We start from the raw sequence: 72,089 nt of genomic DNA on the forward strand, positions 1-72,089 counted from the left end.
CTTTGTGTTTCTATGTATCTTATATGTTCGTGCTTTGTGTGCGCACTGAAACAATGCTTTCATCGGAGTCGGCACAGAGGTGCTCGCAACCAGCAGCAAATAGCAATTTTACCGGTGCCGCCACACGACGAATGTCACATATGCTAACCGATAAAGGCACAACAACAGCAATCATGCTGCGCTGCTCAAGGATAATTGCGCAAACAGGCATATCCACATACACTCGTACTAGAGCACGCCTGCACGTGCATACAAACAAGAGCGTACGTGAGTGCTGAGCAAAAAGTCACATTTACATGGGTACACTAACATATGCACATACAAGCAAAGGTAAGAAGACAGTTAGAGCAGCACACATGCCGACGTAAATATGTAAAAACGAAAATATCATTATCCTTGCAGACCCAGCACTACACTTCTCCAAAAGTAGCTTTTTGGTCAGGAATGAAATTGCGCTTGATTTGACTGATTTTTGCACTAGTAGATTTGTAACTAACGGAGCTACTAGTTTGAATTATATACAAAAATCGATATGAGCAGAATTTTTTGAATAACAGTTTTATTTAGTTATACGATCTATAGATCTTAGGAATAAATTCAAGTGATTTTGTGGCCTCAACTTCATAGATATAAATAAATAGTTGTATAAATAAGTAAATACATGAAAAAGAGCTTTACAACATTTCTCAGCAGCAGTTTTGCGACAAGCCAGCCCAAATATAAGCTCTATACTAAACAGAGCTAGTTTTCCGGGGGAAAACCCCGAGTCATTCCGATAATATAGAATCGGCGGCCATGGGAATGCTCTCCTTCTCTGCGCACGCAACCGCAATTGCTAAAGTACAAAATCGCCGGCTGTACTTGGGGTAAAAACAAAGAAATGTTGCTGTCGAAATTTAAGGCAATTGGCCGGCCGTTCTAAACTACGGTGCCGGTCTAGTCGCCTGGAACTAGTGGCACGCAGTGGACAAAGCTTCAGACATGCCAAAACACTGCTATTCGGACAGCGACGGGATGCTTCCTGATGACCCCTCTACTACACCCATATAACGAGGCACAGATACTTCCTGTAAAGGAGCTCAGCAAACAGTTTTTGCCAGGGTGCTACCGCAGGTTTCACCTATGTAAGCACCTGCTTGAACCAAAGGTGTCTCCCAGGCCCGTCAAGAGGCACCTCTTCAACTACTCCGACGAGATCCAGTATCAAACGAATCGAAAGTTTTTAGGGCTTGTGACCATAAGATTATAATACAAAATACTTAAAATTATAATATAATACAGGAGAATTGTTAAAATAAATTATTTTATTATAATCTGTTAGATAATTCATGGTGCTTAAGTTCGTCTATAATTAATTATAGAATTAAAGATTATTAATTAAAGAAAGGCGAAAGCTGCACAAAATACTTAAATAAACTCGGCAGCCTAAAGACAAACAAAAACACAATGTCTGGACTGTCGGCAAACAAATATACTGATTACTCCTTATGGAAGTCAACGAAAAACTAGTTCCTCCACTAAGAGGTAATTTGAGCGGCTGACAAGGACAAAACTACGGCGTTCGCGAAACATTTTACATCAATATTTACTACGCATCTATATCCACATATCCAACAGACAAAATCGACATCCGTGAGTATCTTGACACACCTCACCAAATATCTCTTCCGATTGTGCCAACAACAACATCGTTGGTTGGTTGGTTTAAGTGGTGTGGTGATTCTTCCAGAATCCAACTAGCGCTTCCGCACCTTTTTGTTGCCACATACTCATTACCAACTTGTTCACCAGTTATTTACAGCATGACTTTATCCAGTCTGTGCGGTTCAGGAACCTTATCAGGCTGTTGACATCTAAGCCAGTTAGCTGTTCCAGACTCTCAAACAGCGGTTTACCCAGGGTTAACATTCTGTCCTTCCATAGGGCAGGGTATTCGCAGAGGAAATGAAAGATTGTTTCCTTTTTCTCCGGTTGCTTACAACTGTGACAGTATATGTTGTGAGGGATGCCAAAAAAAATTCACCGAGTCCATACGCAAGGCTTTATAAGAAAAAAATGTTGTACTGCGGCTTTCATCGATGTTTCACAGGCATTTGGCACCCAAGTTTACTGTATAATTAAAAAAACAAGTGTCACACAGTTGTTATGAGGTGTTACGCTTCTATTTCAAAGACAGGTACTTCAGAATCAAACTGGGGGCGAGGTCACCGATTTAGCCCGATCTCTGAAGGTGTCCCACAAGGAATTGTTCTTGGCCTCGTATTATACAGATTATTCACAGCGGATCTACCACTCTCAAGAATGGGTCAGACTACAATTTATGCTGAGAATACAGTCATTCTTGAGATATTTTTTTTTTAATGCCGTCTTTAAAAAACAAAACTGCTTCTGCACAAAGCCGTAACTAAACCCGTTTGGACTTACGGCATCCTGCTAAGGGGAGAAGCGGGGAAATCGAACATTACCATCGTAGAGAGGTTTCAAGCAAAGACATTGCGAGTAATCACCGGATACCCGATTTACTCAAGCAACGAGATAATACGCAAGAAAACGATGATAACTTCAGTACGGGAAGAGATAAAACGATTCAGTAATAAATACAGCAGTCGTTTGTAGAGCCAGCCCAACGCGTTTGCCAGGGCCATAATTCAGCTAAGCATTTATAGGGTAGGCCATGTAAAATTTGCTTTTTGAATCGGCTATAAAAAAAAACTAATCAATATGAAACTCTCCAAATTTCTTTAAGATCTTTGACAGACTAACTTCTCCAATTTCGACCACAAACTCTAATCCAATGGATTTAAATCTGGATTTCCAGACGGCCAATCTGCTGCGGCTATGAACCCAGGGATATTGTTTTTTAGCCACAGCAGGGTGGTTTTTGCCTTATGGGCTGAGGCGGAATCTTGCTGGAAGATCCAACGCTCTCCATTGAAGAAATAAATAGATTATTAAGCACGCTGTATGGCAAGTTGCGCCGTCTTGTTGGAACCAAATGTAGTCGAAGGTTAGCTGATAAATTTTTGGAAGCAAAATTTCAGTCAGTCTGGCACGATATTGCTCACTATTCACTATAATGGGAGCTTCTTGCTCATTTCGAATGAAACAGATTTATTTTTGTTTTTCTTTGAAAGTAAATTTCCAAAATTTAAAAGCGTTGTTCTAACATTAAACGATTCATGATGACTTGCCAAACCTCACTGAACAGAAAATTCCACACAATCTGCTATTATCGGCTGTCAAACCATAGTTATGAATAACGATAGTTCTCATGCAGCAAAAAAAAACACCCTATAAAGTATCGTATTATATATGTAAACTAGATACCAACACTAGTTGCAAACTAGTTCCTTCAAAACTAGTTTCAAACATTTTTTAACACAAATTCGAATACAGATGAAACTAGTAAATATTAAATCTAATTATTTTTCCGACAAGGCCACTACGCCACCCATACCATGCATAAAGAAGTAGTACAAATTCACATTTATTTATTGTTTGTTTCGGATATGCCAGCCGTGTGTGTGCATCTTTTACGTGTGTGGCATGTGATTTTCTACGTGCCTCTGATAATTAACTTGGAAACCTTTTGCAAAATATGGCGAAAGTTTCACTTGCACAACACGCTCACAAACGGCGGTAACAGCAGCAACAACAAGGCAAAAACTGTACCAAAACTGTATAAATGGGTTTCCGTGTTGCCCAAAGTGTCGCATGACTTTCACACACCTGAATAGTTATTTTCGTTGCATCGATACACGTGTAACATATGTGTACACACACACTAAAGAAAATGTATAATTGTACACACACTTAACTTATGTATGTATGTGTGTAAACATGTGTGGTTGTGTAGTCAAACTGCCCTACTCTTTTCGATAGAAAGTTGTCTCAATAGCTTGCCAAGTTAAAACAAACAGTTTGTGCACAGACAAACCGATTGGGGAAATACGAAAATTTATGCCCTCAAGACAGCTGTTTGATTTTATGTGCAAATTATCCACATAAACATTATTTCAATGAATTATTGAAGGGCTTTTATTTATGGAGTGGCTTTAGTATGCGAGTAGATATGTACTAGTGTATTTGAAGGTGTGCAATTCGAGTAGGTACTTTTGGAAGCGAGGGAGAGATTTCATGATTTTACTTTTTTAAGTTGGAAAACATGCTGTAAAATAACTTATAGCCTTCCTGGAATACAACAGCAAACCTCAGTACTCGTGCTGAGGTACATATAGTTAGCACGATTGGCGTCTGTGATTTGCTCAGAATCATGTTCTCTTAAATGTCGTGCCTCTGGATTTTTTTTCAGAACAGCATTGAGCACTACCCGTCCCCTCTGACAGTAGCAGAGCCACCGTAGTACACTGAACATGTTTAGCTGACCTCCATATAGGAAATCAACAGCACTGCATCTTGTAACGTCGCGATTAATAAATAAAGCTGAATGACAGAGCTTGATACAATATTTAGTAAGGGTAGCATATTTTCGCGCAGTGCACTAAGCCACTTTTCGGTTACCAGCCTAGTGCTGCCCCTGCCAAACTTTTATGGAGGCAGTGGAATAGAAAAGAACCTGTGGTATGTAGGATATGTAATCAGCTTTTTTGATTATCAGACTATGGTTATTCTCATTTAGTTCTCAAGATACGAGAAACTGGTGCCAATCTCAGCAAGAAATAGCACAACGAAACAGAATCCACGTAACTTGGGTCCCAGATTAGCGTGCAAGGAAACTAAAGGTCCACCAGATTTTGCTTGGAACAGAAAGCATGGTATATCGGCTTGATCGAAAAGTTCCCTAAACAAAAGTCAGGTGATGCTTTAAGTCAACTGATGTGAGTTCTGTGCTTTTTTTTTCGGCACATCTGTGAATAACATTCCCGCCAAAATTTTATCGCCATTGCTTAACATTTGTCACGCCCACCTGAGTGAATCTACATTTGCACGTGTTTTAAATTTTCTACATTTTCAAAAATAGATTGGAATTTTTAACGACGAATTAATATTACATTTTGAGCTAAAAATGTATGCAATAGTACGAAAACCTTGAAAATATTGGAAAACTGTATCAGTAATGAAACTTTAAAGAAAACAGCCGCTTACGATTGGCGTAAACGCTTTAAAAGAGTACAGGAGCCCATCGAGGATGACGAACGTAGTGGCTGGATATCGACATTGAAAACTGATGAAAATATCAATAAACTGAAAGAAAAGTTAAGCAATAACCACAACATAACCGTCAGGGAGCTTGTAGAGTACTTGAACATTGCTTTGAATCCATTCAGGACATTGCAGTTAATCCAAATCATTATTACACCTGAATTTCATCCAAAAAAGGAATCGCTTTGATACCGCCAAAGACATGATTTTCAAGGGTGAATGCGACCCTATACTTATCAAACGCATAATTATCGGAGACAAGATGTGGGTTCAGACATCAGGCGAGTGAGTGGAGAGCTCGTAATGAACCACGACCAAAACAAACACATCATTTTCATTTAAAAAAGATAGCAATTAGATTAGATTATATTAGATTTGTTGGGGTTGGGCAAGTCCAGGTAATCAGTCAGGAATACCATTTTACTACACCCGGATAGATTACAGTGGAAGGATCTCCATTCCTGGACAGGATAGATACAGGATGGATGGTAGGACAAAAAATTTGTTTGATGTTACTCGTCTGCGAATCTTTTGAATTCATTGATGGATCTTAAGAGATACGGAAGAGGAAGAATATGAATTATATCTATACTTCGTACATCGCACTTCAATAGCCTAAGTCTGATTCTAGAAAGGAATACTCACGATTGTTATGAATTACGAGGGTACCGTACAACACGAATTTTCGCCAGGTGGTCGGATAGTTCATAATAGCTATTATTTGGACATTTTGGGGCATGAGCAAAAAGCAATTGAAGCAATTCGCCAAAAAATAATGAATTTTTGACCAAGAACGAAACGAATACCACCCAACCGCCATCGAGTTCACCTGATATGTCTCCCTGCGGTTTTTTTTTTTGTTCCTTCTGATCGTTTGATCGAATCAAAAAAGCACTACGAGGAACACTTTTTATTGCCGTAAAAATTTAATGCACAATTGATGACGCCGGCATAAGTGCATTACAGTTGATGGCGAATACTTTGAAGGCAAAAATATCACTTTTAAGGATTTTCATTTTCAATTTTGTGAATATATTCCGGAAACTTTTCGACCAAGGTGCTATATCATGTTTTTCTAAAAAAAGTTAATTATAACATGTATATATTTGCATATGCAGTTAAACTTGTGAGAGATGCAATCGCGTGGGTGGTCGAAATGGAATCAGCACAGATAACGAAGGCTACCTTTTATGGAAAGGGATGATATTTTCAATGTTGTTGCTGTAATAATAGGGCACTCATTATTACCAAAACATGCAAGAAGTTTCCATGATGTCAAGTAGTCTGTAGAATATAACCGTCGAAAACTGTGCAAAATTAGGATGAGTTAACTGATCGTCTTTTCTGGATCCCCAGAATCAATTGACACATACCGTTTTGAAATACCAGCAGAGATTTTATAGAACCACCCACTTGTTGAAAAAAAGGGTTTTATATATAAATTGTCTCCCTGGTTGTCGCTATTAGCAACCACTTAACACAAAAAGACTTTAAAAAATACTAAAAAAAAAGATTCAATATACGAAGAATAACTGTCATATCACGTCATTTTGATTCTAATACGAGAACTGCCATTGCTGAAGGATTTTGAATCTTTCAAAACTAAGACCGATTTGTTTCGGATAACTACCGTATGTAATAATAACAAACCAAGCAAGGGTTATACCGAGATTATAAAGCGTAAAAATCTTATATTTTGGTGAGGAACTTGGCTAAACAAAATTTGGTTCATACATGGGTTGGAAAGTCCCGCACCTAACACATAGATCGCACTACTTTTATTCCGTTCGCCTCTTCACCTTTTCAGTTAATACTAACCTTAAAAAGGCAACTGTTAAAATTTCATGATATTCTATTCATTAGTTCGTGAGTGACTGTGGTAAGAGTGGTGCTACTTTCCTTATTTTCAGAAAAATGGATCAAAAAGAATTTTTGTTTTAATTTTAGACTGCTTCTCGATGAGAAAAAATACCGTTCAAGCGAAGCAACGGCTTAAAAAGTGTTATGGGGAATCCGCTTGATCCGAAATACCAATAAAGCGATGGTTTGCTGACTTCAAACGCGGTCGTACAGACACCAATGAGGTGCAACGCAGTGGACGTCCAAATGAGGCGGTAACACGAGAAAACATCAAAAAAATCCACAAAATCATTTTTAATGATGAAAAAGTGAAGTGGCGAGACTTAGCTAACATTGTAAAGATATCAAAAGAACGTGTTGGCTCTATACTGCATGAACGTTTGACTATGAGAAAGCTCTGTTTAAAGTAGGTGCCGCGTTTGCTCACTGTTAACCAGAAACAAGAACGTGTTGATGATTCTGAGCAATGGCAAAACTACATGAATTGAACTGTGAATTGCTCCCGCATCAACGGTATTCACTAGATTTGGCTACCAGCGACGACTGGCTATACGCAGACCTACAAAAAATGTACGCCGGTAAGAAATTTCGCTCGCATGAAGAGGTTATCGCTGAAACTGAGGCCTATTTTGAGGTAAAAGATAAATCGTTCTACAAAAGTGGCACTGAAATGATTTCGTTATTCTTGATGGAAACTACGTTGATGTATAAAGCCAATTTTGAACAAAAAGCAAAGTGTTTTCTTTGTTATGTTCGGGACTTTTCAGCCCAAGTGCTAATATTGTATATGAAATTTAATAAATCCTTTTATGTGCATATTTAAAAAAAAACACAATAAGCATTGAAGTAATACATCAAAGAGCTTTACTCGTGAAGAAATTCTCTTAATGCCGCTACCAACTTCTGAGTGCAACGTATGAGTGCATACGCTCCCAGAAAGCTGGTGGTATGCCGAAATCTTGCCTTGTAACCATTTTTACAAGCGGCACTTTTTGTAATGCTATGCGCCGTAAATCGCAAATAGCAATAACAACAAACAATCATAGTTACAAAAGCCTGCGAAATTGCAGAATGGTAATAAAAGTCAAGAGAGGCCACCTCAACGTTGACTAGAATTATGCGAACCAAACCAAAAGTGCATCTTTATGCACGGTTGCATTCGCATGTATGTAGCGGTGACTATCCCTGCAGGGAAATCCACTGGTATTGAATTGGCTCGTTTCTACTGAATTTAGGTTGTTTTTCCTCTCTCTTCCACATGAGATATATATGAATTTTATTCGGTTACATCCCAGAAAATGGTAATTGACCCGCCCTGCATTGCTTTTCGGTAATTCCTATCGTATACTAAATTCGACCTGAAATGCTTTGCAGCCCTTTTTCAGTAGCTCAGAATCAGTGTTAAATTCAACTAATTACATCCACTAGAAATAATACTATTTCGGCGTGGTCACTGCTGCTGTAAAAACTTTTGATAAGGTAGGATTATGTAGTTATAGGAATAATAATAAGAATAATTAGGAAATTCTAGCCTTCGAGAGTTGGAAAAGATTTCTAAATGGTTACGTATGATGATCTGTAACTCGGTATTTCTATCGAAAAGTTTAGTATTTCTTAGTATAAACTTACATATAGCGTTTTCGGCTTGGAGCTCTACTTGTTCTTTTTGCATTAAGTTGAAAAATCCGTCTCGAAAGATGAAGACCTTTGAAAATTTTCGTGCGATAATTTATTACGATTTTCGACGTGGATGGTAGAAGCAGGAGTGCGTTGATTAAGTTACTGCGACTTTAGCGTTAGAGCATCAGACTTAGCCATTGTTCAACGCTAGTAAAACGAGTTTCAACGCGAGATAGAAGCATCAATATTACTTGAGCATTTGGTCTTCAAGAAGATTTGTTCTCGTTGACTCGTAATTTGACTATTGCCTAAGAAAGGTCTCGTGTCTATTGGTGTAAAGGAATGTTGAAGAAACTCAACCGCAGTGGTTCAAATAACGTCTCTAACATCGTAACAGATGACAAATCTTGAGTCTATACATACATATAAGGCGGCAGCAAAACAACAAACGACATTATGGATGTTCCAAGGCGAGCTTAATTGAAGAAAAGTATTTCACTGAAGAAGCACCTCAAAGCGAATGGTTGCCCGTTTTTTCGGAAAATCCGGTCATGTAGCAATTGTATTACTGGAGTAACTTAAAAGAGTCAAATCTAAGTAGTACACAACCATTTGTTTGCCAGAAGTGCTCCGAGAATGAAGAAAAACTAACCGCCGAAACGAATCATCTTTCACGAGCTCTCACATATCGGCTCATTGAAAAGAGTTTTTGAGCATTCAAAAGATAGAATTTGTGGGTTATCCGCTTTATTGCTCTAATTTAGCACTAATGACTTCTTTCTATTCCAGAACATTAAAAATAAAATGCGAAGTCGAGGTTTTTCAATGAGTGAAGACGCTATTAAAGGCTTTAAATATCTCGTTTTGGAGGAATCCACTTCTTAGTGGCAAAAGTGCTTCGAAAAATGAACGAAGTTTATTTACTTCCAAGCAGAATATATGGAAAAACTATCAAGCCAATTTTATTATTATTACACAGCGCTTTGGACGCAAATAAGTGATCTGAGAAAATATAAATTACAGGTAAATAGCGACGGTCCTGATGAAAGCGAGCTGATTGACTAGACTATCGAATTTATATTTTTTCGTATTGAATTTTTTCATAATGTGACTTCTTTTCCTTTAATCAGGAATCGGTCTGCAGTACATTTTTTATTTTTATTTTTATTTTAAGTTTGTTGCTGTTTTTATTTTATTTACTTTCAATATAAAAATGTGATTTACTGAAGCGTAATGAGTTGTGTAATAAAGCCTTAGCTAAAATCAATTTTTTATTATTAGCGTAGCGTTATTGGGTGCCTTTTGCGTTGCAAAAGTACATTACGGCCTGAAAAAATACATTTTTTTTTTTTGCTGACTTAGTACAATTTTAAAATTTCAAATATCATCACTGTAGTGTGCGTGAGTAAGTGAATACACATGGCAGAAATTTTCAAATTTGCTTAAAAGCCACGTTTCACTTTTGCTGTGCACCGTCAAGGGAGAACAGTTTTATGCGACTTTTGTTGCACGAATTTTTGCCTCTACCGTTTACGTTTGCTGCTGCAGTTGCCTGGCAAACATAGCATTGCAATTCATGGCGGCAAGACAAAACTTTAAGAGCATCGCTCTCTAAACCATGCTTAGCCGAGGGGGAAAATTGGAGTTTGCAAGTGCATGCCACGCACACAATTCGTATCGCAAAAAATGTGTGCACTTATACATCACATTAAGGTGGAGCATTGTTATGTGGAAATTTTTTTATATTTCTTTTAATACATAGCTTTGCTATGCTGAAAAGTTGTTCTTATAAGAAGTAATAAAAATCATCTAATTACAAATTTAACAAATTTTGGAAAAACTTGGAAAAACTTTTATTCCAGAACTCACTTTAGAACAGCCTTGGCATGTGATTTTAAGGACGGCAACCCCAGCTTCCCTATAAAGCGCGGAGCCCATTTCCTTAAGTTCGGTTAGGCGATGTCCCAGTCGCTTACAAGTTTTTTTTCAACTGAAAATAATGCCAAAGAAAGAATTGCTCGAAAAAGCAAACATCGAGCCACTTAACATTGGATTAGAATAGAGAAATGGTAGGGAATTGGTCACACTTTACGCAAGCAAGACAGTAACATAGCGAAGAAGGAAACGGAATGGAACCCACTCACAGCGAGAGGAAGAGCGCCTGGCAGGCCAAGGAAAACCTGGAAAGGAACTGTAAGTCGCAAGACGACTCAGCGCGGGTTAAGCTGGAAGCAGGTGAATACGTTATCCAGTAATCGAACGAGATGGGGTGTAGGTGTTGTTGTTACGCTACGGACTCAAAGAATCAATGAAGATGATGATGATTCCCTTGCATCGAAATTTTTTGTTTAGTGAGCAGCAGTTCGAAAATTCCGAACAAATCATCTAGAATGAAATTTTATTAACTACTCATTTGTTTCTCATTTAATTTTACTATTTTTATTATGAAAACGCAAGTATCACATTTTGCAAATAAATAAAAAATAAAAATTTTCATAAAAATTTTACCCTATTTAATTAAGCCGAATGGCTTGGTGCTTAACTACCATTCGGAATTTGGAGAACATAGGTTCGCGCCAATTATATTTATATACATAGATGTTTAAGATTCTTCGTTTTTTTTCTAGGCGAATGAAGCTGATACTCTATAAAACAAGAATTAGGCCTTGCATGACTGATGCTTCTGAAACTGGGAGATACGGGAGGCGGTTGAAGAAAAGTTTAACATATTTCAGCGAAAAAGTCCACGACACATTCTTCGGCCTTTGCGAATAGATCATGTCAGCTATCGCCTACGGTCCAACGATCATTACCTAGCTGAGCTAAACGACTTCCAAATCGCCAACTACATTAAGCTTCAGCGCCAGAAGTCAGCTGGACATGTTCTAAAGATGGATCCTAACGAAATTGCTAAAAAGATCTACAATAGTAAGCTGTATGTGCCTCATAAAAGGGGTCGCCCAAGGTAACCTGGATTGATACAGTTAATGACAAAGTCAAACTCTTTGGACTGAAAAACTCGAGGATGTCTCCAACGGATGGAGATTCCTGGTCAAAGCTATTGAGGGAAGTCAAGGTGCAATCCGGACCGCCACGCCAAAAATAGTGTTGAGTGGCTTAAAAATAACGTTGATTTTTTACCTTTTTTTGCAGACGGCGTCGGATGTTCTCTTCCATACACAAAAATTATTTTACTGGAAGTCAGCTAGGGATGTGACTTCGAACGCACTAACTCATTAAAAAGATAGCGCCAGCAAAAACATTTTTATGACGCCAGTCTTGTTTATTTTCGACTTCACCTAGGAGCTCAAAAATAAAAAAGGAACTCAGGTACATTCATCGCGACCCATAAATAAACCTTCTAAGAACCGCATGTGGATTGCGAGCCGCAGTTTGGGGCCAACTGGGCTGTATACTTTATAGCGTAACTCTGATCGTTTGCTGAGATATTGCCGATGTTTGTTAGAATTGGTGAAGCTATAATGTTTGCAGATATATCGGAAGCCCCAGTGTGAACGCAGGCAAATGCCAGAGCCGATAACGCTAATCGTATTTTCTTAAAAGGTACGATTTCAGTACGCTGTTTTGTTGTAAGACACTTACTAGAAAACGAAAAAGTAAAATTATCGGAGAGATGACCATTGAGAGGAATCATTTTCAGCCAAAAGCGAGAAGAACATGGGTTTTTTAAGACTTCGTTTTTTTTTCTTTTATCCTGAGTTTAATGTTTTTTTTTTTTTCTTTCAATGGAATGCAACTTTCCGCAAATCTGCTAAATGTGATTAAAAAAAAAAATTTCACTACACCCTAATGTATATACCACCACTCTCGTAAGTATTTTTATTAGTTCATTGTCTAATATGTAGACTTGCTGGAAGCACATGCAAAAAGCTTAAGCAACTGCTCTTCGCTGAGCATTGGGAAAACACTTAGGCAAAAAAGCAAGCAATATGCGCATAACAACAACTGCAATAGTAACAACAATAAAGCAGAAAGCAGAAAACAGAAAATACAAAAACAAAAATATACAGAAAATACTCAACTGGTTCAATGGCAATAGGCATTAGGACTTTTCTCCGCACCGCCGCTAATTTGCGCAAAGGAGGTCATGTGAGAGGAAAGAAAGCGGGATAAAAAACAGAAAAATGTATGGAACGAAAGAAAGAAGGTGTCTGCATTGTCAAAGCGAAAAGTTCATAAGAAAAAGTTCGGCACCGAGTGATTAGAGGAAGTGTGCTAGGATGCACAATTTACGCATGAAAATTAAGCTGTTTGCAAGAAAGACCGCAAATTATCGAGACTATGAAAGTTTCTCTGTTTTTTTCTTTTTTTGTTTCCCGCGGTAGAGTGAAACTTATAAAGTACGAATGCACACCTGAAGCTTGTGATATCAAAGTGTTGTTAAACGAACTTTAGTGCGGTGCAACCAAACGATTTTCGATATTTGAAAAATTTGCTTGCGAAGGGTTGAGCAAAGTGAATATTTTTACAAAAGTACTGGAAATAAAAGTAAAAAAAAAACTAATATAATTAGGGGCTTTTTAAATGTTTTTAAGTTTTTTAAAAATGTTTTTGAATTGACATTTGAAGTAGCATTTAGGCCTTTTCTCCAAAGGTCTACATACTATTAAGTCTGCTTATACGTTTCAAAGTGCGATAAAATAATTATGGTACATTAAAAATTATTGATTTTCAGTAGCAAATTTTTAAAGGAAAGAAAATATTATAACAAAATATTATTATATTAAGCTGATTCTCTCATTTGTAGTGTACGTCTTGATGTTGTTCCGCAAATGGAGAGACCTTCAGTTTTATGCCGCCTCCAAAAGACAGTTGGTTTTTATGAGAAGCTTTTTTAAGGTAAAAATACACTCGGTACCCTATTTGAAAATTTTGTTTTCTCTCATTTGGTGTGTCGCGCACGGGATTATGAGCTAGAGCACTACCAAATGGTAGTATCGCAGCAACCTATTCGGCTATAGCGATCACTTAAAAATAAAAAATCGAAATATAAATAATATTGCAAAGAAGAAGTATCCCAGGTAAGCTATTTGCTCCGCTAAGAGAGAACTACAGAGACGCTTGCTGCTAAGTCTTGCACAAAGGATGGATATTTGAACGTTTCCAAGGGCTGAGCGGTGTACCTCAATGATGAATATTTTCCCCAATAATGTTTCTTCTTGTCCTCGAGGACGTCATGTGCACTACTTTCAGCAATGAAAGTCAGTATAAAGGCGTTCAGTGGCAGATAAAAAAACCAATTTCTCAGGCACCTGGCATTCGCGGTTGATATCTATTCATCAGCTTATAAACTTTGCGACCTTTTCTGTACTGCTGCTTACTCAAGCTACGCAAGAAAATCTTCAAGTTTCCGGCCTCAAGAATAAAGCTATTAAAACGAAAGCGCTGCATCTCGACTAGGTCACAACAGAGCCGGTTACAGTGGGCACTCAACGGCATGAAAGTGCAGATAAATTTTGCTTTCTTGGCTGAATTGTCAACTCCGAAGGCGGCTCTGAGGCAGATATTGATTGTAAAATCTCATTATTTGGTATCCTCGTGCCTTTGTGGCAAAATAAACACTTCGACCTTCAAACCAAATTACACACAACAACAACACAAACGTAAAATCTGTCCTCTTATATGGATGCACCACATGCAAAATAACCGTGGAATTCACGAGTGTGTCAACCGCTGCTTGCGCCGCATTTTGCGAATTTTTTAGCCCCGTACAATATCCAATTCGAACCTTCTAAAAAAGGCTAAGACGTGGCGACTGAAGTTCGAAAATGGAAGATGCAGTGGATAGGGAATACGAACTTTTCCACAAATGTTTACTCCGTTCGATGGGGATGGAAAATGCATTAAATTCATTGAACCTTGTTGAACTTTCATCATGGATGTGACCAATATTTGTAATCTTTCTTTGGGATCAGTTTTCGTAGCATACAAACTTAAAATTCTAATGGCCGTAGTTAACCACCTCTAATGGTTGAGTGGTCCGGATTTGAGCAACCAACAAATTTTCAAAAAAATTTTACACTTTTTAATCAGAAATATTATGAAATTCTCGCGTCTTCACATTTATAGCCCATTGAATTTTGTGAACACAAAGTGTAAGTTTGAAGATGCTCGAAAATCACGTCGATTTTTGACGACTGGTTTTTTTTTGTTAGCGGTGTTGTATATTATCTTCCACATAAAACAAATATTCCACATTCCTTCTATAAATAAACTGGAAGTAAAATGCTACTCCTACTTTTGAATAGTTTCTCTTCTAACCTGTGTTTTTCCCCCTCCTTAAAATATTTTATTCACCGAGCTGTTAAGGCGATTTCACGCTTTTTTTAACACATATTTTTCAAATAAAAAAAGTGCTACACGCACACATAATAGAAGTGAAGAAGTGAAACTTTCAAGGCAGACAAAGACAGAGGGAGAAACCCAATAGAGAATGAGAGAGAGAGAGAGAGAAGAATATATATCTAAATAAATTCACAACATTTGCAGAGATTACAAATATACAAAATTTACAAAAAACGGAGAAGAGTCGACCGGTGTAGGTAAACACCGTACACAAAGCGTGGCAATCACCCGCACTACGCCGAGCGTTTATCAGCCGCACAAACGCAGCGATTCCAGGACCGTAGCAACACCACAAATTACCACAAGGCAATACCAATAAATCCGACGCCGGAATGGATAGCACTTTATGGTACGCACAAGCCCTAGCCAGGAAATGGATATAAGCGTCAAAAAGTAGGCACCAAAAAAAACTCCAAAAAAATTGGGCCCAAAACACGCCCCAAACAGTAGGCACCAAGGAAATATAACGCCAAAAAGTAGGCACCAAAAATATGTTTCCTACAAGTTTGCACCAACAAACAAGCGCCAAAAAGTAGGCAGTGTTATTTCTCACTAAAAATTAACAACCGCGAGGAAAAACTCAGGAAAAGTAGCCTAAAGTGTATCTAAAATATATATAAGGTATAGTTCTCTCTCTCTTTTCCTCTACTTTATATCTTTTTACTCCACACCACAAATAGGAGGAGGAGCTCGGCCAAACACCCCAAAAGGGTGTACGCGTCTTGATTTTGTTCCTCAAATGGAGGGACCTACAGGTTTAAGCCGACTCCGAACGGCTGATATTTTTATGAGGAGCTTTTTCATGGCAGAAATACACTCGGAGGTTTGCCATTGTTCACCGAGATTCGAACCGACGTTCTCTCTGTGAATTGCGAATGGTAGTCACGCACCAACCCATTCGGCTACGGCGGCCGCAGTTATAAAGGGTGATTAAAATTCAGGGGCCGATATTGAATGTGAATCTCACCTAAACGTCAAGATTTTTCTGCATTTCATTTGACAGTTTTCAATTTCAGACGAACTCAATTTGAACCATGGAAAGATACACAATCGAGCAACGCGTTAAAGTTATTCAGGCTTATTATGAAAACGGGCGTTCAAATCAAAATGCATACCGAAGAAAATCATCTTCAGTGATGAGGCACGGTTTCATCTCAGTGGATTCGTCAATAAGCAGAATTGCCGCATTTGAGCGAATGATAATCCAAGAGTGATTGCCGAAAAACCAATGCACCCACAAAGAGTGACTGTTTGGTGAAATGATAACGCACTTTTTATGGCCCGAATTGGAAGATATGGATGTGGCCGATATGTGGTTTCAACAGGACGGTGCCACTTGTCACACAGCTAACGAAACAATGGCTCTTTTGCGCGAAAAATTTGATGGCCGAATAATCTCACGTCGCGGCGATGTCAATTGGCCGCCAAGGTCATGTGATTTGACACCGTTAGACTTCTTTCTTTGGGGTTATTTGAAAGAAAAGGTGTACGTCGATAAGCCAGCAACAATTCAAGAGCTAAAGGATGAGATAATTCGGCACATTAACGGCATAGAACCTCAATTATGCCTCAACGTCATCGAAAATTTGGACCATCGGATGCAGGTGTGTCGCCGAGGCCACACCATTATTAACATAATAAAGAGAAATGACAGTAATTTCTTAAAAAAATTGTATTTTATTCAAAATCAATACCGGCCCTTAAAACTTAACCACCCTTTACTAAGATCAAAGGTTGCTCAGAAATGCCTAGCAGCTCTTCAAGGTCAGCCTTATGTGGGTTGCGGAACATAGAGATATCGAAGGAAACATGAACTAGGTGGAAAGGGTACTAATCTTCCGCTGCTTGAATACAGAGGCAATATTGGAATTACTATGGCAGCTTGCAAATTAAGGAAAAAAAACTAATATTCTCCAGGAGGTCAATAGGTCATGGAGAGAAGAAAACACTTGTTATACAATCAGGCTACTTTGGTCGTAAATAGATAAGAAAAAGTTAGGAGAATTGCTCTACCTCTCAAGAGATAGCATCTCGAAGGTCGTTGATTGTCTTACCGGTCATTGGTGGTTACGTAGGTATTGGCACTCCTCTGAGGAAGAGGAATAAAACAGCAGAAGACTTGCTCTGTAATTGTCCAGCCTTAGCTAAGAGTAGAGCAAAGTTATTAGGAAAATACTATTTTGACTCTCTTACGGAAGAATCCGGTGTTGGGCTAAAACCAATCCTACGCTTCATAAGAACGTATAAATGCATCTATGATGAATAAACACTAAGGTTCCCGTGCTACACAGTGGTACCACAACGCACCTACGTAGCCTAAGTGCATTGGCTATTCTAAGCCGACTGCCACAAAAACCTAAACTAACCTACTGCCGTTCAGTAGGATAATAGTGATTTAATAGCACTTTTTATTCTTAATAATAAGTTATGAAAAAGCTCTTCATCAAAAATATTTGCCGTTCGGAGTCGGCTTAAAACTGTATTCGTAGGTGCCTTCATTTGTGGAACAACATCAAGACACACGCCACAATTAGGAGGAGGAGCTTGGCCAAACACCTAACAGAAATGTATGCGACAATTATTTTTTTAATTTTTTAATAAATTAGTTGCAAAAAAATCCAAATTTTTACCAGAAATGTTAAATATTTATTGTACTTCTCAATATTTCTCAAAAATTCTTCTTCTCATTATGTCTTATACTTCAAAAATTAGAATGCCGTTAAATTTTTTGATTTCGATGATGGTTCCCACACAATTTCTGAAAATGTAATAAAAAGGCGCACTTCATGCAGGAAAATAATTTAGTGCGCGCCACAAATGAGACACAGAAAATAAACAAAATGAAACGCTTGATTATGGGAATGATACGGCTTTTTATTACAATGCAGCAAAATAGCTTTGTATTGCACGGCTTTATCAACTAAAGTATGACAAAAGCCGTTATAAGTCTTGCAAAATCGCTATATAATTCCAACTGCTCATTTTCTTGCGTCTCATAGAGATTGATTGTAGATTTGGAGTCTATGAAAAAAGTCCATGAGTATTGCAAGCTATTTAAATATAATATTTTAAAGTCGAAATGACTGCGATAAAATTTGGGTGAAACTTTAATGAAATAGAGGAGTTTTTAAGAACTGCCAATACTCATATGATAAAACATTGGCTGCTCAAAATTTTTTAAAATTTTCTAAATTGTGGAAAATTTATCTAGACACCAGTGCAGACTCTTTTATAGAAAAAAGTTACAAAGTTGGTCCTAAAAAATCTAGCAAAGGTAAATAACTGTAATCGTAAAAGAAAGACAGACAATTAGAAGTGGATATGGGGTAGAAAATTTCATTCGCCCCAGACGCAGACACAGCGATAAACAAACTATGATACCTGTAGAAGCTTTGTAGACCGCCAAGGGAATCCTAACAAATTATTGAATACGTTTTTGAATGAAAATAAATTATGGTATTTATTACTCTGGAAAGTACTTAATTGATTTGCTTAAATCTGAGTATTTCTTACTTTCTATAAAAAAAAAGTAATTACGTTAAATAAATAGTCGAGGAATTTTAAATTTTAATAGTCGAGAAATCCAGAAAAAGCAGGAAGAAAACTTGTTTGAGGGTGTAAAAGCTAAAGGCTCAGAAAAATGAAATGATTTATTCCCCTTATATGAGCACTTTCTAGATAAGCTGTAATATATATTTGTATGATTTTATGGGATACGATTTTTAGTATATTTAAAATAGACGTTTATACCCGCTGCTTGGGTATTTACCGGGTTTCACCGCCGATTTATGGTATGCGTCTTTATGATTTTCCACAAATAAAGGGACCTGAAGTTTTATGTCGCCTCTGAACGGCAAATATGTTTTATGAGGAGCTTTTTCATGGCAGAAATACACTCAGAGGCTTACCATTGCCTGCCAGGGGCTTTTCTTATTATTTGATGTTCATGCACGGAGACTCGAACAAACGCACTTCCGAATGGTAGTCACGCACCAACGCATTCGGTCACGGCGGTTGCCAATTTAATTGAACCAGTAAAGCAATTACAGTATTACAGCTGCTTTGTCCTTGTTAAACCTTTCTGCTTTCCCATTTTACTACCATAGAATTAAGAAGTTTTCGACCACAAACAATGAATGCTTAAAAAAACGATCCCGTGAGCTGTGAAGCTTTAATGCGCAAATTATGTAGGCAAACTGAGTGCCTCTATTCAAGTGAACCAGTGAGTCAAGCACAACTTTACAACTGTGGAAGTTTTACTGCTGCGAAATACCATTAGGTGGAATAAAATTTTTATGCAAGGTTATTTTTGAGCAAAATACAGTATTTACTTGATTTATCAGGGAACCTTGTATCTATATATCAAATACAGTCGCCTTAATAACTATTTTCTTCCCTAAAAATTATTGTCTCTAATTAAGTGAACCGGACTGTATTTGCATTACTTTTTATTAAATTTTTCTCAATGACTAAATAGTCAAGCCAAATAAAAAATACTACAAAATTATGTCAGATGCAAAAGAAAACGAGTAACAAATGCAAAAGTCTTTAAATCTTTAATTTAATATTTTATAAAATTGTATTAAAATTGAACCTTTTAAATAAAACAACGCCAAATGGTACGTTCACTATGGCTTTTACGTGCGAGATCTGCACGTAATTCAATCTGTATTATTAAAAATAAATGCACGCAAACGTTAGCGGTTGCCAATTTATTTAGCAATTCGCCATCTGCAAACTTCCGACTATGCGAACGCTTGCTGTGATTCGAATGCATAACAAATAATTTGCATTCTGAACACCTCTCGATGACCGTTAGCGCTTATCACACGTCACTTGGCCACAAATTCAATTCATGGTGGCACCTCACCGAAACGTAAAGGTCAGCAACAAATTTCAGTGCATCATAAATCTGGCAAACACATCGCCACCCCCCCGCCAAAGCTGTGTGCTGCCAATTAGCGTTAGCAAAAAAATATTATACGTGCAACAAAATTACGTTGCGCCATTCTGCGGCTGATGGTTTATTGTGGCAGCAAAGCGTAACACAATAAACTTCGTGGAAAATATATATTTGAATGCGTAAGCAAGCAACCAGCTGACGCTGCAAATTATTTTGGGCTCAAATAAAGTGAGAGTGGAAACAACAACCACAACAACCATCATTGTTTACTTTTTGCCAAAATAAGACCAAAAACAACACAACAACTGGCGTTACACGAGAATAACGAACTGAAATTACATTGAAAGAAAATTAAAATGCTTGCTGCCGTTGGCTACGCATCCTTTTGTATATGTACATATGTACCAGTACACACACATCCCTGCCCATAAGCGCACAAAGGTAGCCGAAGGTGTTTTGCAAAGTGTTTTGGGGCAGAAGTAACCTAGCGGCGAAAAAATGCGTTGAGTGGCAAACGATGCGCAAACAACAGCAGCACACTCACACACACAAGTGAATAAACACCAAAATACAAACACATACATAGAATAACAGCGAGTTCAAAGCACTTACCCGAAAGGAGTCAGTGGCGTACAAGTAACTCGCTGTGCTAAGCAGCCACCTCCGCTCAGCAGGAACTGCTTATGTGGCTTTCTAATCCGCGCACGTTCATTGGTGATATTTTACGACCAGCACGACCAGCGCTCAGCAATGGATAAGCGCGCGACTTCGCTGCGCCACAGCCTGAGTATCTTCACTTGCCAGCACGTTGATGTCGTATAAAGTGGACGCTGTGGGTGCAAACAAATTTAGTACGTGTTAGTATGCCAGGCAGGTGTCGCAGCGAGTACATCAAGCATTTTACGAGCTGGCTGACACTACGCTTTTGGCTGAAATCTAGTTGGGGGAATCTAGTACACTGTCCTGCTGCAGTCGGGTCAACAAGATAAAGACTGCACACTAATTTTGTTATGTCACACAATTATATAATTGAAAATCACTCGCTTTCTTTAAATTGATGAGACGCGCACGCACAACAACAAGTACTAAGCCAACGCATGCAAGCGACTCGGCTTAATATGCCTCCGTTCCGTGAAAAAACTACTAACTGGGGGCACAATAGAAAGTTAGTACATGCCACAGCAATAATTTTGCGACGACGATGGCAAACACACAGACACAGGTTGTATGCCGGTAGCAAAAGAAGCTGCGTACACTTAATACGCCAAAGTCGAATGCACAACCTACAAAATGGCCGCAAAGCGTTCACAGAATTATTATTATTCTTTTTTTGCGAATTGAAATTATTTTGACTTATAATATTAAGCAAATCGTAAATGCATGCACTGCGCTGTACGCTCATGCGCTACCGGCCTAACAACAGCACCCAAAACTAATTGCTCGTTTTGCGTTTCCACTATAAGCAGTTTGCTGTGTCACACAATATGGCAGCCGATTGCAAGAATTTCGTTATTTTTTTACCAATCACTCTTCACTACTTCACTTGGTCCCAATTCAATTGTAAACACGCTTCCGTTTATGCTCGTATTATTTCAAAATCCTTTTATTGCTCAAAAATGCCACTAAACTGCACGTAATGCAGACGCGTACGCAATTTGGGCCAAGCACTGGAGGCACAACGAAAAATCTATTATACACTGTAGCGAATAACGAACGGCGATACGGATATATGTACATATGTATTTAACGCGAAATACACTGAACCGAACCGAACCACACAAAAGTTCCTTAGAGACTGACTACCAAGTGGTCGCACGAGCAGAAACTTTGTGTTTCAGTTTCACTTTTTTGGCACATCGTGTGACGAATGGGAACAGCAGCAACATTCGTGTAAGCAAATGATAGCAGCATCAACGGCAGCAGAGACAAATAGTAGAAGAAGTGACGATGGCAGCTGTAGGAACAGCGAAGCATGGTAACAACACTAATATCAGTTAAACATAGCAGCGGGGGCAACACCCGAGCAGCGTGACTCGTTTCATTTGAAACCAACACGATGACAGCAACACACATACACATCACAGCGCTAGCAGTTTGGTAACGGCGGCGATGCTGCGGCGGAAGTTAACGATGACGTCGCGTACGATGTTTCAGTTTGGTCGTTTCGTGTATAGAGTAAGACCAAAGAGGGTTGTGCAATCATAAAGAAAAAGTAGTAGAGCAGCAATGAGCAAGCAAGGCGTCGTGAAGTCGATTGCTTGTCGTTTCAGCGCCGGATGCTGACACTCTATTCGAAGTAACTGGCGAACGTTAAGCGGAAGTGAGCACCCCATGAGTATGCATCCTCTCTTTGGCACTCATTTCCGTTTGCCGGTGTTGGTAAGTGAGTTAAGTGAGCACAACAATTGCACCGCTACTCTTTGCTCTCTGTGCAGCGAAAGAACATAGTTGAATAGAAACATTAGTTCTGAATGTTTCGTTTGAAGCAGTGCAGCTGTTAAATCTGTTGATTATAAAATTTATTAACCGCAATTTAAGTGACATGTTAATAATAATAATAATATATGAATTTAGTGCAGGTATAAAGTGGAATAATTTGAGTATCAGTTTGTTCATTAAATTGCCACAGTGTCTCAATAATATCGTATTTATTTCATTAACATTTTTGCCGCCATTTTTAAGTTGACTACCAGCTAGCGTCACAGTGATGCGTAAAGCGTTATGAATTAGTGAATTGATAAGCAAGTATACTCGTACAAATACATATATTAATGCACTGCTATAATTATTTTGCATGCTATTTCAAACAAAATTTACGCACACCACAAACTGGAGGGTAAGTTCCACGAAGCACCTAATAAGGATTTAAATATATATTCTTCTTCTTCTTAATTAGCGCGATAAGCCTTAAGTGATTTAGGCGGAGATTGGCAAACCGCGCTAGTGCTTTCTTCATCATGCCAATTGGTGTAATTTAGACACACCATGCGAAATCATGCTCCTCTCCCTCTGATCTTTCCATTTAGACCTTGGAATACTTTGTGAGGTGGAGCATTTGCATCTATGCGGTGCTATGTCATTGTCGCCGTAAAGCTCCCACAGCTCTGTATTAAATCGTCTGCAATATTCGGCGCTACCAGCGGACAAGATTTGAAACATTTTCCACAGAAGCTTTTTCTCCAACACTCCAAAGCCCGTCATATTGGATGATAATGTTACAACAAACATTGTTCAAGCTTTTGCCAAACCAAAAGGAGGGGCATAATGAATGGCTTAAAAAGTGTGTTTATTACCATAGGGAGGACTTCACTATCAATTGCTTACTTAGTCCAAAGTAGCAGTTGTTGGCAAGATAATTTCTCCGTTGGAGTTCAAGACGAAAATTACTATCGTTGTCAAGGCCAGTTCTCATTTAAACGGGGCCCCTTACTACCTCTAAATTATAACTGTCAACAGTGACGGGTGTGTCGGAGTAGCAGTGTCCTGACAAGAGTTACCTTGTGTTGTCCTCGTTCTTCACCAGACCCATTCGCTTCGCTTCTTTTTCCGGCTTAGAAAAGGCAGAACTAACGGAATAGAATGCACGATATTTTTTTATCTTCCCTTTACGACACGGTTTCAACGCTGACATCACTATCAGAATAACTTTTACTAATCTCCCAAAGTTAGCCCACTTAAGTATACGCTTAAAACATAAAACTTCAAAATATCGTACATTTTTAGCGACTTCAGGCTCCAGTTCAATTTAAAAGAAAATACTATTTTTGGGACAGCTATTATCTATTTAAAATCTAGAAATTTGGCAACCCTAAAACGCAAATACGAGACCTTACTCACAACATCTCGCCACAATAGCCTAGAAACAACAACATAGACGCCCTCATCTCCCCTCGAGTTTCCGCGCGTGAGACGAAAAAGAAAACAGTTTTGATATCATCAGATGAAGCGATGATTTTTACAATTGTACGACCCAATAACAATAAAAGTGGCCAATTCAAGAACGTCACAACGGAACGAAATGGCAACCGAAACGGTATAGGAAAGAGCAAAGGAATGCAAGGCAGAAATTCTGCAGCACTAATTTCGATGTTACATAGTGGAAGAGGAATGCTGTTTGCGCTGTTGTTGTGGCTTTTGTTGTTGTAGCAAGTAAAACGCCGGCGATGAGAGTAAATTACGAAATTCCTTTGATTTGCTTTTGCCATTACTCATTGCAGACTCTTCTAGTGAGTGAGGTAGGGCTGTAGGGCTGTTGTTGTTGCTATTGTTGAAAAGGGGAGAGATGGCGCGAATCGAGTTGTGCAAGCAAACTGATGCTGTATTTGTTTTCGTTGATGAGGCTAGATTTGCTACTTATTATTTTTGCTGCTATATGGTGTTGTTGTTGTTGCTTTGTTCTGTTACTTGTTTCTTGTTTACATTCTACGCATTTGGCGAAGATATTAAAAGGAAGTAGATTTACTAAGCGATAATTGCGGATTGGAGCCCACGCGGGTGGCATGGTAAAGCTTAAACGAAGGCACGAAGGCGAGATGGTTGGCACAGCGATGTGCGGGTTCGTGTGTTCGAGTGTGGGCAAGCTATTGTCCGTTGGAAAAACTTTTAATTGTTGTTTACGTGTGAGAAAAATGCAAACAATGAAATGGATAATGAATGCTGCAGCAAAAGAAATGAAAACTATAACAAAAACTTACGTACATGAAAAGAACAAAGTGTGAAAAGAAATTGTATTTCATTTTCGCTAATGCAATTGTGGAAACCTGCGGTACACTAGCATTGTTTTTGCTACAAACTGATTTATACATACATACATATGTACATGCATACGTACACTCATATAGGGAATATAAAAAACTCGAAAGGGGAAAAATGGGGGAAATATCCTCTGAGTTACCGAAAATTGGGTAATTTTCGAATTATTTTAAAGTTAATGAGAATTTTTCTGGAGGGAAATTTTAAATAGAGATAGAAATAGAGATAGACATAGAGATAGAGATAGAGATAGAGATAGAGATAGAGATAGAGATAGAGATAGAGATAGAGATAGGGATAGAGATAGAAATAGAGATAGACATAGAGATAGAGATAGAGATAGGGATAGAGATAGAGATAGGGATAGAGATAGAGATAGAGATAGAGATAGAGATAGAGATAGAGATAGAGATAGAGATAGAGATAGAGATAGAGATAGAGATAGAGATAGAGATAGAGATAAAGATAGAGATAGAGATAGAGATAGAGATAGAGATAGAGATAGAGATAGAGATAGAGATAGAGATAGAGATAGAGATAGAGATAGAGATAGAGATAGAGATAGAGATAGAGATAGAGATAGAGATAGAGATAGAGATAGAGATAGAGATAGAGATAGAAATAGAGATAGAGATAGAAATAGAGATAGAGATAGAGATAGAGATAGAGATAGAGATAGAGATAGAGATAGAGATAGAGATAGAGATAGAGATAGAGATAGAGATAGAGATAGAGATAGAGATAGAGATAGAGATAGAGATAGAGATAGAGATAGAGATAGAGATAGAGATAGAGATAGAGATAGAGATAGAGATAGAGATATAGATATAGATAGAGATATAGATAGAGATAAAGAGAGAGATAGAGATAGAGATAGAGATAGAAATAGAGATAGAGATAGAGATAGAGATAGAGATAGAGATAGAGATAGAGATAGAGATAGAGATAGAGATAGAGATAGAGATAGAGATAGAGATAGAGATAGAGATAGAGATAGAGATAGAGATAGAGATAGAGATAGAGATAGAGATAGAGATAGAGATAGAGATAGAGATAGAGATAGAGATAGAGATAGAGATAGAGATAGAGATAGAGATAGAGATATAGATAGAGATATAGATAGAGATAAAGAGAGAGATAGAGATAGAGATAGAGATAGAGATAGAGATAGAGATAGAGATAGAAATAAAAAAGGATACATGTATTTCTTTCAGTTATCGAAAAAGAGTAAATGAAATAGAAATCTTCCTTAACATACTCACACAATAGCCTGGCTTTGCGATGATGCCGCGAGTTTTACCAGAGTTAGATTTAAAGATCCCGCAAACCGCTATAAAAACAAATGACCTACAAAATAGGCTCTTCTGCCTTGGAAAATCATTCTTTGTCGACTCATCAAAGGCTCTTCCTCAACCGAAGCACTTTTGAAATATAGAAATTGATTTCAGTATGTTTAAAAATACTTCATAATGTTTCAGAAGGTAGTGGAAGGAATATAAAGTGGCCCGCAAATCAGAAAAATTTAACGGAATGACGGAAAACTAATAAAAAGGAAGAAATTAATTTAAACTGACTTCGTGCACTATTTATCAATTACTTGAATTTGAATTATGTGTATATATATATATAAATATAATTGGCGCGTACACCCTGTTTGGATGTTTGGCCAAGCTCCTCCTCCTATTTGTGGTGTGCGTCTTTATGTTGTTCCTCAAATGGAGGGACCTACAGCTTCAAGCCGTCTCCGAATGGCTGATATTTTTATGAGGAGCTATTGCATGGCAGAAATACACTCGGAGGTTTGCCATTGCATGCCGAGGGGCGACCGCTATTAGAAAAATGTTTTTCTTAATTTTGGTGATTCACCGAGATTCGAACCAACGTTCTCTCTGTGAATTCCGAATGGTAATCACGCACCAACCCATTCGGCTACGGCGGCCGCCGTTACAAAGAAATAATATAGCAGATATGATTACCAGTTTGAGAAATTTGGTTTGATTGAACGACTTTAAGCAGAACTTTCTGGATTCTCAAATGGATTACTATCTACAACATATTAAATAATCCAGTGAGGAAAAAGGATATCAACTTCATCAATCAAAGGCAACGTTGATAACAGGAAACTTGGAATACAGGATCATTTATGATGGCAGATTACTGCTGGTCGTTAGCAGGGGTCTTCGGGTACTCGAGTGAGAATAAACGCAAAAGGCAAACTCGACATCGATTTTTTGTATCTGAGAAAGTATTATAGAGTAGGTGGGCAATTTGAGGATAACAGTTCTGACTTTGGATCCAGACTCAATGAAAAATAATATATTGGAGCACACAAATATAGTCTGTCGGCCCAGATGCTATAGGTTGTCTGTAATAGTTGGTAAATATACATATCGTTATGTATCAGATATCGTGCAATATATAAATTTCTTTTTTCTCCCCCTACAAGAATCCTTAGAACCGTTAGTGCTCATGCAACATATACAGGTAGAAAGGCATGTAGATATACACATACGTAAACAAATATACCACACTTCTATACCGTATACCGCTATTTAAGCAACCATGCGGCAATTTGTTGTTGTTCCAGCCCTACAAATTGTATTCACGCCTCATACAAAGATAGTAATTTTTTAATTTAATGCCACACAAAGAACCCTACGCGCACACAGTTAAACAATACCAGCAAATAAACCAACAGCTGAACAATACTAAGCGTAAGAATAAATTTTATGCTGCATTATTAGTCGAGTTGCACGTGTTGCAATTAAGGCTCTGCGACACATAACTGCTTTGCCTTCCATACATGCACACGGCACACGGATTAAATGATATTGGAGAAGTCGTATTTGCAACAACAAAGTGTGCATATAATAAGAACAAAAACAATATCGTCAAGCGTAAGAAAATGTTTGTTACTTTCTACAACGTTATGCGACAAACAACCGCAATGTTGCATGCACTACATCAAAATTAGGGAAAGTGTTGACGCAAGTAGTCGAAAAGATTGTATAAATAAATGCAGATCAACCTTAATAGAATAGAAAAACGGTGAAATTGATTAACTCAAGATATATCTTAAGTGAAATAAAAGGTCCTCAAGGTTTTCAGCCACACCATACGACGTATACTATGCACTGGGTTATACCACACAGGGACTTGAATGTGATATTATGCTTAAAAAAATCCTTCAACATCTTTGCGTTTTCTGAAATCAGTTGTGTGTTGCAGCGTTCTAAAATGGAGGTAAAAAAAAGTACATTCTATAGTACTAAATAGATGATGAAGCTGAAATTATAGGCCAAGATGAATAGTCGGAGCAGTGGGCCAAAAAAACTTGTATTACTTATGGACCCAATATAAGGGTTTCGCACCTTTGCGGCACTGCATGTGATGACCTGTACTTCGAGTTGGTATTTTTTTGAGCATAAACTTGCATATAACATTTTCACTTACGAGATTTATTTACTCTTTTTTCAGTTGAAACATCCATGTCACCGAAAAAGTGGAATTAATTAGTGAACATTTTTGTGCGATGATTTATTACGATTTTTGACGTCGATTATCGAGACAGGAGTGCATTGATCAGCTTACCTCGACTTTTGGTGTTGAAGCACTGCACTTAGTCACTGTGAAACGCTGGTACCACGAGTTCCAAAGCGACCGTCGATCCTTGGAAGATGAATTTCGTGAATACCGTCCAAAAACGATCGTTGTGTCGATGCTGTGCGTCAATTCACAATCCAAGTCCTTGGGCATTAGTGGTACTAACATACATTCAATATTGCTTGAGCAGTCGATCGTGAAGAAGATCAGTTCTCGTTGGATATGGCATAATTTAATAATAGCGCTAAAAATGACTCGTGTAAAGAAATATTGAAGAAATTGAGCCACGATCATTCTATGCACGTCTATGACATCATAAAGGTGACGAATCTTGGATCTATGTATGTACATGAACCAGAAAGAAAGTAGCAATCGATGGAATGGGTATTGCGACGAGCTGAATGAAAAGTAAAATGTAAGTTAAACACTTTTCAGCTCCTGAAGAAGCTTTTAAAGCCTTTATACAGCTTATTTCAAAGGGTATACCCGACAGTGTGACAAAAGTGCTTTGAAAATAGGTTCAAACGAATGTAAAAATTTATTAGTGGACAGTGGAGAATATTTTGAAAAGCAGTGAAATAATTTTGATTGTTCAACAGTTCCATTTTAAGGTGAGATAATCATCGAAAATGTTCATAAGGTCGTGGAAATCCATGGAGGCAGATCTGCTTGTGACCGCTAGCCCAAGAAGCGAAAACGAATCAAACAAATGCTAAGGAAGCACATTTAAATGGTAGAATAGGCCGAAATAAACATTTCGTAAGTGCAAGGAATAGAAGTAAGAGATTGCAGTTAGCGCGGGATCATCTAAATAAGACCGCCGCAACTTGGAGGGCGTACTTTTCGCAGGCGAGGTAAAAATAAACTTATTTGGACCATAAGGCAAGTATTTTATATTGCGCGAGGCCAATACGGAGCTCAAGACCCCAAAATTTGCGATTTGCTATAAAACACGACGGTAGCATATTTATGGTTGGGGCAAATGATTTGTCATAAAATGGAAATTTCACCTTTATCGAAGAACAAGAAACCAAAAATGTTTATATAAAACTTCTGGAAGAAAATTTAGTCCAAAGCGCCAGAAAATTACAAATTGAAGATGCATTTCGCGTTTATCAACAACACTTATAACGACCCTACGCACAAGTCGTAAATAATACAAATATGATTAATATATAAATGTCCCCAAATTGGTGAAACTCTCGTACAATCACCCGATTGGAAATTTTTGCAGATAAATTTAAGAAAATATGTCATCCATCCTTAACTAATCTGATTTCGAAAAGGCGATACTTGAAGAGTGGAGCCAAATTAGTTGAGAATATAACAATATATGTAGTTATATAATATAATAACAAATTGGATGACTTCATGCCACTTAGACTTCAAGCTGTAATTGATAATAAAAGATACCTAACAAAGTGCTAAATATCATTAAGTTATAATTTAAACTTAAATTTAGATCACGAGAAATCAAAAGCCAAAGAACTTGAAATATGGTTGAATTTATTCAATGCTTTAATCATAGGTGCTCTCGAGGCATACACAGTTCTAACACGTTCTAGGAAGAATAAATCATTACTCCGAAGGGTAAAGGCGAGTATACTGCCCCATTAATAATATCGAAAACAAAGCAGAGTGACAGTATACTTCTTCTACTTTGTAACGATTTTAAGTTTAGTAGGTGTGCAACCTTGCATTAGATGAAGGAATCGGATCAGTGCAGTTCAAAGATCTGAGTGCAAAACGAAGAAATTTCTTTTGAATACGTTCAAGTCTATTAATGTAGCGCTGATAATAAGGCCTCCAAATAAAGGCGGCATACTCGAATTTGGATCGTACGAGTGAAGTAAACAGTGACTTCAAGGTATAAGGATCCATAAAATCGGAAGTAAACCGCCGAATGAAGACAAGTGGAGAATACGATTTGGCGATGACAAAATTTAAATTACTAAGAAACTGAAAGGTAGAGTCGAAGATTATACCCAAATAAGTAATTTCATTAAAAGCATTTAGGCGCGAATTCTTTATAAAATATGAGCTAGAGATTAAATGCTTTGACTTAGAAAATTCTACATGATATCATTTCTTAATATTTAATTGAAGTAGATTCCTATCGCACGATGCCACGACGGTGTTGAGGTCTGATTGAAGATCATACGAATCAGACAGGTTTCGTACAGTTTTAAAAAATTTTAAGTCGTCTGCATATAAAAGAAACGCAGAGAAATGAAAACATTCTGATATGTCATTAATAAAAATTACAAAGAACAAAGGACCTAAAATGCTGCCATGAGGGACTCCTGAAGAGGCAATGAAAGGATAAGAAGATACATTACCGATGGCAACTACACATTCACGATTGAAAAGGTACGACTTTATCCATTTAAGGAAAGCAGAGTGAAACCCAAAACTTGGAAAAATCCGTATAATCTGCATCAACTTGAAGGCTATTATGGAAAGCCGACATTCAAAAATCTGAGAAAACAGCAAGATTAGTGGCAACTGACCTACCAGCCATAAAACCATGCTGAGCAATACACAATAAGGGCTTTGAAACCGTTGAAAGTTTGGAAATAGGTCTGAAGTTCGCGAAGTTATTTTTATTCTCAACTTTGAATATACTTAGGTGTGATAGAAGTAATTTTCCAAACATCTATTAATTGTCCACAAGCTAACGATTTATTAAAAATTAGCAGAAATGTATAGCCGAGAGCAGAGCATTTTTTGACAAAAAATTAATACCATCCCAAACAGTTAACTGAAGAGAACCATGTCTGTGCATGTATTGGGTTTTTTTGCCTTACAATGAAATGAGTGCACACTTTTTTGTATTTTTTGTTGAGAAATGAAATTAAAAAAAAAAAAATATCTGCGTACTCTGTATCAAATGAGGTGTGAGTGCCATATTTCTTAAATAGGGACGTGAGATTGTTTCAAGTGTATTTCAAAGCTGTATTCCGCAAATAACACAGGCCAACAACCAAAAAACTTTTTCGATAATTTTAACTAATTACTTTGTAATTTGGTGTCCTGATTACGAAAATTTATTAAAAAGTTATATCACCCATCAATTTTTCACATTTTACAATTAAATAAAAATAAAGTTTATGTACCAAAATGTATCGGATATATTTCACAGTCCTGCGAGGTACAGTTTCTAAAACGGCCATGGGTGTTTCTTGAAGGTTTTTTTATGCTGAAAACGAATATGACCTTGGAAATGCTCCAGCACGTCAGGATTTTTGGCAATTTGAGGTTAAATAGTCAAAAAATGCAGATTTTGGCCTTTTTTAATTTTTTTTTGAGCAAGGTAAAGTTTTTTTTAATTTACCACAAAGGCATCGCAAAGTACTAGTCTTCAGCTTTAAAATCCTTTTTAAAAATATTTTTGCGATTAATATAAAAAAAGTTATACTATTTTGAATTCGCCCTTTACAGGGGCGTTAGAGATTTAGAAAGGTTGAATTTGCATATCTAAAAGTCTCCAATTCAAAATAGAATAACTTTTTTTATATTAATCGTAAGAATATTTTAAAAAAAGGACCTTAAAGCTAAAGAGTAGTACTTTGCGATGCCGTTGTGGAAATTAAAAAAAAACTTTACCTTGCTCAAAAAAAAATTAAAAAAAATGGCCAAAATCTGCATTTTTTGACTATTTAACCTCAAATTGCCAAAAATCCTGACGTGCTGGAGCATTTCCAAGGTCATATTCGTTTTCAGCATAAAAAACCTCCAAGAAACACCCATAGCGGTTTTAGAAGCTGTAAAAAAGCGAGATTTTGCATTCCTGTGTAATCAAAAAGTTTATTTTTTCTTAAGAAGCAAAAAATCATTGAAAAAATATTGAAAGGTGTTTTTTAATAATTCTTAAACTAAATACATCCGATTGCCCGCCCACCTGGTAAATTATTCCACCTTTTAAGTGGTGCCCATTGTAAATTTTTTTGAAACGCAATACAAACTTAGTGTCCGTTTTACGAATTAGCTGGAACTTTTTTGTCGTATATCTCATGAAAAGAAGCGAAAAAGGAGAAGTAGACCAATACTGATTGCTAAACTCTTACACACGCTCCTATTTTTTCCATCGCAACTGTGCACACATTCACATACTTGCTTTTAATTAAATATATAATTCATTAATTTAATAAACGAAGCGCAAAAATGCTCACTTCAAATGAGAATGCGTGCAAAAGAGTCACACGCCAATCCGTTTGGCACTCAACAATAAATGTTAAATGAAAAATTTTAAGATTCGTTCCAATTCCATTTACTTGCTAACGAGTGCTGAAAGCAGCACGTTTCAAAGAGTAAAAGCGGCGAGTTAAGAGAGAGCTTACATTTTGCTAGAGAGAGCGCACAATCACTGCACTCTTCACTGTTGAAAGTTCGACTAACGAATGAATGGCCTTCGGCTGGCATAACCATTTTCCGTTTTGTTTGCGGGAAACTGCATGCAGACATACACACGTAAGCATACCAATGTGTGAACATATTTGTATGCAGGTGTATGCTTGTATTTTAGCAAATATTTTACACTGCATACCCGTTTGCCGACTTGTACGCGCGCATGCAGGTTCACATGTGTGCATGTAGTTATATACATATATACGAGCATGTATGTATGTATAGGTGTATGTCCTATAGGCCTTCGTATGCTACATCCTCTTCATTCATTTACAGGTTAATAGGCCAAATTATGGTTTGGCTTACATTCGCTTTGTGTGCGTTAAAATACTGTGCACTCTAAGTTATAGGTATGCATATGCATGTGTGTATGTGTATGAGTGTGTGTGAGCGCGCATAATATTCTTTTCAAACCTTTGCCTTGCTTTTTATGTATGCACGATGACAGTTGAAGGTGTTTATGTTTTATTATTCAAATTTGTATTAAGCAGTGCGTGTAAATAGCAAATAATACGATGTCCCATTAGAATCTAAAATGACATTAAACTCTATTTTTCAATTGCAATTAAAAGCACATTACGCGAAGCACAGATTACGGCGCAGATTACGGCAACGGCTATAATTCACTGACAGGCATAAATTGATTTCGTCATAGAAAAGGTGGAGGTCAAATTAGGTGGGCATAGTGCGCTCACATGCACACACTCGGCGAGTGTCGAGAAAAGGCACATCCCTCTGGCCAAATGCAAAAATAGAAAGCACGGAAACTTGGACTTTTTTAGTATCATTTCAAAGCTAAGACTTCAATTAAAAAAAATTCTTACCTATTTTGCGATAAAATATACCTTTGAGCTTTATACATCCGCTCAAATCACAAGTAATTTGTACACACCATTTATGATAACTTCCACGCTTGGCATATAAAAGAAGTTGTGGTAAAAAATTTGTTAAAAATACATTTTTTCCTTAAAAAGTTATTACTGTACTTTTATAGTGTTAATCATGATAAGCCCAAAAATATATGTCACATGAAAAAAATAAAACCCAATATTTTTTTTTTACATGTTAAGTAAGTCCATGTTTGAAAAAGTTAACACCCCAATATTGAGAAAATTTAGGGACAAAAAACCCTTAAACCTTTTAAAATTTGTGTATGGTTTATGGCAATTTGAACCCTCTATTACCAGGTGAAAATAATCTTTTTTTCGCCTGTTCCGCCCCGCGAAAATATTTCATTTTGAAAAAGTGCTTACTTGCCATTTTTTCGTATTTGTGTATTTTTGTGAATGCCCCCAATGACATAGTTTGTCTTATTTGGGTGCTGCGACATTGTCGTATTACTGGGAAAAACTGGCTAATAAAGTCTCTGGAAGCATACCACTAGACCCTGAATCCTTTCTCCATGTCAATTCTGCATAGATTCAACTATGAATTAACGACTTCATGAGGTATATCCATAAAAAACGTTGGCCTGAGTTGAACTCCTGCAGAGTAGCCAGGTGCTTTGTGAAATAACCAAACAGGAAAATTATCTGCAGCTATCCGGCATTTTCTAAAATTAGACTTAGGCTATTGAGGTGCGATGTACTGAGTATGGATAAAGTTCATGCTCTTCCTCTTCCCGATCTCTTGAGATTCCTTCCATACTACCTTACCTTCCATACTATATCTATTCTGCCTCACTATTACTACTTCCAATGTAATCTATTCGGCTATACTTCAATGATATTCCTGACTGAATGCTTGGACTTGTCCAAGCCCCCACAAATCTAATCTAATCTTATATGTGGACTGGGACAGGTATGGTGAGATTGTAACGGAGCGATTGCCAAACCTGAAAAAACTCAAATCAGTAGAAATGATTGAAGATGCTACTAAGAAATTATAAGGAACTTTAATCTGTGCCCACTCAGGCAAAGCAGACAGGGGAAAGCGGTTCCTTGGTGGAACCCTGATCTGTCGAAGCTTCGTGTACGGTCCAGAAAACTTCTTAATAAGGCCTTAACGACCCAAACAGAAGAGGACTGGGCTAATCATCGACTTATACAGAGAGAATATAAGAAAAAAGGACGGAAAGCCAAACTTGAATCCTATAAAAATTTCTGCAGTAACGTCGAAGAAATGAGGGAAACAGCGAGACTTTGTAAGGTACTAAGGCTGAATTCCATTCGAAACCTGATGGTTCATACACCATTTCCAAATCGGAAACGTTTAATGCTCTACTCAAAATCCATTTTCTGGGTAGTAGAACTCTCTCTGAAGAAGAGAGTGGCATGAACAATAACGGTAGCAACGGTGGAACCTCTAGGAACAGCTGGTATATTGCTAGTCGGATAGTGACAAAGGAATCGATAAGGTTTTCCTTGTCTTCCTTTGAGAACTTTAAGTTCCCTGGACCTGACGGAATATATCCAGATGTGCTTAAAAAAGGAGGAGACAGGCTGATTGAGGCCCTGAAAAGGATCTTCACAGCTTGTCTTGCATTTGGTTATATACCATCCCAATGGCGACGCGTAAGAGTAGTATTTATTCCGAAACCAGGAAAAGATGACTATTCCCTAGCAAAAAGTTTTAGACCAATCAGTTTGACTTCGTTCATGTTGAAAAGTCTGGAACGAGTGGTGGAGAAACATATTCGAGTGGGGTATAGCCGAGAAGTCCACTTAGTAGAAATCAACACGCTTACCAGAGTGGAAAATCATGTGAAACAGCCTTACACGATCTTGTTAGCAAGACTGAAGCCAGGCTGGAAGCTGACGAATACACAATGGGCGTGTTCGTGGACATTGAGGTGGCTTTTGATAATGCCACTTTCGGCTCGATATGTTCTTCTGCCGAATGACACGGAGTTAATCAAACCATTGTAAAATGAATATATTCCATGCTCTCTGAGAGGCTGTTAACCGCTGGTGAGAGCGGTGACGAACAAATCACAGTCAGGGCCAGGCAAGAATCTCCGCTGCTGTGGTGCTTCGTCGTAGACTCTCTACTAGTGGAGATGCAAGAACTCGGTTTTCACGTCGAAGCGGACGATGTCTGTGCGCTAACATCGGATAAATCCTTAAGGAGGCTTTGCACGAAAGTGCAGAGGATTCTTGACAAAATCGATGGCTGGTGCATGAGACAAGGTCTTTCCGTTAATCCGAACAAAACAACCATAGTCTTGTTTACGAGAAAACGGAAATTTGATGGACTCAGTCTTCCAACAATGAATGGTGTGACACTTGGTCTTTCCGATGAAGTTAAATATCTAGGAGTAATCTTGGATAAGAAGCTGACTTGGGAGACACACGTTTCACTGAAGGTGAATCGCGCATTGAGGATTTTTCAGCAATGCCGTAGAGCCTTTGGTAAAACCTGGGGTCTGAAACCTTCTGTAGTCCTATGGATGTACACAACACTCATCAGACCAATCATCACTTACGCTTCTGTGGTATGGTGGCGACGGAGCATGGTTAAGTCCACAATCCGGGAACTATACAGGCTACAAAGAAGTGTATGTTTATGCATCACGGGTGCCATGAGTGTTGTACTCTGGTGTACTCTGGCGATGCCCTAAATGCCATGATTGATTTGCTCCCCCTGGATCTTAAGATACAACAGGAAGCAATAAAAGCAATGTGTAGACTCCATAAATATGGTTTCTGGCACGAAGACGGAACTTCGGGACACACAGAAATCTTTAAGTTGCTATCTGAGCAGTATCCTCTGTTTTTGGCACCTAAAGACGACCTGACACCCACAGTTTCACTTGGGTCTGGAGCCGGATGGTATTTAAACGATAGTAATAAGTATCACTATGTTCTGGGGGAAATGGCAACTGTTTTCCAAACAGAAGTTTTTGCCATCCTGAAAGTAGCCGAATGGATAATCGAGAGGAGATGGAGCGGGAAACAGATTGGAGTCTTCAGTGACAGTCAGGCTGCATTGAAGGCCCTGGAGAACGCGAAGCAAACCTCAAAGATTGTTCAACAATGTAAGAAGAAGCTTAATTCTGTCGCAAGACGAAACAGTTTTGTACTTATATGGGTTCCAGGACACTCCGGTGTTCAAGGAAACGAAATCGCCGACGAATTGGCCAACCGTAGATCAGCGGTGCCCCCATAGGGGCCAGAGCCAATAATCGGAATCAGTTCCGCAGGAATCCTGAACTGGATCAGCGTTTATGTAGGCAATCTACATAAAGAGCGATGGTCCGGTCTAGAATGCTGTAGAACTGCAAAGTGTTTTGTGACAAGTCCGAACAGAAAACTGTCAAACTTTCTACTAAAACTTAGAAGGAAGACATTCGGTTGATGGTTGGCATCATTACAGGACAGAACCCATGGGGTGAGCATATGACCACCATGGGAATCACTGAGCACTTTCTCTGTGAGTGTCCTGCCTTTGCTAGAGCAAGGCTACGAGTATTCGGTTCCGATGCCATGAGAATGAGTAATATTCGTTCTCTAAAACTGGAGGATATTTACAGATTTGCCAAAGAATCTGGAAAATTCTCACAGGACTTACTATCTCTATCTCTGTCTCTATTCTTTCCTGTCTCTTCCTCTGATACTTTTCTCCTTCCCTCCTTGACTATCCGCCCCCTTTCCAGAACTTTAAATGCAATGGGCTTTTCAGCCTGAGTGTTTTAGGAGCCACCAAATCTCCTGCTACTCCTTGACTTGACCATTTCAAATTTCAATTTTCAATCTAATCTTATATGTATTATATGGAGTCGGAGCACTGTGCACTTCAGTTAGTCAAAACGATGAACTGTTAAACTACTCAATCTGTAACAGACAGATAGAAAAGCGTAGAGCAAGTGTTTAAGCAACCTCAACTGCATTAGTAAACATCGATTTTCGTACATAGTGGAGAAACGATTCCTCTCCTGCTTCATCTGTACAACTTCTGCAGAGAAAGCTTGTCGGTATATACGAATTTGGCCCACTACCTAAATGGCCAGTGCCATTATTAAATACCCAGAACGTGTACGTCTTTTCCCTATCTAAGTTGGCCTATATAGGCTTTGAAGTCACACACGCTTGCTACATAGGTCATTCATTATAGCTATTGCAGTATGTTTAGCAATTTTTTTCAGTAAATAACAACAAACAATTTTCGGTTTCGATACTTTGGATCGGTGGATCTAACAAAGATGGTGGAGTTTTCAGCTTATTCTGCAAAGGACTAACTGCCTTCTTTAGGGTAAAAAAAAAAATGTACAATTGCATGACCGTTGGTGATTGTATGATCTGTAGACCCCCACATATAACGGGTTTTTCAATAGGTGCGCTTCAACTTTTTCCGATAGGGAGGGCGAACGACGCGATATTTTTTATTTTTCGCTTGTCATTTGTAAACTTCATTAGTATACATTTCATCATGGAACGCTACGCACTTGAGCAACGATTGCAAATCGTGCAAATTTTTTATGAAAATAATCGTTCTGTTGCTGTTACTTTAAGAGCATTACGGCCATTTTACGGTCCATTTAACAAGCCGTCCCGTTTTGGGGTTACGTGAAGTCATTGGTCTACAGTAACAAGCCGGCGACGATTTGTGAGCTCAGAGCCAATATTGAACGCGAAATTGCTGGAATTTCGGCCGATTTATGCAAAAGAGTGGTCGAAAATTGGGTTCAACGATTGGACTTCGTAAAACGTGCACGCTGTGGTCATGCAAAAGAAATCGAATTTCAGACTTAAATGTATATGTTCAAACTCGATAATAAAAAAAAAATTAGTTAAAAAGTCAAAGTGTTTTATTCAAAAAAGTTCAAAAGTTGAAAGTTACTGAAAAACCCTATACAGCCAGTATCTCATTCATCGCTTCATTTTCGAGCCTATGGTGTAGATTATAATACCATTTACCTCCGTTAATAAGGCCCTCTCTCATTATTCTCAAGTCGTAGGCGATATACATAGGACCGATGTTACGGCCAAATTTTACGTTTGTGGGACGAATGGTTTGTGAAGGCGCGGAAAAAGGTATTCCTTTGTCAGGTACACTTTAAAAGGAGCAAAACTAAAGAAATTTCAGTGAGGCTCAATTACGACGATTTCACTGCATCATCCATCAATATGGTGTCAAAAGTTTTAACGAAAAGATGCCATATTTGATTAAAGGATTTAATATGCGGAATATTTACAGGGTGAGCCATATAGCGTTTGCTTTTTGAACCACCTAATTTTTTGAGAATGGTAACACAAAAGACATGTCAAATGTGTTCCTAATTTACTTAAAGGTTTGACATTTACGAAATGGGACGCTTTACGCTTTAACAAAATTGGGAAATATTGAAAACCTATTTCCAAAGTGGTGAGTCTTCTTCTTCTTTTCTGATTTTCACATCGGTGGCTACGTCTATGGGCAAAATTGTCGGATTTGTAGGGAAGCAAATGCATCCACAATGAGTCACTGTTTGGTGCGGTTTTTGGTCTGGCGGTATCATCGGGCCATTTTTTTTTTTCGAAAATGAGCGAGGAGCCGCGGTTACAGTAAATGGCGAGCATTACCGTGACATGCTCAACGAGTTGTTTCCAAAAATCAAAAATTGAAGAGGATGACATGGACGACATTTGATTTCAACAGGATGGTGCAACTAGTCACACTGCCCAAGTTACACTCGAACTTTTGGCTACCGTTTTTGAAAACCGAATAATCAGCCGAAATTCCGGTATCAATTGGCCGCCTCGGAGCTGTTATTTAAGCCCGTTGGACTATTTTTTGTAGGGAGCCGTTAAGGACACATGCTATGCGAACCATCCGGAGACGATTGATGCTTCAAAACACGAAATCGAAGTTGCCATTCATGAAATTGGAGCCCAAAAAATCGAAAATGTGTTTAAAAATTGGGTTGATCGAATGGCCTACTGTAAAACCAGTCGTGGCAGTCATTTGAACGTTATTACTTTTCACTCATAAATGGCAATGTTCAATCTTCAAAATAAAATAAAAAGTTTGAAAAAATATTGATTAGTTTTTTTTTACAGCTGATTCAAAAAGCAAATTTCTCATGGCCCACCCTATATAATGGAGATGAGACTGGTTTGTTTTCCGAGCATTAGCCGATATAATAGTTGCATTAAAAGATGAAAAATTCACAGTAACACCTACTCCGATCTAAGCCTATCTGCCAATGTATAATAGTATTGTTTTTTCTTCTATTTTCTACACTCGCTTAATGAATCGCAATTCGAACATTTTGTAACCCATTCTCGACCTTTCTACACATTTCATAAAATAAATTTCCTGTTCTTTCCGAGACCGATGACATTTGAACACAAATATATGCTCTGGAGCATCTACTGAAGATTAAACCTGCCAAATGCAACTTTGATTGCTATTATTGTCCGTTTAATTCCTTTTCCTGAAAATTCAACAACAACAACTTCGATGAAATTCAAAGTATTTCTTCTATCAATGCCCGCCAGCTGCACGTTTGCACGCCTTCAAGCGCACACCGGCTGTTCGTGACGTTTCTCCATTGGCGCCGGCGCATTTTGATGGAAGTGTTGATGTGCAAATGCTAGTGGCAGCTGTCTGAGGCTCGGTAGAAGTGAATAGCACTCAGCCCGTTCATATCATTAACAGGCGGCGTGCAATTAAAATGCATTTTGGAGTATTGCAGTAGCAGCAACGTCACCGCTTAAGTGTCGATGAACTTGTTGGATTCTGATTATCGATTTGAATACTTATTTTACGAGATTAGAAGATGAAAATATGAAAATTTCATTTTGAGTCAGCTGTCAATGTCAATGTCCGGAAAAGGAAATATTTTAAAATAAATATTTTTTTTTTGTGTAAAAGCATCTATCAACGTTTCATTTGAATTTCTTTAGAGATTGAGATTTTTTCGTTTCATAAATATTATGGTAGTATGCTGGAGTTACGTACATATCTTAAGGGTCATAAATAGTTTGCACAACCTTATAACACTTGAATTTAGCAATAAAGTTAACAGGGACAATAAACAGAGTTTAGAGATAATGGAATTAATTTTTCTGATTTAAGGCACACGCACGAATTTGTAATTCTTGCATACGTTAGTTTAAAAATTTACTTCATAGTTGGAGCATAAGCTGGTATTGCATATTTTATGCTTTACTCGTAGAAGTTAAATTGTTAATCTAAAGTGGCGCATGACCTATGTATTTTGGACCAAAACGTCCATATCAACTTCTTTTACCAGAACTGGAAAACATTTCTAGTGCACGTTTTTTATATAAAACAGAGTAGCAAAACAAAAAAAGTGCGTATAGCGTAGTACACATAAAATAAGTGAAACTTTCGAGGTAGACAAAGAAATAGGAAGAGACCCGAGAGAGAATGAGAGAGAGAGAAAGTAAGAATTTATATCTAAATAAATTCACAACATTTGCAGAGAATACAAATAGACAAAATTTACAAAAAACGGAGAACGGTCGACCGGTGGAGGTAAACGCCGGATACAAACCATTGGCAGCATCGCGCACTACTCCGAGCGTTTATCACCCGCACAAACGCAGCGATTCCAGGAGCGCAGCAAAGGCACAAATTACCGCAAGCCAATACCAATGAATCCGACGCCGGAATGGATACTCGTAGCACTTTATTGTACGCACAAGCACTACCCAAGAAACGGAATTAAGCGCCAAAACGTAGGCACCAAAAAAAAAAACAAAACGCCAAAAATATTGGGGCAAAAAAACGCCCGAAACAGTAGGCACCAAGGAAATATAACGCCAAAAAGTAGGCAACAAAAATATTTTGCCTACAAGTTTGCACCAACAATCAAGCGCCAAAAAGTAGGCAGTTTTATTTCTCATTAGAAATTAGCTACCAGAAGGAAAAAGTAGCCTAAAGTGTATCTAAAATATTTATAAGGTATAGCTCTCTCTCTCTCTTCTTCCTCTACGTTATATCTTTTTTCTCTCTCGCGGAACGAAAATGCCCAAAACGTTGCATGGCCTTGAAATTTTACTCTCCATTCTCGCTCGTCCATCGTATTATTCGTACTTGCTTTTTTGTTTGCCAATTTTCTTCTTCAGCTGATGATCTGGAAATACTTTCAGCGAAATACTGAATGTCAAGAAATGATTTCATGTTGCTTTCGCCAAAACTCAAAATGTTTTTCAGTCAACTTATGGTATTACTAGTCACTTACTTCAGTCTGCTCATGAATTAAAAAATTCAGGTGTGATCTTTAACTCCCATTTTTATTCATTAGTCACATTAACTTTGTTGCATCCACTTCTTACTCAATATTAGGTTTTATACGGTGTAATGGCTCGAAGTTCTCGGACATCTACACCCTCAAATTTCTTTTTACTGTCTTTGTTCGCCCTAGATTAGAATATGCAACATTTATCTGGAGGCCTTGCCATCAATTTGCAATTGAGAGAATTGAATGTGAACAAAAGGTATTCCTCAAATACGCTCCCTTTCTATAATTTATGTTTGAATTTAAAAAACTTAAAGTCTCTAGAGAGTAGAAAGTTTATATTCCCACTGCCTCTTGTTTATAGTGTAATTAAAGGAGAATTTTATTGTTCATCCCTATTAAGGATCATTCATTTTCATAAATCTTCTAGATCATCGAGCACTACTTACAAATTTCATCTTAAGCTGCTTAACACGAATTATGCACCCGCGCATAAGAGAATTCAATGAGATCTCGATTTTTATTCCGCTTGACTTTTTGGTATCAAAAATAAATTTTCTAAATTTCTAAACTCTTTTTTTTTTTAAGTTACTTATTTAACTATCTTTAGTAATTTATGCATATATTAGCTCTAAGTGCTCTATAAGAAGCAGGTATATTCATGTTTTGGACTAGAAAAAATCGAAATTAAAAACAATGAAAACGAAAACATTTTCTGGACCTTTCGCGGAATAGTTCCAATCTAATTGTGTTCATAATTAACGATAGGGTTTCAGGTTCTTACTGCTTTTTAAATCGGTCTTTAAATCAATCTTTAACTCTGAATTTTGGGCACATAAGTCCTTCAGGCATGCCCAGAACAGTCTGCAAACCTTCTTCAGCCTATTTTCAATGCAATCTGGGTTACAAGGTATGTTAGTCGTCTTGCCGCAGAGAGGTGACCTATCGTTCTGCAAAAACTACAGAGGAATTATGCTGTTGTCAGTAGCGTCTGAGATCATGTCCAGCGTGCTGTTAATCGCTTTAAAACCACTATAGAAGCAAGCGTTCCTGTGTAGCTTTTCTGCGTCTCATTGTGGAGCATGGACAAGAGTGGCAGACAACCCTCCAACTAACCTTTGTAGATTACAGTACAGCTTTTGATTGCGTTTCTCGTAACAGCAAATGGGGCGCGTTACACTCGCTCGAACGATCCCGGCGAAACTAATATCTGTCGTACGCGTGCACTACAACAACGTTAAACGCAGGATTTTGCACAATGTTAATCTGTCGGAAAGCATTCCCACCAGTGCTGGCGTACAACAAGGCTGCCTGCTGTCTCCTCTTTTATTTTTAATTGTTATTGATGATATACTATAAAGCTGTTTGAGGGGGTATTTATTAGAAGTTCTATGAACGTCTCGAAGACCTTGCCTACGCTGATGATATATGCCTTCTCTCCGTCAAATCCACCGGCATGCAGAACAAAATTGATGATCTGGACGCAACCTCATTGAATGCAGAGATAAAAATAAATCACGAGAAAACTCGATCCACTAGCAGTCGCCTATTCCTCTTAAATGATCAAATTGAGAACGTTGACACTGTTACCTACTTAGGTAGTATCATTGCCGCTGAAGACAGGGCGAAACTAAACGTTATCGCTAGAATAAATAAATGGAACGGCGTGTATGCACAGCTCCGAGCTTTCTGGTCTTCGAGCATGCTCAGCGTACACTCAGTACTCTTGTATGGATCAGAAACATGGCTCACAAATAATTGGATCGAAAACAAAATTCAAAGCTGTGTGAACAGATGTTTACGCAGGATATTGCAGATCTGGTGGCCCAACACCATAAGTAACGGCAATCTATACGAGAGGTGCAAAATGCAGCCGATAGCTCACATGATAAAACTGCGAAAGTGAAGGTGGATTGGCCATACACTTCGCAAGCACGCAAATGAAATCTGTCGTCAAGCACTGGATGGTAATCGACAAGGTGGTCACAAGGTTGGCCGTCCAAAAATATCTTGAAGGAAAATTGTCCAGAAGGAAGTTGAAACGTCAGAAAAAACTTGGAACGAAATCAAGCTTCTTGCAGAAAATGGAATCAGATGGAAATGTTTTACTGAGGCCCTATGAGAGAAACCGAAACTGATGATAACAGACAGAAATCGTTGGGCTTTCTGTAATTTTTCTACAGAAATGTTCCGTCGTAATTTCTCCTCTAAAAAAGTTCTTGAATAAATCATTACCTTCCAGCATTTTCTTGACGAACGGAAACTTACGTAGTGGAAACGCAGCATGTCGACGGCATTTTCGTGGATTTTTCCAAACCTTTCGACAGAGTCTCTCACAACTTTTTATTAAATAAATTATCTTCGTTTGGATTTCTTCTGTTTTCCAGGAGTGGGTGGAATCGTATTTATGCGGAAGGTGTTATGTGGTCGCACTTGATGGTTTTTTCTCTGAAGCATTTTCAGTCATAATAACAAAAATAACGTATGCAGGCTCCCAGCAAGGATATACATTTTTGATTTAGCCAAATTGCTATGAGGAAAACCAATTTGTGCAACCAAATTCGACTGCGGAGTACCTGGTGACGTGAATTCTGTCCGTCATTCCCGTCCAATCACAAGAATGACACAAATAAGATTGCGCTTACCAGGAAGTACGTGACATTGGTGTAGTTGCATCAAGGATGATAGATTACCAGGTTTGCTATTTAGCTATGGTGAAAAAGAAGATTGTGAGGGGTACTTCGGCTGCCACGTCACTTGGGAGATTCAGTTGAATTCTGGACGATTATTTCAAATGCATTCATACACTCGTCAAATCAGTCGCTTCAGTTGCTTCAGATAGCAACGAAGCAACACGAGCGTAAACTATGTTGATATCTTTTTTTTCATATGTATATCACTAAAATGATCTTATCTTGCTTAATTACTTACTTAATTGGCCGTAACAACCCGCTACTGAGTTACAGCCTGCCGAATAATGTCTCGCCAGGTGTCTCTGTTTTTCGCACACCTTTTTCAGTCTCCTACGCCAAGAGAAGCGAGGTCATCTTCAATTTGGTCCTTCCATTGGACACGAGGACGTCCTCTGCGCCATTGACCGTCAATTACCGTCTCAGATCCCTTCTTGGCTGGACCAGTTCCTTCCCTACGGACGTGATGACCCAGCAACTTTAGTCGCTACAGAGTGATTCGTTTGACTATGTCAATATCTCTGTAAAGATCACCCAGCTCGTGGTTCATTTGAATGCTGTAAACGTCATCTACGTGAGCAAGGCCAGAAATCTTGTGAAGCCCAAAAGCGACTGCATCTGATTGTTTGACTGCCCAGGTTTCAGCGCCATAGAGAAGCACCAGGATGACAAGCGTCTTGTAGAGTGTTGTTTTCTTTCGAAGAGATAGGACTTTACTCAATTGCACACATAGCCCAAAGTAGCATCTGTTGACAGGAGTTCTCTTCCGCTTGATTTCAAGGCTGACATCGTTCTTCCTGGTAATAGCGGAGCCAAGGTATATGACACCCTTGACCATATCGAATTTATAGTTGTTAACTTCGAGCTGTGGCTCCAAATGCCGCGACGCTTTGCAGGAAACCAGGTTGCACCCGCTTACTGTCAAACCCAATCATGCGGACCCCTTTTGAATAGCCCTAAAAGCGGCGGTGACATCCCGCTTGGCATGACCGTTGATGTCGATGTCATCAGTATACGCAAGGAGCTGAACACTTTTACAGAAAAAAGTTCCGTTTCGATCTACTCCCGCCCTGCGAACCACACTCTCCATAACAATCGCATGGCAATGGGTGACCTTGCCGGAGCTTTGTATGCTGCTCAACGTCATTTTGCGCAGTCGTATCAGCTTAGCAAGCACACCGAAATCGCGAATCGAGCTGCCTTGTAGTCGACGAAATACTGGTGCATGTTGACTTATTCATGGGTTTTTTCCAAGACCTGGTCAATGTGTGTAAATTTGGTTAACAGTGAAGCGACCAGGTCAGAAACCGCTCTGGTACGGCCCATCTAGAGATCGTGCGTAATGTTCCGTTTTTATGATATTCTCGCCAACTGAAACTTACACGATAATTTCATTAATCATCAAAATACAAATATAGCTGAGGCTAATGCGCTGAAGATATATACTTGGTATTGTATTCGACCACAAATACGCGTTTAGAGAACATTGTCTGTACCCCAGGAATATTCTTACTACCCGACTTATCATCATCAAATACCTCTCATCTAAGCACCTTCATATCTACTCAAACACCCTCATCAACATAACTAGAGCTTTATTAGTATCAGAAATAGACTATGGACTGCCTATTTATGGCAATTGCGCAATCTCGAATTGTTAAACAAGTCTTACCATACCGCAGTTTGTAGAAGCTTTAACGCCTTTTCAACATCTCCTACTAAGTGCATATTTTCCGAGGCTGGCCTACTACATAGAGATACAGAAGTCTCATATTTAGGCTAATCCCGAAGCTTTTGATTACAACCAATAGACTTGTTTTCAATACCTTGAAAATTGCTTCCAAACACAAACTTGCATGCAAGATAAAGTCCGCTATACGAGAGTGCATTTCATTAGTGTATAACCTGGAAATTCAAATCCCAAAAACATCGCTTAAATTGTGTCAACAGACCCCCTGGACCTTCTCCCCCACTTCAATAAACTCTGACCTTCTCAAGTTCTATAAAAATAACACTAGCTCCGAACTATTCAAACAACTCTTCGGCGAACTAGTCCACAGAGAAGAGTTCGCTAGTAGAACTCACATATTTACAGACGGGTCTAAATCCGGCGATAGCACAACTTTCGCTGTAGTACACAACAATGGTGCCCTGCTAACAAGGGGCTTGTTATCTAGTTATAGCTCAATATTTTCAACCGAAGCAACCGCTATTCTTAAAGTAGTGTACTTTGCGTCGAAATCGAAAGGTAAATTCGCCATATTTACTGATAGCTTTTCGGTAATACAGGAGCCATCCAACATTTACAGTAGTAGTAAAATTCTCTCCCAACTACGGGATCACTTAATAGAACATGGAAATGAATTGGCAGATCTAGCGGCCAAATACATGCACCAGTCCCCAGCCTTTCTATTTACTCCACTTGTCTCTAAAGACCTTCAAGTTTATATAAACAGCTATCTCCTTCGACAGAAATATGTATCGTGAGCGCAATTCAGGCACCCGTATAAAGCTTTTAACCCAGAGTGTGAAAAAGCAATATATGCATCTTCATTATCAAGGCATCAAATTTCTGAATTCATCCGTTTAACGATCGGTCACTCCAGGCTAACCCATGAACCCCTTCTTCTATCCAGGTCTCCACCCACATGTCCTTTCTGTAACAATCAACTTAACCGTATACACATAATAGACATCTGTGCAAATTTAAATACTAAACGCGTACCCCTCCGAACTTTTGAAAAATACCACAACAGAGAATGTCATTAAAATACATCACTTTATTAAGGCAAGCGGCCTAATTGAAAGCTTGTAAAATTGTCATTTATCCTATACCTTAAAACCTGAACATAATCTCATAAGTGCTCTTTTTTTTAAGTTACTGTAATTTTTTATATTATTCTAATAAATATTAATAAAAATAATTTCACACACATGCACGCACTCGTCCAATTGGTTGCTTTTTTTCGTATATCACCAATAAAATCTCAGTTTTTTGTAAACACACCCCAAGTGACGTCTGCCCAACAGCTGATTCTGTCAAATTCGCTGAGAGCCGAATAAAAAGCTAAAAAGCACACCTCTTGAAATCTTTTCTCCATGTAGAGGCATGAGAAAGATGTGATGTGTGCAACGAAGTAAAACAAACGGGGGTAGTATTGATTTTCGTATTTCACCAACACAATCTCAGCTTTTTTGTAACCAAACTGCTGTCATGACTCCGGTGAAGTCAGCTAATCAACTGATACTTTCTAATTCGTTGAGAACCAGTTAAGGGTCTGATCTTGGTTATCACTCTAAATTGCTAACACCATGTGCTCTAAGATATAGACAAGTTTTTGATGTGGTGTCACAAATCACGGCTTTCTTTAAATGTTATAAAATGTCATCATGCCACTTTTTTCCAAATACCTATTGTTTTTCATACTTCTTTTAGCAGTACAATATTAGCTTCTTTAGTACAATATTAGATACTTGAATTTGTTAAATAATCCAAAGATTTAGGTTTAATATTTGACAGTATATTGACGGCAGGCTAATCACCAATCCTGTCATAAATCAAATAGATGAACGCAATATAGGTCTTGTCGAGGCTCTATGCTCCCGAGAGGAGTGAACAAGAAAAAAATATATTGACCTGCTCGAACCTGAGCTCAGACAAGTCTGAAAATAGTTTTAAAACTACTATCTTTATTCAAGAAAAAACCGGTTATGAGTAGCCTCATATGAACTTAGTTGCCGGTATCTTATTTCCATTGGTATGATGCTCATTTTGTAGTGAAAAATAAATTTTTCAACTCATTTAACACTCACTTATATGCCCTCTTTAGCGCCTTAATTTGCATACAGCTCTCAGCAGCGGTTATTTGAAATAGATGTGTTTACAATGGGCATGAAAGAGAATTTCTTGCCATATAGCGCTATTAAAGCACTGATTCTTTTTATTTTCTTTTTTTCATATTTTCAATATACTCGTACGTGCTTGTTATGCTTTGACACTCAAATAGGCATTTTCCTGTGCGTAATACACACTTCTCTTTCCGTTTCCGCAGCCTGCCAGCCTGTGCTCGATTACGCCAAGCGAAGGCCTCATCAAAAGTAACGCTACAATAATTTCATATTTTTATGCCCAGTGGGAGGCAAATGTTCATATTCGCATAAATAATATTGAATGGCCAAGCTAAGAAGTTAGTACGCTTACATGACTCACAGGCGTAGCAATGGGTGCTGCATGTAAAATATTCCTGTAGCAAAAGCTAAAAAAGCTAGCACATTTCAAGTCAAAGATTTCGTGATTATTTTTAAACATTTTATTGGGTTACTTTAGTTCTTATCTGTGAGGAACATTTTTTTAAGAGACTTCACGGTTTAAAAGGTTAATCTCAGAGCTGAAAAGGTTAATCTCAGAGTTGGTGGCAGCAACTTTAAGTCCACGCTTCCGACACCACTTGGGGCGACAGTCCGACGTGACGCATATAAGTACGCTATATATCTATGCACGAATCCTTAGCTCCCCGTACCGCTTGCGTACTCTTAGAGTATGCTCTGCTTTCCGAACAGTCTTATCATAGCTGACTTACATAAGTCCACTCGACCAGATAGCGCAGGAGATGTGTGAAGTGAGAATGATGAAGCACAATGAATCCCAAAGTAATCAGTTTGCACATAGAAAAAACATAAATCAGCGCTGTGTATGCTAGTGGCAGACACGTTGAGACACTGCCGAAAAAGGCAGATGGGCCCACCGCTTCTTTAAATTTAAAACTTAGCTCCAGAGAAAGCACGCCAAGTAGTTCCGCTGTGCAATAGCTCCCAGTAGCACAGGAAACCCACAGTTACTCAATGAAGTAGGTGGATATCAGGGAGATGCAACGCAAAAATACAGTCTGTAACATCGACTACAAACAAGTCCGATGGACACGCGCTAGCCCAAATAAGGTGGAGGAATATTTAGAGTCATCTTTAGGTTGACCTATCCAATAAACATTCTGTCAAAACAGTACCGGGAATTGTTCAATAAAGCGCAAAATAATTGTTTTTCATCAAAATTTGTTTTACCGCCTTCAAAATAGGCTCCATTCGAAGCAATACACATACTTATGTCAACGATTAGTCCAGTCTTCAAAGCACATTTCAAACGCATTTGAAGAAATCTTCTTCAGTTTCTTCAGCAAATTCTCTTTAATGGCCTCTATTCACGCAAAGTGGCGTCCGCGGAGTGGCAATTTAAGTTTTGGGAAAACTGACTTTTTCACAGGGGGCTACATCCGGTGAATGCGGTGGTTCTTTCTACAAATTGGACCGTTTCCTCCTCACATTCTCTCGCAAATGTCGCATAACTTCCAAATAATATTCTTTATTTACCGTAGAACCATTTGAAATGAATTCGGAGGCTCCCAGTGCACAGCACCATTATAATCAAAGAAAACGAGTAGCATTACTTTCACTTTTCACCGACTTGGACCTGCTTTTTTGCGTTTCGGCTCATGTAGATAGTGCCATTCAGTCGCCTGTTGACTGGTTTCCATGTCAAAGTCATATACCCACGTATCATCACCTGTTATGATGCGCTGAATAAACGTTGGGACCGAGTTCACTTGCTCAGGCATGTCTCCAGCCACCTTCTTTCCATGAATTTTTTGAAAGAAATTCAACTCTCTTGGAAAGACTCGAGCAGCCACGCGTCGCATGCCCAATTGATAGTGTAAAATATTGCGAACGTGAAACATGCTAAGGAGACGAGCTACCTCCCTCAAACTTAAATGATGGTTTTCCAGCACCATTTCCTTGACTTTGTCGACTTTAACGTTTTCATCCGTTGAAGACGTTGATAGGTGACCAGATCGGGGCAAATCTTCCACGACTTCTCGGCCCTCTGCAAAAGTCTTATACCACTCGTAGACCCGTGATTTTGATAAAACACTCTCACTATAGGCTTTTTGCAGCATTTTCACCGATTCGGTACATGAAATCCCTTTCAAAACAGAAAAATTTAACATAAATTCTTTCTTCCATATTCTTGTCCATAGTGAAAGTCGCAGAGCACACCTGCGGTTGACTGATTTAATTAAATGCCAAAAACAAGCTAATTGACGGATCACTCTCAAATTCTGCGACACTATAGAAGAGACACTACTAATATTCCAACAAAAAAAATTTAGGCATACTTGGCGCGCTTTTTAAATGATCAATTCCCGATATTTTTTCGACAGAATGTAGATGTCCTGATGGTGTGCCTAAGCAAGCCAATGGTACCGCCAAGCCGTTCTTAGATGTACGCAATCCCAATCACCAAGCGTCGTATAGTTACCAAGGAAGCATCATAACGCCATATGCATGATGTGAATTAAAAGGGGAAAAATAGGGGTTGTGGAAATTTGCGAGTCGCTGCCAAAGTCATAAATGAAGTTTCAGGTTTCGAAACTTTTATTGACCACAAAAAGTTTTGCACAATAAAAAAAACAATGCAACGTGTACGACCTCTTGTGAATCATTTTATTGATTTTTCATTGATTTTGTCGCATTTTTTTATCTCGGCTTTTACCCTCTAAGAAGCGTCATTCTCGATGGTTGTTGAATACTTTCAAAGTGTTATGGACCTTCTTATATCTCGTCACCGGAAATGTTGTCTTCAATAATATTTTGACCCAAAGAAAGCATTTCGTTATCGAAAGAAATGAGAATCGGGCAATAAAAAGTCAGCGTCTCAACTATAAAACATGGAATATAACACTCTACACCGAACCGAACGCGATCTGAATGAGACACTCTCTAATACTGAGATGACCCACGTTTTAACTTAAACAGATTACTTAACTTTTTGATTATTTTATATACAAAATTCCTTATACTATTAATTCGACCATATTCCGCGGCGACTAACTAATTTACTTCCTGCAACGAGTATAGATTTTTTCTATAAAAATTACATAAATGGCAAACCTGGCGAATAATAGTACCGCAAGAATCCACCCACCCAAAAAATTTGTAGGTTAAACTCTCATTTCCATAAATGCTTTTATATAATTTATTTATTTATTTGATCATTTTTTGATCAATTAAAGTACAACTCAAATATATTTCTTATACTAAAGCTGAGATATAATATACCCATCCTTAGGCAAATCAAACGCAAAAAGTGGCGATGGATAGGTCACACATTGAGAAAACCACCAGATAGCATCACAAGAATGGCATGGGGCTGAACCGGCAAGAGAGCAGAGGTCACGGTCGAACAAAAAACACTTGGAGAAGGTCGATGCTGCACGAACATGGGACGATGCAAAAACAACAGCACAGAACCGTGTACGATGGAAGAGTTTTGTCGAGGCGCTATGCTCCCAAGAGGAGTAAACAAGGAAAAAAAGAAAAGATAATATATATACGAGGAACGATGCGGTGAGGTACATTAGTCACACTTCAAAAAGTGTATTTGCAGATTAAGTTTTGACTTGAAAGTCGCTCGTGAGAATATATGAAAATTTTTACAAATTCGGCTAGACTGCCTTATACAATGAGTAAGCGAATGATTACGACTAAAACTGGTCTTGAGATAAGGTAAATGGAACATATAGCTGAGTCCAAGGTTACGAGTAGGACAATTGAAAAGTATTAGCTCCAGTAAGCAGCGGCATTTGATGTAATTCGTGACTATGCCCCTTTTACTTTTACTGCAAAAACTTCCCCAGGCATTTCGCATTTCTAATGTTGGCAATGCTAACAAAATACAACTAATTTTCTATGCAGGCAAACTACAAAACCAACGAAGGGAATGAATGGCAAATCTAGTGAAATGTTTCTGAATTCTTAAAGATGAACCCATATACAAGTGGAATGACTCATAGATAATGCTGCTGTTTTCGACGTTTGGTCGAAAAAGAGAAAAATAAAAAATTCTTCAGCATAGAGAGATCCTAGAACTCCTTTGAATCCCTTTGCAAAATCAGAATCTATATCTACATCTAGATATATATCTAGACTTAGCAACCATAAAGTCTGTATGTTTAGAAAACTACACATCCCATATAAATATAACCGCCAAGGCTTTCTTTTCACAAATTTTTGTGAGGGAGGTAGTGCCCAACTTGTAATCGAAATCAATCGCAACTTTGCATTTACTAAAGCCCAAGCGCTGGCATTTAGCACTATTAAGAGATAACTCAAAAAGTTATCGTTGCACCTCTTGAAGTCTTATGCAGTCAGCTACGTTCTCTATACGACTGTAAATCTTTGAGTCATCTGCATACATCAAACAACGCCATATCAAAAAAATGTCTGCAATATCATTAACAAAGATTAGGAAAAGTAATTGCCCAAGATTTTTTCATTACTTTTCATAGGCTCATTTACGAGTAGTCTTCAGCTCATCCTGGGAACTCTTCTTATCACAAATACCTTCTCAAAACACTCTCCGGAAAGGTGAACAGGAGAAAGGGAGTACACTCATATAATACCTGCTACTTACTGTTCGATCTGCTGAAGGCAGTTTGGCGTGGGCCACACCAGCCAATTAGAGAAGACAGTCAGAAAAAAAAGCATTTGGGATACTCAGATTACCATTATAATTATTATGAATGTAATTATTGAATTTTCTATTGTACCACTTTCACGGATTCAAATTATTCTTTTGAGTCCAACCTCCTCACTAAAATTTTAGTATTTACCTTATTTTATTGAGTTTTACATATTTCCTCCTCTAGTAAATTATGTTTACCCAGGTGTTTGTCTCGCTTATGTATCAGTACTGGGAATGATGCCAGCACATATTTACTGGTTTTACCTTCCGAGTTGCCTTAATGTATCGAACTCGCTGTCGACGTTACGGATTCCCTTACTTTCTTGAGGCAACAGCGCGACATCTAGTATTTTGATCACTTTGTTGACATCGGCTTGATTGTTGCCTGCTGTTTTAGCTCAGCCTCCTGCAACTTCTGCGAATATTTTTATGCCCGATGTTGCCACAACCACAGCTTCTTTTTCCCCACGTCCTTTATGTATTTAAGGGACCGGGCACCATTCCGAACCTATGGAATATCTTACAGTTTCTCTACCTGATTGATTTTATTGATTGGTCAGGATTAAGCCGGTGGATTAAGAATAATAGTGGTCCTTGAGGCACATCTAAAGTAACTTTGATGACATCAGCTTTTACAGGCTGAACGATATGAAGTGTTACCTATTCAAAACACCATAACTTTTTTGTGTGAAATTAGTTTTTATTGATTTCAAGGACAAAATTGTTCAAAAAGGATTACAATTTTAACATATATTCACTTTAGCTCGATATGACCACCTTTTGCCTTGACTATAGCCTTCAAACGGTCAAAAAATGAGTTGCATGTTGCACGCATGTGATCTTGAGGTATTTTGGCCCATTCTCGTATAATCGCTTTTTTCAGCGCATCCATACTAGCATATTTTTTAGTCCTCACCTTGCTCTCCATCGGATTTGCGTCTGGCAAATTCGAAAGTCATTATGTGGACGAAATGAAGTTTGGAACATGATTTTTTAACCATTCTTGGTTCACACGAGCTTTATGAGACAGTGCCGAGTCCTATTAGAATATCCATGGTCCACGACCGAAATCTTTGCGTGTCCACGGCTCTAAAACATTTTCCCGATAATAATTCGCATTCACTTTGACACCAGGCTCGATAAAAACGATTGGAGAGCGTCCTTCAGCGGTCACTGCGGCCCAAACCATTACTTGCGATGGGAAATTGCTTCGAGTGGCCATACGTAGGCTAAAATTCTCGTATGAGCGTTCGGTCAAGTAAACACGATCGTTTTGAGTGTTTATGAACTGCTCAATTCGGAAATTTTTGTCATCAGAAAACACAATGTTAGGAAATTCGCGATGCTCGTGCAAGCGCAACAACTCCTTTGCTCTTTCGCAACGAACTTTTTTTTGCTGGGGTGAAAGATCGTATGCTTTTTGGAACTTGTAAGCCTTGACCTTGAGCTCATTTTTCAATATGCGTCGAATGCTATCTTGCGATATTTTCAGCTCTTTGGCCATTTTTCTTCCACTTTGACGTGGATTTCGTTCAAGTCGAGCCTTCACTTTCCGAACCATTTCTGGCCTTGTTGCGGTTTTTTTTTGGTCCACCTTCATAGCGGTTTGCAATGCTACCAGTATCATTGTAACGTTTCATAGTGCGATGCACAAACATTTTATTCACTTTAAGGTGACTGAGCTCACGAACAATGGCTGGCTGTGATTTTCCAGCCAAATATAACGCAATCACACTATTACGTTTGAATTCCATCACAGGAAAAAAAATTCAACAAAACTGAGACGCAAATGCTTTCGATGCCTTATAAACAATATATTGAACTGCCATTAGAACAATTTTGACGTTGATGTCATGAGGTGTTTTACAGATACAAGCAGTGTGAAGTTGGTAACACTTCATATCGTTCACCCTGTATATTATTATTAAAACGAGTTTATCTTGGTTTTTTATATTTTTCATAAATTTTTTAAGCAAATTCTTTATTACAAGCAAATTTTCTTGAGTGTAAACTTCTACACCCCCTAAGGTGTGGTCACATTCGCAATTCTTCTGTTCTGCGCTGACGCAGCCGCCACCACTAAATCAGTTCAGAAAGTAGCGAATGAGAGTAAAATAGACAAAAGCGAAGAGCAGAAAAAGTGCAAACGGGCAGCTACAAAATCAAAACCGAAAGTGAAATGAACTAAAGTATACGCAAGCATTACTGCAAATACTCCAATAAACTTGAGCATTTCATGCCGACAGCTTTCATAGGTTCAACGAAACTGTTGCCAGCAACAGCAAACTATCAAAGCCCTTCCGCCTCCTTCTTCCGCATGTCCCCATTTATTATTACTTGTTTATTTTTTTATTTTTTTTTTTTGTTTTTTTTTTTTTTTGCTAGTTTTTTTTCTGCTTTGATATCCAAAAAGCTAAGCTAAAGCTATTTATTGCCTGCCAAGCGCACACATGCGCGCTCGTTTATGACAGCTCGAAGCAAAGCTGGGCGCTATTGTCTCCTTGCTGCTGCTCCACTAATAACAGCTTTGCGACAAGCGTGCGAACACTTGCCGCCGCCAGTTAACATGGTTTTTAATGTGCGTGCAAAGTGGCATAAACACATACATACATATAGGCATACATATAGACGCACTCTCTCTCATGTGAGTCACACATATGCACGTTTAAGTGGCATTGGATTGTAATAGATAAATATGTATGGGGTCCATATTGACAATAAGACATAACGACATGTGGCAGTAAGAAACGACGACAAGCCCGATGTGGCACATATTTAAATCAGACACACGAAATGGATACTTCCGCTCGTTAAGCAGCTGAAAAATTAACTCCGTATTGGGGCAATCATTTCAATGGCGCCACACAGCGGCTGGCAGTAAATAAAAATAATTGCTTGTCGCACCCCACCGCTCACCAACGGCGACTAGAGCGCGGAAGAGAGGTATAAACACCCATGTAAGCACATATGTGTGTGTGTATGTAAATATATAGATGGTGTGGCCTGTGTCAGAGTTTCCGTTGCTCCTGCTGCTGGCCTATCAGCCCACTCGCTGGCTGTTGTGTTGCGCTCTAAATGGCGTATGCATGATATATGAATATTATAAGCGTTGTTCTAAGCCTTGTCGTCTTCTTGTGTGTGTGTGTGTGTGTATTGCAAGTACGTTCACAAAATGATGCATAGCCCACGCGGCTGTTGTGGCTGCTCTGACTGCGGCTGCATGACCGCAGCGTATGATGGCAAGTGCTTCCCCGCTGTCATCCACCAGGCCGTAGCCACTATTTGTAAGTCTGGAGTCGCTTTTAATCATTTGTGGGCGCGCTGCGTGTTCTACTTGCACTCGGAAGCAAAACTACGTTGAAATTTTTATTAAAACGCATGAGATAAAAAATGTATGTATTTATAAATAATAAAAAAAAACAAATATTTAGGGGTATGTTTGGGATCATCGATGTAGTGGCAACTTTTGAAATATTTGATTTTAAAAATAGATTTTTTTAAATTAAACTTTATTTTGTACTCTGCTTATACTTATATTGGGTTGGGGAATAAGTTCGTAGCGTTATATGGCGGCTGCCGCAGCCGAGTGGGTTGGTGCGTGGCTACCATTTGACCAATCTAAGCTCGAATTCCGTGAAGAAGCAAAATGAAGAAAAAGTTTTTTTCTAAGAGCGGTCGCTCTCCGTCAGGCAATGGCAAAACTCTGAGTGTATTTCGGCCATGAAAAAACTTCTCATAAAAAATATCTGCCGTTTGAAGTCGGCTTCAAGCTGTAGGTTTCTTCATTTGTAGAACAACAACAAGGCGCAGGCAACAATAGGAGCTCAGCCAATAACCCAAAACGGGTGTAATCGTCAACTATATATACATATATAAACCGTTTTTCAGTAAGAGCGCTTCAACTTTTGAACTTTTTTGAATAAAACACAAACGGTTTGACTTTTTTAACTATTTTTTTTTTTATCGAGTTTGAACATATACATTTAAGTATGAAACTCGATTTCTTTTGCATGACCACCGCGTGCACGTTTTACGAAGTCCAATCGTTGAACCCAATTTTCGACCACTCTTTTGCATAAATCGGCCGAAATTGCAGCAATTTCGCGTTCAATATTGGCTCTGAGCTCACAAATCGTCGCCGGCTTGTTATTGTAGACCAATGACTTCACATAACCCCAAAAAAAATAGTCTAGAGGCGTCAAATCACACGAGCGCGGCGGCCATTCGACGGGTCCATTTCTGGAAATAATGCGCTCATCGAACTTACTCTTCAACAAATCAATTGTAGCGTGTGCTGTGTGGCTTGTGGCCTCGTCCTGTTGAAACCACATGTCGTCTAAGTCCATACCATTCAATTGCGGCCAAAAATAATCGTTTATCATGTCGCGATATCGATTTCCATTCACAGTAACGTGGCGATCGTTCTCGTCAACGAAAAGATATGGGCCAATTACGCCGCCGGCATGTAAGCCGCACCAAACAGTGATTTTTTCAGGATGCAACGGTGCCTCATGAATCACGTGTGGATTGCTTTCTGCCCAGTAATGCATATTTTGCTTGTTGACAAAGCCATTGAGCCAAAAGTGAGCTTCATCACTGAAGATGATTTTTCGACTTTAAACTTTCTTAACAGAACACGCATTTTTATAATAAAATTCAATGATTTGCAAGCGTTGCTCAAGTGTGTAGCGTTCCATGATGAAATGTATACTATAATGAAGTTTACAAATGACAAGCGAAAAATAAAAAATATTGCGTCGTTCGCCCTCCCTATCGGAAAAAAGTTGAAGCGCACCTATTGAAAAACGCTTTATATGAGGTCAAAGAAGCTGTGGAGCCAGTTTTTTCCTCGCTTTCCTATCGAAGGTACGGCCCTTCATATGGTTTGACAGGGAGCGGGAAATATAGTAATCGGTCGCTGCAAGGCCCTGAGAATACGGCGGATGGTGAAGGGCATCCCATTCGAGCTCTTGGAGTGCGGCTTTGACGACTTGTGCAACATGGGGCCTGGCGTTGTCGTGAAGTAGTACAGTTTGACCATGTCGATCAGGTCTTTTCAGTCGAATACCCTTATTTACGCAATGTAGCTGGGCAACGTAGAGCTCCTTGTTGACCGTAGCATTCTTCTCGAGCATTTTCAGTGCACCATGCCCTCCCAGTCTCATCAAACACATATCATGATCTTCTTTGATTAAGATTCGGCTTGACTCTCGGCTTTGGCGAATCTTCTGGAGGCACCCACTCCTTTCTTTGCGTCACATTGATACATAGGAACCATTTCACATCTTCCGCTACGATTCTTTACAAAAACCGATGTTTATATATTAACCGCGTGGTGTTCGATGGCGGACGAGATGCTGAGAATCAATTTGAAGGCGACTTTCTGTGTTTTTTTCGTTGCACTGGTGAGGCACTCAGGCTACCAATTTTGAAGTAAATCTCATCGAGTGAAGGTGATTGAGAAACGCTTTATGTCCGCAGGTGATTTTTTGCACCAATTCCCTACTGGTTTGGCGACCGTTCTCCTTCAAAAGTGATCTGAGACGTTCTTCAACGAGTTCAGAAGGTCTTCCGCTGCGGCACAAGTCATAGACGGCAAAGTCGCCATTTTTAAACTATGCAAACCATTTCCGTGCTGTAGGCTCACTTATTACACCTTCTCCATATGTAGCGCAAATGTCCCGGGCTGCTTCGGCAGCTTTTTGACGATGAAAAGCACATCAGAGTAGGTGTCGAAAATGTTGATTTTTGTCTTCATGGTATTGCATTTCTAAATCTCAAAATAAGTAAGAAATTAAATAACTCAAAAATACAATTGACATAGTTTTGTAGAGCAGAAAGAGTTCTATCGAATAAATACTTACCCTTTCGTACATAGCAAAGGAATCTTTGGAAAATAAAATACAACATAAAAACGCTATGAACTTATTCCCCAAACCAATAATTCATTGAAGACCTTTTCCATATATCTGAATTAATTTAAAAGTGACTTTGATTTATTATTTTTATATACTGTGCAGCCATCTAGCCTAATCAAACAGTTGTGGGCTACTAATAAATTCTAAAACTGCTGAAGGCTTAATTTCTACGGGAGGAGGACCTATAACCCCGCTCTCCAGGTAATTTAGTCTGCGTCGTGCCACTGCTGTTCTGTTGTTGCTTGTGCCTCCTTATAGAATCTATAATAATCATCTTCTACCACACCAACTTTTTTATGTTGTAGTTAAGTTTGCCATGTCCTCCTAATAGTTTAATGCTAAGTTGGGTGTCATTTTTGCTGAGATTTAGGATTACCTCTACCTTTAACGTTCTGGATCAAGTCTTTTTGATTGCCGTATGGGCTCTCCAGTACTCGTTTAGACCTCAAGTAAAAAGGCACTTTTGAAGCTGTTATTTACCCCATAGGAAGGTTCAGAACCTATTAAGGGAGTGTTTCCGCACGTTTTCGCTAAAGTGTACGCAATTTCATTCCCTTCTCATCCCTCATGTTCCGGTACCCACATCAGAGTACCGAAGTTTCTTGATGCTAGAATTTTGAGAATTTGAAAACATTCGCAGACCAACCTTGATTGGGATGGGACGCTATCTAGCGCTTTTACAGCTGCTTGACTGTCAGAGAGAATGTTGATATTGGCACCACGCGTGCTTCTACGAAGACATTCTCTGGCACATAGTTCTAAGGCAGATAGAAGTCATTTTTCCCATTGCCTTCTTGAAATGTGATCCGACAATTTCAGCCCCAGCCATTTTAAACCCATTTTGAACTGACACCTGACAGTAAACCACACCGAGTATTGACGTGTTAAAGTTATATTTCCAATGCAGGTTTAAAATTTTATACATAGGTAGCTTTTAGGCGAGCTAGATCGGAGTTTGCTGGCGTAAATTCTTGGACTGAAAACGTTGCAGACTTTCAAAGTTTGAATTTGATGGCATACGACACTGTGGGATTTTTTGTGCATTGAGAGATTGAATTTACGCTTTATAGCCCCTAAGCCTTTTATTTTTCCCGTAAGCCTTTTATTCAAATGAATGCCTAGATATTTGGCAATACCAAATTTTGGGATTGAGGCAAGGCTTAAGTTGATTTTTTATTATAACTTTGAGCTCAGAAACAGTCAAAACTTGATGTAAACGTCGATTAAGCATTCACTACTCACCACTCTAACGGGACTTTGTCTTGCGCGCAGATCGTGGCCAGTTAGAAAACTAAAGGGCGAAAGGAAAACAGCAAAAGTAAATGTACTGCGGACGTAAGAGGATTTTTGCAGCTTAAGTAAATTTATGTAATTTAGTGTAATTTAAAACTTATTAAATTACTTAGTCTTGTCATATATTCTGTGACAAATTCTACAATGCATACGACGACAACAAATTTGCAGAAAAAAACGTTATTTCTACTTTCATTCGCATGCGCTCTACTTTTAAATTATACTCAGTTTTGTGGCAAATTTCGCTAGTTCACAATGAAATGCGGAACTAAGGAAAATCGCATTCCAGTGATTGCATTACAAAAGTTTGGAAAAGTGCAAGTGAGATTTACGAATTTCTGAAAAAAACTAATATTTCGTTAATCTTTGTTTGCCGTCACGGTAAAACTGTTCATCATATTTTGATGTCTTCATATAAATGGAACTGCTGGTCAGCTAGACCATGTGCTATCGATCGGAACAGGTGATGATTGGATGGCGCAATATCTGGAGAATATGGCGAGTGGAGTAGGATTTCCCATTTCAGTGTTTCCAGATAGGTTTTAACGGGTTTGGCAACGTGAGGCCGAGCGTTGTCTTGCTGTAGAATCACTTTTTCATGCCTTGCGGCGTATTGCGGCCGCTTCTTGCGCAGCGCTCGGCTCAATCTCATCAATTGAAGTCGATACCGATCCGCAGTGATGGTTTCGCTTGGTTTTAACAGTTCATAATAAATAGCACCAACTTGGTCCCACCAAATACATAGCATAGTCTTCGCAGCGTGAATATTCGGCCGAGGGGACGACGTAGAAGCATAACCGGGCAGATCCCATGACTTTCTTTTCTTTGGATTGCTGTAATGAATCCATTTTTCATCACCCGTCACGATGCGATGAAGAAATCCCTTCCCCCTTCCTTTTTTGCCGCTGGAGCAGTTGTTCACAGGCGAAAAAACGACGTTCAACATCCTTTGGTTTTAACTCATAAGGAACCCAGGACCCCTATGAGTTAAAACTAAGGGATGCAATCGCTTGGAAATGGATTGGCGGGTAATTCCTAATACTGAAGCAAGCTCTTTTTGCATTTGACACGGATCCTCATTGAGCAATGCCTCCAATTCAGCGTCTTCGAAGGTTTTTGTCCTTCCTTCACGCCGACGGTCGTCAACATTAAAATAGCCGTCTTTGAAGCGACAGAACCGATCTCGGCACGTTATTTCACTTAAAACAACATCTCCATAAAGTTTTTGTATCTCTCGATGCGCTTCAGCTGCCGTTTTTTTCGAATGAAAGGGGAAAATCAACACTTCCCGTAAATGGCGATTATTCGGCACAAAATCAGACATTTTCACAAAACCAAAAGTATGTGATACCAAAACAAAATCACTAAAGTGTCGAAGCAGTTTGTTTAATAAATTTTAAACAAAGGTTTTACCACACACACGGGGCTGGTTAGCTCGAAGGCTCCTAGTTATTGTTGACGCCTACATAACTCCGCGCGTCTTGGATCAATTTGAATATGTTTTGCATGCGCGCAGATTCCCTGCCAGTTACCAGGTGATGTCAGTATAAAACCAAGGAAGAAGACATTGACTGCAGATTGGACAGTTTATATAGTGAACTGTCATAGCCAAATCTGTGGAGGTATTTTCAAAGTACCCCTTACCTTGAAAGGATTTTGGTTAGCTGGTAATTTGTTTCCCCATTGTTCCTTTCTAACCACGTCGTAAGGATGGATATTAACTCATGCGTTCATCTACATATGAATTTGTTATTGTCACTGCCTTCGCTTTTACTTGCCTTAATGGCAGATCAGCGCCTGCTGGATATTTGCCAGTTTAGTAGTTTAGAAATAAGTTTCTTATTGTCTCCCCGCGAGTTCCTCTTAACAATGTAAAGCATGCGCTGGGTATATGAAACCAGCTTTTGCCCGAACATAGACAATTCTGTAACATTTCGACGCAAGTCCGCGGATCACCGACATAAAAATTTAAACTATCCGCATATATGTAAATTTTTATATGACAGCAATAAAAGAAATGAGTGCGCGTTACTGCCTTAGCTGCTTAACTCTTAATGTTGTTGTCATTCGCTGTTATTTGTTTCGCAGTTTTGCGCCACATTAGTCAATTTTGCTACAAATCTGTGCCGTCGACTGCTCATATGCATGCATACATACATACATGCATACTTACATACATGCATACTTACATACATACATACGTATGCGGATGTGGCAGGGTGACAATGAACGATAAGGAGGGCAAACAATTTCTGCTTTATTTTTTATTTTTTATTTCCAGTTTTTTTTTCTTTTGTTCATACTTCGCTTCATACATATTTATTCCATCTAACGGTATCGTAGGCAATTTTCGCGGCTTAACAACTCTTTGCGCCTCGTTTTTGATGAGCCTCAGTGGCGCTGAGAATTGGCGAAATTTATAGGCCAGTATTTTTTTGAACTTTCAAGGAGTGTATCAAAAGTCACGTATGTGGATGTATATGTAAGTACATACATGTATACGTATGTGTGGGAGACATCAGAACGTTTGAAAGTCACCAATTTAACACTGTTTCTTGTTTTTCCTCTTCGTTTCCGAATGGTCAACTTTTGCGCACCCCCTCCATTTATCTATTGCATACCCCGCTGTCACACAGTTCGCCCTTGTGCTACCGCAAATAAACGTAGGGAACTGTTCGTGGCGCTCACGTTTACATAGTTTCGTTATTTGGTAGTGCGTGGCATGCAACAAAAGGCAACTATCCATTAGGTGAAAAGTGTATCACGTGCCAAGGAAGCAATTTCGACTTTTATTGCCCAGCAAACGCTTACGAACACACGCACACACACATGCACATGCATTATCACACACACTTTTGCTGTAGTCCCACTTTTTCCGCGCTCCCTTTCTTTAGCAGGAATTGCGTTTGCTAGGGTGTCACACGCGTGCCGAAAACATGTTATTTTGCGTTAAACTTTTATTTCTGCTCCTATTGTTGTTGTAGTTTTTGCAATCGTTTGCTTAGTGTTTGCTGTTTGTTCAGCCTTTCATTGCTCATCGTCGTTTTCACTAAAAGCCGAAATTAAACGCGCAACAATTGAGGCGCATAGAAACCGTTGCAGCAACAACAACTAAAAGCACAAATACTGCTCCAACTTCAGTCATCGCTGTGCTTTGCTTTTCGTGGAAAGTGCCGAGCTTTTTGCAATATCTTTTTTTTTTGTGCGTTTTCTTGTTGGTTTTTATTTCTGATATTGCCGTACATTTGTCGGATGTTGTTGTAGGCCTGTAAACATTGCTATTGCCTATGTTAAGTTCAACTGCCGTTGCTTTGCAGGCGAAAAGAGAAAAAAACAAACACCAACAACCCCGACATGCAACAGCCACAGTCATTACCCGAGCCGATGCGACCGATAGTAGCCTCCATATCCGGCTGCTACACTTTGCCATCGACTAGCCACTGGGTATCGAACTGCAATTTATCGCCATAGCGGAAATGTGACCAGATATGCAACGGTGTATCCGACTGTTCACACGCTGTTGTTGCCACCGACGCACCACGCGCGTTACGCGATAAGTCAATAAGATGTTGCGACCAAATATGCAAACGCAACGAAACTGCGCGTGGACCGGGACAGTCCAAAAGCCTGCCCCATATAAGCTGCAAATGAGTGTACGTCTATTTGTCCGTACATCTGTTGGTTGCGTTGACATCGTCCGAGCAATTCATTTATGTCCTCTTTGGTGCGCTGTGACAGCAATCAATTCTCTTTCGTTTTTTGTTTTGCGAATTTTCCTTTTCTTATTGTTGCTGCGAGCGATTTTCCACATCAGCAACGCGCATGGAGCTTGTACCTGATAACTGGCCATATGTGACATATTTGTGTCTAACGGAAAGTAGATATGTTGCACACACATAGACAGGCTGGTACATGTGAATGTATGTGTTTAATGTTCGCTGAATTGGCCTTTTGGTTGATGCTAAAATCGTTTGAAGTGAGGTCATCAAAAAGCGAAGTGAGTTTTTTGAGAAAATCGCCAGATTTTTAAGAAGATATTCTAAAATTTAGAAGAAGAAAAATTGCGAGAGGCTTTAAGGTGTTGTATGGCTTAGTCAAGTAGAAAAAATCGCTTACTCCGAATTTTGAATTGGCCCTCAAAATCTGGACTTAGGGTCTAAAATAAATTGTTCTCAGTAGTAAATTAAAAATGTTGATTCAATTTTTTTTTCTCAATTTTGCAGAATTTTTTAAGAAGAAATAAAAAGGCGTTCACGGCGCAGCTTACGTGAATGTTCTTAATTTATATTTCAATTACTACTTCCACCTGACTATACGGTAGTGGGACCTGATCACTCAGAGATGCGGATAAACAGAGTCTGCTGATGTTTGAAAGGAGAATTCGTGGCGTATTCCAACAGGGAGTGGACTTGAGAATTAATCAGCGATTTTTAGTATCATCATCATAATGGTTGGCTGGACAACCCTGGTCGGGTCTTCGCCTACAGTAGGCGAATATATGCCTCCAATTGTTTCGATTTCGTGTCGGTGCCATCCATGCCCGAAATCCCAGTAAGCCTGCGTCTTCTTCTACACCGTCAATCCATCTAAGCGGCAGGCATCCCCTTCTTCTTTGTTTGTGGTATAAGTAGGATAAGGATCTTTTAAATGTCTCTTTAAAAGCTGAGATGTTTTGCAAAGTATAATAGAATATTGGTTAGTAATTTGATCAAGGTAATTTTATTGAACAAAGTTCTAATATCAGGAGTGAGAGTCGAATAACGCATTAGCTTTTGTTTTTTGCTACAGAGGGACGTATGTTAATGTTGGCCGGAAAGTGGTTGGGGTAGAGGTAAGTCATCATACATTTACAATTTTGAAAGCGTGTTTCCCTTCCAGCGCAACATGATTTATTTGGTTTCGAGTTTTTCGATCATCCGATAAACATTTAGCTAACCGCGCTTTTTTATGCTAAAAGTTGGTGCTACAAACTGTCTTTTTTCGAGCCCAACGAGGCAGATTAGTCTGTATTCGCTTATGAACTTCGCGACCTATGAACATAATTACGATAATTCGATCGATAAATCGATAATCGGCGAATTTTGAAGTAATAACGATTGCAGCACGGATCCTCCATAAATCTCCACTACATTTCATATGCCACATCCTACAGTTGCTGACGCATATATGTATAAGGGGAGAGCAAAATATCTCAAAGTGAAATGAACTGCTGTCAATCTGTAAGAATTCTCGATGATTCGATATTAGCCTTAGATACCCTATTTGACAAGTTAGAATGGGTGAATCATGAGTCCGTGTTTAAAGAACTATTACTGCCAATAGAGGGGGGATTGCAACTCCAACGTGAAGTATTCAGCTAAGCAAGAATGGCTGTTGTTGCGGGTGTACAATTACATCCAGACACTAAGTATGTCATATCGACGGCCCTAAAGCAACCTTTCCACAATCCCCAAAAAAATCAAAGTTAATCCAATTTTTGGAATCAGTAAACAATTCAGCACAGTAATTGGAGGATGTAGAGTGGGCAATTTAAGGATCTATGCTTATTGTGATACCACTAGCTTGGACTCAAGATTCTCTTTCTAATTCCCAGTGTAATGAAAGCACAGCGTCTCTTTTAGGTCTGTCAGACATCTAAACAAGCATCTATTGTACTAATAGAAGGTCGGTTTGGGTTGACCTAGTTCCGGTTGTGTTCATTTCAAACCAGACGTGCCTACTTACCTTATAAGTAGAATCCGTGGCCTATCTATGTACTAGCCTTCATGATGGAGACCAACGTGAGCCAAAATTTGCTTGAGGATAGAGAGATGCCCATATACAGGACGGAATTGACTGATTTAAAATCTGTTCTTTTCATAGTCAACTCATCTAGAATGCAGTTTCAAGAAATGTCTCTGCGTCCAGGTTCCCAGGCAATATTCGCGGTGCACCGCCTAGCCTCCACATTTAGAATGGTTATGCATTCTTTCGAAAGCAATGGGCGAGAATTCCACCAAACGCCAGCTAACACGCAGGAAATGGAGTTGGATAGGCCACGCTCTTAGAAAACCGCCTCACAGCACCACAGGAATAGTCCTAGATTTGAGTCCTCAGCAAAGCAGAAGCCGCGGCCGACCAAAGAAGAAATCCATCCTACATTAACTTATTACCCATGTTGGCAAAATTTTTTGCAATTCAAATAACTTTATTTAATTAAGGTTTACAAAAATGAATTAAAAAATTTGGTAGCTCTGTCTGCCCTGCTGTCTGTTCGCGTACTGCCTTTTTTCCTACACGGCTTTCGATTTCCTCTGTTTCTCCCGTTTTCTTCTTTTTTCATCGACCAATCACCGATCGACACGTATTTGAGTGTTGCTTTTGAGCCAGTGTGGGATCTATCCTGACCGTGCTGCCAGATTGTTCGTAGCAGTCCCCCATGGTATATCCTGTCGATTAGGATGTACCGAGCTTTTTAGATCTAGAACGGCTATTTTAGCAGCAGGTCTTTCATAGATTCCACAGATTGTCTGGAGAGTAGCGCTTCGAACCCTTCCGTCGGCACTCGTTCGTACGCCAATTACCTTACCCTTGGGCCAAGAGTTCCTTGGGTTGTTTGGATCAACTATGTATGCAATATCTCCGACCTTTATTGCTTTTACGTCTTCGAACCATTTAGTTCTCCTAGTGATGGTGGGCAAATATTCGGTGACCCAACGTCGCCAGAACGCGTCCGCAAGGTTTTGTGATGTTCGCCAGTTACGACGCATTAGGACGTCCTCAGTAACTGGTTCTGCAATCGGCTTAACACCATTGGAGCTGCCTAATAGGAAGTGGTTGGGTGTTAGTGCCTCTTCTTCTTCGTGGTCAATAGGAATATAAGTCAACGGTCGCGAGTTAACTGTCATCTCCACCTCCATTAAAGCAGCACGAAGAATCTCGTCATTTGGACAGTTAGATGTCAATATCTGTTGCAGGACGTCCTTGACTGAGCGAACTAGCCGCTCCCATGCTCCGCCCATGTGTGGAGACGCGGGTGGTATAAAATGCCAGTTGGTTGCGACCGAAGTGAAGGTTCTCGTCAATCGATTTTGGTCTACGAGCGTAAACGCAGATTTCAATTCCCTCTCAGCGCCTTTGAAATTTGTACCGTTGTCACTCCATATCTCCAATGGGCTCCCTCTACGTGCCATAAAATTACGTACGGCCAAAATGCAAGAGTCTGTAGAAAGCGAATATGTCCAATCGAGATGCACCGCTCTAATTGTCAGACAGGTGAATAATACTCCATATCTCTTTTCGGTGCTCCTTTTAACCGTGACCAGAAGTGGGCCAAAGTAGTCAACCCCTACATAGGAAAATGGACGACAAAATTGTGCGATGCGGGCTGTAGGTAAGCAAGCCATTCTAGGTGGACGTGTTTGAGCGCTTCTGTTTTTGCATACCTGACAGCTGCGTCGAATTCGATTAACTGCGATGCGAAGTTTTAAAATCCAAAAGTGTTGCCGAATTTCATTGACGACTGTCTCCGAGTTCACATGATGATATTTGACATGAAAGTAGTTTATAATTAAATGCGTAATGTGATGATTGTTCGGCAGCAAAACTTGGTCCGTGCGCCCTATTATTTTAACTCGAACATCTATTCGCAAAACACCATTGTCATCCAGATAGGGTGATAATTTGAATATTTTGCTAGATTTGTCAACAGCCCTCCCAACCGATAAAGATATTATTGAATCATTGAAGACGTCTTGCTGGGCTTTCCTCCAAAGAAAGTTTTCTGCCTTACGAAAATCGTCGCTAGTGGCAACGCTACGTAATACTTGATTACCTTGCACTACGCTTAACCAAATACGAGCGCAGCACAAGGTCGTGGCGGTTGCTCGGAGGAGACGGTCCTATGTAGAAAATCTCTCAGGTTTGGGCACGATAAGAAGTTGTTCTGAAATTATACAATGAGCTCCAATAAACTGAGGACGGAGTTCTTCTGTTGAAATACTTTGCGGTCCGTTAGACACGGGCCATTCGTCACACGGAAGATATAAAAAACATGGTCCTCTAAACCATCGGCTTTCGTTAGAAAAATCTGGATCACCGTTCCATTTGGTGGCTTCGTCAGCAACGTTTGCCGCAGTCGGAACCCAGCGCCACTTACTGACGTCGGTAAGTTCTAGTTCTTTCACTAACTCGGAAAACCACAAACTGTTTGTAGCGGCGATGGTCAGCATACAGCCAGGCTAATACCGTTCGTGAATCTGACCAGTATACGGAGCTATCAAGGTAGATAGAATGCGACTCGATGATATGCTTAGCAAGGCGAGCTCCCAACAGTGCTGCCTTTAGTTCCAGGCGAGGTATGGACAATAATTTAAGCGGAGCCACTCTGGTTTTACTGGCGATCATCATAAGTCGATTGAATTACCATGTGAGTATCGTAGGTAGCATACAGCTGCGTAGCTACTTTCGCTTGCATCTACAAAGGTATGTAGCTCTATTTTAGGTGTATCAGCTCGCCATATTTCCTGCAAGATAACTTTGGCGTATACAACGTAGAAACCTATCAGCCCAATTGGGTCGTATATAGTCATAACCAAGCTCAAAACTTCGCGCTTTGTAGGTCGCCGCTGAGAAAGTAAAAGATCAGAATTCCTATATTTGAATGACACACGAAAGGCGAAATGGTCACTAGACGTAACCCACAACATGCCTAATACCTTCTCAGTTGGCTGCTCGTTCTCAAAATCAAGGCATAGTGCATCGGTGGAGCTGCCATTTAGGGCGGCTAGCACATGACTTGAATTCGATAAAAAATTTCTTATGTGAAAACCTCCCATCGCATGTACGTGATGCACATCTCTCGCTAACTTAATAGCTTCTTCTTCAGTATCCACACTAACTAACATATCGTCGACGTAGTGGTTTTCTATGATGCAGTGCGAAGCACCAGGGAACTCTTCACGAAATTCGGCTGCAATTTTGTTCTTGACATATTGAGCGCAGCTGGGCGAACATGTGGCCCCAAAGGTCATAACGGTCATCACGAATGTAGTTGGCTCGTTGGCATTCTGTTCATACCAAAGAAAACGCATGAAATTTTGATCTTGTTCCCGGACTTGAACTGGTGAAACATCTCAGCAATATCGGCCGACATGGCAATTCGCTTTTGTCCAAATTTAAACAACACCGACATCAATGGGGTCGTTAGGTCTGGGCCTTTAAACAACATGGTATTCAAGGATATACCATCAACTTTCGCGGCTGCGTCCCAGTCTAAGCGCACCTTGCTTGGTTTGTTGGGGTTAATTACTGCAAAAACCGGTAGATACCAGTATCTTTCAACGGCGCTGTCGACTGGTGTCATACGTCTAGCCTACCCCTTTTGAATATAATCATCAATTTTTGCTGAAGCACCTCAGCCAAGTTAGGGTCGCGTTGCATCTTCTTCAGCAAACACTTCGCTCGAAATAAGGCCATTGGTAGGCTATTGGGTAGCTGCATTTTAGGATGCTTCCACAATAAGCTGGTTCGATATCGATTGCCAACTCGCACAGTGTGTTGTTGTAGCTGCGCCATAGCAAGTTCGTCCTCTTTAGACATTAACGCAGAAGATTTGGCTGACACGCCTAAATTATCGAGGCAAATGTACGACTTAGTAATTTTAACGAGTTCAGCCTGTGCGGAGCAGTCGTAAATGTGAAAGACAGGGTGCGCCACATCATGGTTTGTACTTGATGCTTGTCCTTTCAATGTCCATCCGAGTTTGGACTTCTCTGCTATTGGCTCATTTTCACGGCCATATAAAGATTTGTTTGGAGAACCAAGCGCAGCGTTGTTTAAACCAATCAATAGTTGTGGTACCGCATTTGAATAGGACTCCAGAGGCAATCTTTTCAAATATTGAAATTTGGACTGCAGCTTAGCAGCGTTAATTGATTGAAGAGGCAGGTCAAGCCTTTTGACTGTGTGAACGCCTTTAAGCTCGAATTTCTTATTACCGTTTTTAGCTGATATGGCTAAGTCGACAACGACAGACTCGTCCTCATACCGATGTGTATCACCAGTCCAGCGCAGGCACAGTGGTTGTGGTGTGCCCTTTATATTTAGCTTATTCAGCAGCTCTTCGTCGATAAGGGTGAGCGACGAGCCATCGTCTATGAAAGCGTATGTTGATACACTCCGTTCGCTTGAGTGTAGAACTACGGGAAGGACACGGAAAATGGTACTGCCTTGGCCCACATTGTGCATGTTAACGTTGACAGCCCGCATTGTAGTTACGCCCTTGCCATTGTTTGGAGCGTCTTTAGCAACTAACTCTGCGTTGTGCAACAGAGGATGGTGATTACGGGTGCAACTATTAACATTGCAAGGTGCAGTCGATTTACAACTGGCTGTAGAATGGCCCTTCAAGCATCGGTGACAAAGTTTCAACTTGCGAACTATTCCCCATTTTTGACTACGTGTCATTCCCTTAAAAGAGACACATTTAGAGACATCACTGCAATTTTCTTCACAAACGATACATCTTACCGCATTAAAATGATAATTAATTGCGCCCCGTTTGCGCACCTTTGTTGATTTTGGTACGACCATTTTGCTTATTGATGTTCGAAGTCGGCTTAAAACTGAGTGAGCTCTTCCATTTGTGCAAGAACACGAAGACGTGGACCACAAATAGGAGAAGAAGCTTGGTCAAACACCCAAAAAGGATGTAAGCGAAGCAATTTTATACTAATATTCATATTCAAATTTATATATACCAAGTAAGGCGAGATGAATTCAAGCTGTGTATGCTTTTGAAGCAGAGTTAAGTTATTTTAAGATAACCGCTACTTAACCATATTATAGAGAAAGTAAAATGTTTGTTTTAAAAATAACAATTTTTATAATATAAAGTAATAGCATGACCCATTTAAGAATGCATAAAGTCGAAATTATATGTAAAACTTTATTAATCAACGTGGCTATAACCGAAACACTTATGTGAACTTCATGTTTCCATAAAAATGTTAAGCAATCAACGCGTAATTTCATCATGCTTCAAGGCATCTACAGATACTTTTTAGTTTTATCACACACACACACACACACACGCATTTAAGTATGCATAAGTCTGAGCAACAGCAACAGCAAAAACAACAGCGCTTTGATCTGCTTAACAAACTAATCTGCAGCGTGGAAAGTATGTGCTCCACGCACACACACACACACACTTATCTCACACATGCACTCATGTGTATACATCCATTTTCACATTTCATATAAAAAGTAGTTAGTTTTATATTTTGCAAAACTGCAGGCTGACCAAGAATTTCAAAAAACCCCTCACGCTGACACCCCCACCCCAACGTCTCCTTTCAAGCTTAATAAAAACTTCTACAAGTTTTCGCCAATTTGTGAAATTTGTGTTGCAATATAGCACAACGATGTGGCAGCAACACTTTGCAACATTCACAAAACTATTGCTGCATCTCGATGAGACCGTTAAATATACATCTTATATCATCAGCAATGTTGGTCGCACTGCACCCTATACCCTGTGCGGTGCTCACTAAGGCTACAGTTTGCAAAAAAAAGAAACATTCACTGCACTCACCTGTACCACTGGCATACACACACAACACCCGTTTGTACTTACATGTGCATGGACCGATATAAGCTGCAATGGACTGCAGCTTATTCCGTTCGCATAGTAATTCGCACGTTTGCTTGTTCTTCAGTTTCGGTTGCTATGCGCCGCTCGAAGGACTTGAAATTGGTCTTGCCTTGTCGACAAGTGTTTCAAAGTATTTTAATAAAGAAAATTAGGAAGTTCATTTCTTTCGTTCGTCGCCTTCGTACTTCGTTGCATTGTGTTGGCCGCCCTGCACCCCTCCTCGGACGTCTGTCCCAT

Source organism: Anastrepha obliqua, chromosome 1 (genome assembly GCF_027943255.1).
Source record: "Anastrepha obliqua isolate idAnaObli1 chromosome 1, idAnaObli1_1.0, whole genome shotgun sequence".
NCBI lineage: Eukaryota > Metazoa > Arthropoda > Insecta > Diptera > Tephritidae > Anastrepha > Anastrepha obliqua.